We start from the raw sequence: 72,089 nt of genomic DNA, 5'->3' as shown, positions 1-72,089 counted from the left end.
GGATTAATAATTTGCATGGACTACTGAGTGATAACTATAGGCAGGAGAGGCATGGCAGAAGAAAGTAGGTTACTGGGGGCATATCCTTGGGAACTTTATCTCCTCCCTGACTTCTCCCTTGTTCTCTCTGCTTTCTGGCTATTAAGAGCAGAACAACTTTCTTCTATCACATCCTTCTACCAAGACATGTGTACTTTGGAGCCAATTATAGACTGAATCCTTTGAAACTGTGATACAAAATAAATCCCTCCTCCTCTAAGTGGTTCTTGACAGGTATTTTGGTCAGAGTGATCAAAAACTGACTAACACAACATGGTCACATGAGACTTGAAGCTGAATATAAGGTGTATGATTTAGACATATCTCCCAATAGAGTAAATCAATTCAGATTGATTCTTACCATCTCATTTTTCCAAAGGAGATCCTTCTTGAGTATTAAAACAACTTTTTGTTAAACATTTGAAAAACTACTATGCTTACGGGAAGAAAACCCTGCAGAACCCAGCCTTCTTTATCCTAGCTACATTGGAGCCTATCATTTCTGTTTGCCCAGGAAATTCCTTTCAGAACCATCTGCCTCTACAGAGATTTCCTCTTTCCTGAAGTTCATTGTTATTTTGCTTTCACTGCCTTCCCTCAGTGTGGATCAGTATCCTAGTTTTACTCTCATACTTACACCCTTATCTTACAGGTAGAAAGAATATGATAATGTGATAAAACAAAATTTTCTCAGATTTTTCTTTCTACAAAAATGTCTTTGCCTACGTCTTTCCTTATTCAAGATATCGCAAATGATAGGCAAGTTAAGTCGTTTGGGATAGTTGATCAATGTATTATCAACTAGATTAACCTTCTCTCACTCTCATAGGACAACTAATTTTGAAGATCTTTAAAAAACAAAACACAAGATGAAGAGAAAACCTTCAGAAAGAATCAATCCAATGGTGCCTAGGTCCAGAAGTTTGCAGACAGAGGGTTAATGGGTGATAAAATGGGCCACTAAGTAAGAACCTCTGGTATCTCATGTTTTGCTAAACATTTGAACTTCTTTCAGTAGTTCTTAATGTTTCCATTTGAATGAAATTTTAATTTTGTCAGATATGTTTGGCAACATCCTATAGGTAAAAGACCAACATCAAAACAATGATCAAAAACAGCATTAACGTGGACTATTGCCTTTTCTAACCACAGCTTGCTATAAGCATTAGTCATTCAGATGGGAAATGTAAACTACCTGCTTTTTCTATTTCTTTGTAATGTCATTAACTTGATTGAAGTTTCCAGACTACTACACATTTCAGATCCTGACCTGAGGTTTTGCAATAGGAGGCCTTGCTATTTGTAAAGGAGTCAGGGGAAAGGTCATGAACTGTACACATAGTCTCATAATTAATGGTCTTTAGAACTCATTAATTCCTTGCTCAATCTCCCACTGTCTTTTCACTGAACTCAGAAGAAAGCCTATGCTCTTTAAACTGGCTTCCTCCCAAAGCAAACTGATTTTGCTGTCCTTTGGGCAGCTCATGCTTATCTGGAACTTTGTTTTGTTTCTCCTGCTGTTACCCCAGACCCAAGAGTCCAGTTTTTCTCTTCCCTTCTCCAAATCTTATTCATCCTACTTCTTTGAAAAGCTCTCCTCTACATGGGTCACAATATTTTTTTTCTTCTCATTCTTTTATAACACTTGTATATACTTGCCAAAACAAGAGGTACAGACTGTCAAAGGTTAGGTATCCATTGTCTGTGTGTATCTTGGGTCTACAAGCAGATTTTGGATCCTGAGGATCTATGGTCTCTGGCTTACATCTGTTTTCCTATTACTAAGGCAAAACAGTTGAACTTTCATCCTAGAAAAGTTCAAAACTAAGTATCAGCATATTAATGAATACATATAATGCATGAATCATAGTTTTCTTTGTTTAGGCACATTTATGATACTGCCTTGCTTATATCTTGATCACGACTCATTCCCATGTACAAGGTAAAAACAATGACTATTTGAATGTTTGTTAATATCTGCATTTAAAGGGAAAATATCTATTATAGATAAAAGCTTTGTAAACATATTTTTATCTTGAAAAGTATTAATTTCCTCTTAGTAATTTCTTATAAAATTTTCTGTACTCTTTAAGGTATTTTGAGTGACTCAATACTTCATTGCCTAACTTGCATCAGACTGGTATTGTTACATTGAGGTTCTTTTATTTTTTTCAGGGAAATATTTGTAATAATGAGCATTTAATAAAAGTAGGTACTTTAAAATGATAATTGTAAAATATCAGACATCAGAGAATCATGTAAAAAATAAAAGGTATCCATCCCTCAACCCTAGCCTCGCCTAGAGGTAACCACTGTGAACAGTTTAGTACAGGGGTTAGAAAACTATAGCTTATTAGTCACTTTTTGCAACTAAATTTTATTGCAACACAGTCACATTCTTTAATTTATGTATTATCTATATCTTCTTTTATATTATAACAGTGAAGTTGATTAGTTGTGTCGGAGACTGTATGATCAGTGTTTTAGTCAGCTCTTTCAATGCTGTGACCAAAAGAACTGACAAGAACAATTTTAAGGAGGGAAAGTGTATTTGGGGGCTTACAGTTTTAGAGGTCTCAGTCCATGGATGGCTGACTCCTTTCCTCCTGAGTCAAAGCAGAACATCGGGGCAGAAGTGTGTGGTGGAGGAAAGCTCTGGAAACATGGGGACATGGTACCAAGAAGCAAAGCAAAGAGAGAGAGAGAGAGAGAGAGAGAGAGAGAGAGAGAGAGAGAGAGAGAGAAACTCTGAAAAATACCGATAAAATATATACCCAATGGCATGTCCCCCAATGACCCACCTCTTCCAGCCACATCCTACCTGTCTGCAGTTACTACTCAGTTAATCCCTATCAGGGGTTTAACACACTTATTAGGTTAAGACTCTCATAATTCAGTCATTTCACCTCTAAACCATCTTCCATTGTCTCACACATGAGCTTTTGGGGACACCTCACATTGAAACCATAACCATCAGCAAAGCCTAAAATATTTACTATGTGGTCCTTTATAGAAATGGTTTACTGACTCCTACATTAGTATGACATATACATCTCATTTTATATGCATATATAAAAATACACAAATGATTTTTAAAAAACCTTACTGAAAATAACATGCACACTAAAAATAACACAGTCAAAATTGTGTATAATTTGATGGAGTTTCATAAAATTAACATCACCAACACTCTGTTAAAAAAATAGAACATCACCAGCTATTAAAAAGATTCCTTCATTTCCCATTTCTGCCACTACCATTTCATAAATGTGACCTTATCATAAGAACACTATGTGTTAGTTTTGTCTGACTTTTAACTTTGTATAAGCAGAATTAAGCCTACGTTCTGAGCCTATCTTCTTTTGCTCCACATATCACCTTAAGAATCATTCATATTGTTGTGTATGGCAACACTTTAATGCCTATCATAGTTCACTAGAAAATATATGTCATATTTTACTTATCCATTGTACTGCTGAGAAACATTTCTGGCGTTTTCAGTTTGGAGCCATTGTAAATATGCAGAAATGGACATTTTCACGTCTTTTCTAGACATATGCAGGCATTTCTCAGGCACTATTTTTAAAAAAATTTAAATGTTTTCATTTTTAATTAACACATAATATTTATACTTATTTCTGATGGATGGTGCTATAATTTGATACATGCATACAATGAAGAATGGTCAAATCAGGGTAATTAGAATTTCTATCTCAAATCTATCATTTCTCTGTGTTGAGAACCTTCAAATTCCTAAACTAAAAAAGTAATCTACTAAATGTATATTTAATTGTTTATCCTAGAGTAACCTTATCATGCTATATAACTATTTCCACTTCTGTATTTCAAAGCCTAGGGCCTTGCTAAGATGTTGAGGCTTCATGTCTTTTCTGAGGGAAGTTGAGCAAATTTTCATTTGAAAAGTCTATTTTTGATATTTTGTGACATATCTGTTTAAATGCTGTATCCACTTTCCCTTTGAATAATTATTCTAAAACATATTTATAGTGTAGTTTGTCTTTTCATTTTGTTTCAACTGGCTTTATACATTTTTTGATACACTGTAGCTAAATATTTCTTCAATTTTGTAAATTAGCTGGTTGTTTTACATCTTCCTCTAGAATAAATTTGGAGTCAAGCACTTAAGTTCAAAAAACATAAAACTGAAAATTTGACTAAAACTTTATTAAACATATTTATTTGGGGGTAGGATTATATAATGAACATATAAATTATAATGGATATTTTCATCCATTCTGATCATTGCTCTCCATTAATTAATTCTTATTGTCTAAGTTTTGTATATTTATCAATATATGTTATACTCAGTGTTTTTAAGTGTATGTCAAGATACTTTAGAATGGTCAGGTGCATAGGAAATTTTTGCCTTTACAATTTTAATTTGGTTAAGTTTGGCTTATATGAGTTCTTTTTTTAGTTTTGTTTTATCTTTCATATGCCCCTAGACTCATTGTTTTTAGTAATTTTAAAATTCATTTTCCGAAACTTACATCAGTAGCAAATAATTTATATTCAATTTTAATAAATACACCTTCTTTTTCTTGTCATATTGCATTGGGAATTCGATTAGAATAATACTGAATAGCATTAGTGATAATAGTTGTGTTTCTTCTTACCAATGGGAACTCCTTTATTAATTCAGCATAAAGTATAATGTATAAAGTAGAATTTTAATAAATTTTAAAATCAAACTAAGGTTTGAAAGTATTTGTCTTGCTTTAGTAGATTACTTTTTTAGTTTAGCATATGACCACCCAAAACTCAATCATCCCCATCACCTTAATTAGGCATATTATTAATTCCAGTTACTGTGATGACTGACTCACTTTGCTTCCTTTTCTTCTACAACCCACATTCAGAAGGTCAGAAAGTACACTTGCTATTTTCCTTCCTACTATTTTAGTTAAAGTCTTTAAGTCTTTTAACAATACTGTCCTAAAAATAAACACTAGAAGTAGTATAAATAATAAACAAAGTTTCCTATTTCTGGGCTCTGGGGCCCAAATCTAATTCAATAGGCCTAGCATAATGCTATTAACTGGCAATATGTTTAGGTCCTATTGAAAAAACATATCTCAAATGTTAAGACAGAAATTGGAAATGATTATGTTGGGAAATACTGTAAAATTCAATAGTCTGAAAAACCATTACAGAAAGCAATGTGATTTGGAAATTGCCTCACAGTCATAAAGAAAATATTTTGGCTACTCTGAGGGATGTTCCAGGCACCAGTTTGAGTCTTATGCTAGCTACACAACCCTTTCAGGTCAGCAAAAAGGTCAAAACACTGGCCAGAGTTCAGAATGAACATGCATTTGAGATTTGTGAGGAGAATTCAGATCTAAAGTCTACACAAACAGACCTTAGACTTTCTGGCCACAATTCACTTGTTATTGGTACCATATGATTGCAATGACATTCAATGGTGTAAGGGTAATACTTCCTGCCAAAATACAAGACTTTGTATGAAGCTTTCTGTTTTGGGCAACTCATGCACCAAAGATGTAATTTTGGTTATTCTCATTTTTTATTCCTCTAAGGGCTTTGTCATTCCTCCCTTAAATCTCCAGCTATTTCAGCTCAAAACGATCTCGACAAAAAAAAATCTTTTACATTTTCAGAAATTATCAACTTTAAGATTATAAGAAGGTGGGAAATAAAATGTTGGCTTCCAATTTATCCTGCAGTAACTTCTTATTTCTAAGAAACACTACAAGAACATAAAATTGTAAGGTTGAGGAATTTGTCTACATAATTTGCTATCTACTGATGCTGTGGAGGGGCCCTCCTAACTCTTTCACAGAGTAACCCCAATCTATCTTCTGGTGAGGGAGCATTTGCCATCCTTTGAATTTAATTAAAGATTAAGTGAACTCACTTGATCAGGATAAATTAAGTACTTAGAATTGCCTAGTTGTGATGATATGTTTAAGTCAATTATTTGAAACAAGCAACTCCTGGCACATGCACTTGTTCCATCAATTGGCTTATTCCTTGATGCCAATGTTTTGGATTCATGTAGTGAACTGGTGAATGAGTTGAGCCTTACTACTGCCTCCTATTCTTCTGAGATCCAGAACCATCTGACTGGCTCATTTTATTTGGATTAGAAAATACATCATCTAAAGCATGGAATCAGGGCAGGAGATGGGAAAATAAAGGAGGGTCGACAGTTGAGTCCACCTAGTGGGTTATATGGAATTCCAATAGGAATCTCCCAAAATTAACCATTGGACTACATGGGGTAAAAGATTTCTACATCTTGGCAGTATTATTTGAAAATGGAAAATTATTGCATCATATTTTAACAAAGTTTGGGGACTACTTCAAAATAACTTGTTAATTCGACATTTTTAACAAGGCTAGGTAATGTGCAACCAGTATCCTTTCTATGGATGAGATGAAGGAAACAATGTGAAACAGCCTTTTCTCACTAGCATCCGAGAACATGAAACTCAGGCAGCATCCTGGAGTCTTCCGTCTTCCATCTACATTTAAGCAGCCTTCACTATGTCCTTATTGACTACACAAACTACCGGTATCTACTGTGAAAATGTCAGAAAAAGTTAAATAGATAATTCACTTATCTCACACCTCATATAACTGCCAAGTATCTTACAAATTCAAGTGTTTCTCTTCCTGTTCCTGTTGCTGAATAATAATCCCAATCTCAGTAGTATAAAATTATATTTAAAATAATATTTGCATTCACATATTTCATGAGTGTGAAATTTAATCTAGCCACACGGTGGATTGCCTATGTCTGCTACACCACATCTTAGGAATTATCTGGGAAGAAGCAAAGATATGGGGGTCAAGAATCATTTGGATCCTGGAATCAGGAATCATCTGGGTACATCTGTGTTTACATGTCTGGTAGTGGCTAGGATCTCAGATGGGCTACTGACCATGTAACCAGTGCATGGTCTCTCTATGTTGGCTAGTGTTCCTTGTTCACAAGATATATAACAACTGAGTAAATGTCCTAAGAAGAAAAGGCAAAAGTGCAAGGTGTTCTTATTGCCTTAGAAAGCACCTGGCATTGCTTCCATTATACTTTATTGGTCCAGAGAGTCAAGAGTTCTGCCCAGCTTAACACCATAGGTTTTTTTTTCTTTTGGAAGTTTAGGATAAAAGACAGAAAAGCCTCTATCCATATCTTACTATTTAAGGAAGTTTGATAATATACATATTACATTTATTGAAATTGTGAAAAGGCAACACTGACAGCTCACCATGGCCATACCAAGAAGAGTGGTGTCCTTAAGTAAGTAACCAAGACCAGATTTCTTCTCTAAGACTCTGACTTTGGAGATAGAAAATAGAACATCAGGAACTGTCTGATGCTCACCTAATGAATCATATAAAAGCAAGTTGGAGAAGTCTGAACAGGTGAACCAACTTGGAAGCTCAGCAGTGGACTCCCAGACTTGGGCTTATTTAGAGAGTAAGTTTTGTAGAGACCAAGTGGAAACAAAGGAAAATTCTTGAGAACCACATTACTAGGGATATCACTGAAGACAAAACACTGAGAAGTTTTAGGCTTAACAAAGATCCAGGATTTTCAAATTTGCTTCCTATAAAAGTTACCATGTACAACAGCAAGACAGCCTTAATACTCTAGTTCTGCAATAAGGTTCAGGAACTCATAGAACCCACTGGGGGCTTAATAGAGACAAAGTCTTGGGATATAAGTACAAGGATATAGGATAACCAGGAAGGTTTATAATTATGTTTTGCCTAGGTTTGATGAAAATTTCATGTAAGATACCATGAGGTCCTTGAATGGTTAAATGATGAATAAGGCAGTAGTCATCTTAGAGGAAAATCTAGACCAGTAAATGTCAGATGAATTAAAAGCACTAAAGTTAAAATGAGAAGCCATAAAATTGTCCTGGTTATTATCAGGGCCATATTTGGTTAGCATAGTTCCAGGAATATGCAAGTTTCAATTATCATGATTTCATTAAATAATAGTAGTTCCCCAATGACATAGTTCAGATTTCAGTTACCATGGTATATTAACTAACTCTGATTCATAAAACAAAATCTCACTGCTAGATCTTCATTCCACAAATCACTGTAGATACAACAGGTGCAAATCATAATCAGTGACCAATCATGTTGCTTCTTTCAAAGTCTATCAGCGATTAGTCACTACATATTTGTTATTCAGTTTATACACTGACGGAAAAGTATATAGTTGTGTTGCTACCTTCTTTTCCAGGGATGAACCTATATAACATTTTCCAAAATGGGTAATGAAAAGAGGAAGTTGGCTAATAGATGAAGTGTCACAAATATGAAGACACATGAAAGAAACAAAAATTGAGAACTCTGTGACAATGGTTAATTTTGTGTTTCCAGAAAAGATAACTTTGAGCCAGGAGACTGAGTAAAAATCAGCTCACCCTCACCAATGTGGGCATTGGGATGAGTAAGTGGAGACAGGGGAATTCTCTCTATATATCTAATGTCCTTGGATACTGACACTCATGGTGTACAGACCTTTGGAACTGGATGGGGACTTGTGTACAGGCTCCATTGGTTCCCAGGCCTCTGGATGGAAGTGTAAAAAAGGAACAAACTTGGTTCCCTATCCTTGAAGCACAACTGTATGTCTATAGTCTGTTCCTTCTACTTCTCTGAAGAATTCTAACTAATATACGTTGTAAGTAAAATTCAAATTGAATATTAATGTAGTTATGGAAGAAATAGCTATTGGGGATCATATTAACACTATTTGAGAGACTCCAGATGGGCAGCCAGAGAAACATAGTGAAAGCAGACATGGAGACATAAATAAGGAAAAATGTTTGCAATGAAAAGGATGAAGTTGTCCCAGAAAAGTGACAATGAAAAAATAAATTTAAAGGAACTCTCAAAGGTATTACATGACATTGAAAACCCAAAACATAACTAGCTGGAAGATGATCCAAATTTGGAAAGTAACAGTTTGCCAAGGCATGATAAAAAAAACTTTCACTCTGTATTGTAAATAATACAACGAGAAGACAGTGAACATCATTCAAACTATAGTCAAGTAGATACTTGCAAAGAAGTAAAACCCTTAATTGTTTCAAATTTTTAATGTTTTAAATTATAGTATGTCGAATAAATATTACTTTTATTGTTTTAAAAAATTCCCTGTACATTTATAGTCTATAGTAAAAAAATTGTCATGTTTTGACCAAAAAATGTTTAAAGGTCACAGAAGAGTCATCATTTTTCTTCTTTAATTAATAATTGCTTTGCAGATTCTGTTTGCACTCCTTTAGGGACTACCTATAATCAGAGCAAGGGTCATAGCAGGGTAAAAAGAAGTGAAATAGTTAATGCAAAGTGAAGCAATGCCGAAAGGAACCAGACTGGGTAGTTTTGAAGAACAAGGCTAGAGACGATGGTCCTATGGCTTTCAGGAAGTGAAAACTAGCACAGCAATTAGAAGAAGAAAATTGGAAAAAAAAACCTTGAAAGAAGATCAACTCCAGGAGAGATATTGCTTAGGAAAAGAGAGTTGTAAGTTTTACAAACAGAATGATATATAAGAGAGATTCAGATATGTGAAGTGTTAGATGCAGCCATGTACCACAATCTGATAATTTGTGATATGTGGGAAGGACAAGCACACAAACTATTATGGGTGTATCTTTTTTTAAAAAAAATATTTATATATAACAGCAGAATGCATTACAATTCTTATTACATATATAGAGCTCAATTTTTCATATCTCTGGTTGTATACATAATATACTCAAGGAATATATCTCATTCTCACACTATTGACAAGCCAGTACCACTAACTTAAACAGATTAATTTTGTTAAATCTACCTTTGAAAATGCAGCAAGCTCTGCATCTTTAAATCTTGCTAGTTTAGATGTGATTTTAAAAAAATAGACAAGTTGTCTTCATGAAGGATTTGCCTCCATTATGACAAATGTCATCTTTCTTCATCTGAAGGGGATGTTATTTCAATATTGTTATTTCAGAATATTGGCCAACAAAGGCAGTCAGAAGAGGAATGCATTTCAGGTATCCTAGGAGTCAGAAAGAAAGAAGAATTTGGTCTCAGAGAGGAATTATGAAGACATTCCATCTATACTAGAAGACTGTGCTCAACAGGAGGAGATTTGAAGTGATAGATTCCTGCCCTTTTGGAGCTCCAATTATGAGAGCTATTGTTCTGTAGTATGAAGAAGTCTAGTTATCCACCATAGTTGGTTGACATGATTTATTAAGTTGAATCAAATACAGAAAGGAAAAGTTCTTATGATAGGCTAGAATCCATGAGCAGGAATTCCTTGGAGTCAGCTAGGGAGAGAATACGCCCCAGTGTTAAAGACTTTCCAGAGACCTCTTCCATTCCACTTTCCACCCCTCCCTAAATCACTCGCCAAAGACATTTTTTGCTGGACACTGAAGTGGCCCCAGCTGTGGTCATAAGAAAACATCAGGATATAAAATTAATCATCCTCTCTTTTAGTTAACTTTTTTTTTGGCATGTGTGCACAGGGCAAAAGACAGGTGTTACTAAGATAATAAACATTAAAACGTTTGAAAGAGCTGCCAGTTCCTATGACTGAAAGCTTTCCAAAGAGCTGTAATTATCTGAAGGTCAATAAAGTAAAAATTTCCCTGTATCAGTATTAGGCAAAAAGGTCATTAATGTTTTAGGGGACTGTAATGAATCTGAAAGAGGTTACCTTGACTCTTCCTTTCTGCATCTCTCTATCTGATTACAATGTGGTCCTCCTCAACTGCCAGACTCCTGGATGGACAGAATTGAGCCAGAGTCCAACACCCCAACAAGTCACACAAGGCCTGCAGTCATTTTCCACCTAGATTGGCAAGGTTTTCCACAACTTATGTAGGCTCACCTTCTGATAAGGATTACTATTATTTCTGGTACCTGCCCCCTCCCTGCCAAAGCCTGATGGTCAGTCTTCCATACCAGCTTTGAAAAAGAAGTAACTGCCATCTTATCCCATTAGTATTTGAAAAATGCAACTTCTGTGCCAGTATCCCAAAACATCTAGGAACACAGCCAGGGAGCCCTGGATAGAAGGTCCTTCAACAGAATTCCCTTTATGTCCCTGAAGAATGGAGAGAGGGCAGATTGACAGATGCTTTGTGTGCTTGGATTCACAGATTATACAGGAAGTTAGGATTGTCCTCTATTTTTTTTCCTTTTGTAGTACTGAGGGTCAAACCAAGGGCCTCATGCATGTTAGGTAAGTGCTCTACCACTGAGCTACATTCCCAGACATGCTTTTTTGGAGGGAGCAGGGGGCAGGGTGTGACCAGGTATTGAACTCAGGGGCACTTTACCACTGAGCCACTCTCTCATCTTTATTTTGTATTTTATTTAGAGATAGGGTCTCACTGAGTTGCTTAGTACCTTGCTTTTGCTGAGGCTGGCTTTGAACTCATGATCTTCCTGCCTTGGCCTCCAGAGCTGCTGGGATTACAGGCATACGTCACTGCACCAGGCTCCAGCCATAATTTTAAAGTGATCCTTTTGCCATTGATGCCATCTCTCAGAAAACTGATCACAAGATGCAATATTTTAACTTGTACTATATTCAGGAAATATAAATATAGATATGCACATATATTCTTATTTAAATACCACAAACTTATACATGTTGTCATTGCTCAGAGATGATAGATGAGATTTCACGATTTTCTCACAGACAACCAATTTACGCTTTCCTAACAATCAAGAGTTTTAGGCAGTGAGATTCAGTTTCCTTCTGGGAAACTCATTGTCTTCTATAGCAGCCCTGCTTTACTCATTTCTAGGTGGTTACTGATCACACTGTTCTTTGAGTCCTTCCTTTTGGGATACCCTCCACACAACGTCTGCTTCTAAGCATATGCTGAGCTTCTCACCCACAATAACTGCGCTTCCTACCCCACTGCCTTGGCCCATCTACTAAGAAGTCATTGACATTCCTGCGGGAAAGGAAATGCCTGGATGAAAATAATTCCCTTCGACTGACTTGAAGATAGTTCCACTAACATCACCCAAGTTCCAAGGTTATGTTTTCAGGTCAGATCCAGGGCTCATACTGGACTCTTCACCCTTTATGTTTTTGTTCTCATTAGTAATAACATTTAAACTAACATTGAAATAACCGTGCTGGGTTGTTTTATTTTTTTTTGGTATTTAGATTTATGTATGAAGACAAATAATACATCAATGTATTGAAGAGATAGAGGGCATAACAAATTCATCATGAAAGTTTAAAGAAGAAAGAAACTTATCTGTGGGTTTGTGCATTTCATGAAGGAACTATAACTGAATCCAAATTCTTATTGTTAAGTTAAATATTATTTCCAACACAAGAGAAAAAATCCATCTCCCTTTCTCATGGGGTAAATCTCTGGACTTGGCTTCTGTTGCTGCCTTTGGCTCTGAAAGCTTCCACTCGCCACCCTCAGGGTTTTAAACACACACCCAATATCTCACCCCACACAGATACTGTCCCTGTGTCCACACAGCTGAGCTCCATGTGGTGTTTTAATAATCACAGGATCTAATTCCCACAACTTGTCCTGAGTAGCTGAGATTTATGATCCCAATAAAGATTCAGCAGAGAGCTGAGGGTAAATAGCTCAGAGCAACTCAGTTTAAAAGGTTGCTCTAAAATTCCCTACTTATCACCCTACTGATCATGGATCAAAATAAATGTGCATATGAGTTACTTTTTCAGGTCTAATAGGGTGAACATGTTTTGGAATTAGCAGTGGTTCCTTCATAACAGTGGACTATCTCTGAAGTTCCCTTTTGAAACAATGATCTTAATTTTAAATTTTAAAAAAGTATCAGGCAAATCTGTTAACTGGACATAACAAGGAAGTGACTGAGACATTCAGAAAGCAGAGATCAAGAACCTCAACTTCTGACATTTACTTTTAACCAATTTAGTAAGTTGGCGAATTTTAAAATATTAATGAGGTTCTAGTTCAAGCGATGTCTGGAACATTCCTGAGGGAACCTCAGCAGGCATCCCACTAAAACACCCATGAAGACAGGTCAGGTTGAGAGTGTACCTCACCAGTGCAAAGCCAAGAACTGCAAACCAGCTGGTTTCACAGCCCATTATTCAGTCTCTCAAACCCAATTAGGAAACACACGCAGTAGCTCAGAAATAGAAATGGAATAAATTTGATGGCATGAGAAATGAGTCTGCCTCTGATGCTAGACATTGCTTTTACAGGCAAAAAGAATGACATCTCTTTTCTTTTTCTAATTCCCACTTACCTCTCCCAAATCACAAGCCTTTCTGTCAGATGAGGTATGTCTGTCTTTTCTCTCCCTCCATATTTTTAAAATATGGCAAATGATAGCAGTAATATATATCATTTGATGTACTTTGGAAAGTCAGAAAACAGAAAAAAGAAATAATCACCATAGATATCAGATGTTTAATCATTTAGTGCACTTTTCAGCCTATGGGTATTGTTGTCTGGCCAAGCCCTATGGTGGACTCTGGGCACTCACTACCAATCAATTCTAGGAACCATTTCACATTCTCTTTTCTTCCTTCAAATCTTGACACCACATCTCTTCTTTTTAATCTCAGCTGAACGTGTCATCTTTTTTTCCTTCCACATTTTTATTGGTGCATTCACACTTTACTTTTTATATAGAAGAAATCTTTCTGTAAACACCCCTGGTACAGACATCTGTCCTCATGTGTTTTACCCTCCTCCGGCTCCAGGATGGACCCTCCATTTTGCATTGGATCTCATGTTCTGCTCCTCTTCAAAATCTTTGTTCCTATAATTGTTTCTCTTCATACCACTTAATTTTTCTTTTCCTTATTTGGTGGGTCATTGTCAAGGGATATGAAAGGCCATAATATCTTGTACTATAATTTTTAAGACCTTATGGTTTCCCAAAACCTCAACATCCCTAAAAACTGCCTGTGAGCACCCTGCCAAGGTGAACCTGTGAACCTTTATGATAAGGCTGGTCCCTGTCCCAAGTCCCCCTTCTTGACCTCCCCTGTGACCTTGTGATCTTCAAACACACCAGTGATAGCTCCTCACTCCTTTGCTTGTGTACTACACCCTGATTCCTCAACAGAGGCACCTGTCCTAAGATCCTTGTTATCTCTCAGATCCTGACTAGCTTAGGGAAGATCCTGCTTCCTTGGTGCTCACACCATGTAGCCCCTTGCAAGATGATGTACCTTCCTCTTCAGAACCCATGGGTATAATAAATCCTTTAATTTTGTATATCACTCCAAGTCTAACTTCCACAACTTTTTTGGAATGATTCTTAAAGACCTCACAAGGATGACTTACCACCCCATTTATAACACATACCTGCATCTTAGGAAAAAAACCTCTCTAACTCCTGTAACTCTCCCAGCTCCTGTCCAATTTTAAGGTTCACATTCACAAGAAAAGGGTTAGCAATAATTGTCCACACTCAATGATCATTATTATTCTTTCCTCTTTTTCCCTCTTCAACCCAGTCCAATCTGGGCAACAAGTACACCCATGTTGGTAACTCTAGTGATCACTATTGGGTTCAGATATAACTTGAATTCACAACAGCTTTTGAGACTGTGGAGCACTCTGTTCATCTTTGTATATTTCTTTAATTGGCTTTTATGAGACCACCATGCACTAGCTTAACTTCTAGTCTACTTCACTGGCTCTTGCTTTTGCTGGAGGCTTGTGTTCCCAACCAGGACCTTGATTGGGAGCACAATACTTGACAGAGCACAGTGCAAAATGAAAATGAAGTGCCCTTGCTCAAAAAGTATTAAGAATTTCAAGATGGTAAGAGCAAAGCATTCAAGAAAGCATGGGGTGCTTCTTAGCATGAGGCCTCGGGTGCTACATACGTCATATGCCTATGAATGGGCCCTGCTCTCATCCTTCCAATGCTGTTGTGCCTGTAAAGTGCTAATTTATAAATGATCTCATCTAATCCAATCAACTTTCATTATCACACACAGTATAAGACCTGTATTTTATCATAAACTCTCCATTAACCATTCCAAATTCAGCCATTCAAATGCCTGTTATCCATGTGCATTGGAAATATAAAAAAAAAAGTACTCAAACTTAACGTGTGCAAATGGAGCTCTCACTTCCCAGAAAAATTTGTCCCAAAGTCTTCCCCATTTCAGTAAATCCAACTCAATTTTTCCAGTTCTTTGGGCTGAAATAAGACATTACAGTCATCTATCTTAGTGTACATTCTGCTGCATTAATACCACAGATTGGGTAATTTTATAAAGAAAATAAATTTATTTCACTCAAACTTTTTGAGGCTAAGAAGTGCAAGAGCATAGTGCTAGCATCTGGAGATGGCTTTGTGTTGCATTATAACATGGCAGAAGGTAGAAGACAAGAAAGAGCCCCCAGAAAAGAAAAAATATGAGGGGCAGGCCTGCCTTATAATAATCTGCTCTTGGAGTAGTGAATAACCCACTGTTGCAGGAAAGGCATTGCTTCTGTTTAACAATCAAATAACTCTTTAGGAACTTCATTTCCTAACATTGCCACAATAGCAATCAAATTTCAACATGAGTTTTGAAGTGAACAAATCGTATAGAAACCATAGCATCAACTTTAAGTTCACATTTTCTCTCACCTCTCACATTCAATTCATCAAATCCTATTCAAAATATTTTCCAAACCTAACCAATCAATAGTTTCAATCACTTGCAACTCTGATGCAAGTTTCTGTCCAACTCTTCTACGCTTGTATTCCTCCTTGAGTCTGTTCCCCACCTAACTGCAATTATCCTTTTAATATACAAGTCATGGCTTGCTGGTTCAAAATGGCAAATTTGGAACCCCGTTTTTTTTTTTTTTTTTTTAGAATCTCTAAAAATGGCTTAAGAGGTTCTAAGGCAGCCTGCTTCTAGCCACCTCTTCAACCTCACCTCCCATTGTTATCATCACCACATTAGTTTTCTTGCTGTTTCTCAAGCTTTTCTTTGCTCTTGTGGGTTCCTCTGCTTAGAAAATTCTTCACTGGAGTTTTGTTTTGTTTTTTCAGTTGTTGATAGGCCTTTATCTTATTTATTTATACATGGTGCTAGAATCGAACCCAGTGCCTCACACATGTCAGGCAAGTGCATTACGGCTGAGCCCTGGCCCCAGCCCATCACTGGATCTTTGAATGATTTATTATCTTAATTCAATCAGACTTTGACTTGCATGGCACCTCCTCAGAGAGCCTTCTGTATTGAATGTAAACTCTGCATATTTTTTTGCATATCTCCTCAGATTCCCTTTACTATTTCACATGTTCCAAAGATGACATCCACCTACTGAACCTGGATTATGCCACACCATTGCCATCTTTATTGAACTCCCAGAACTAGCAGGAAATTGAAAAAGTCCCACAATTTCCAATTCTCCACTTACTTCTGAACCTAGATGAAGTGCTACACAAGAGGAAATGGAATTTGTCTTCTTGGTCAGGCTTATAAGGCCCAATGATATATCCCTGAAGAGCAGGAGAGTTATCCATTTACAATCAATGACCAATGAGCCACTCCCCCAACCCTATTTTATATTTTATTTAGAGGCAGGATGTCACTGAGTTGCTTAGTACCTTGCTTTTGCCGAGGCTGGCTTTGAACTCGTGATCTTCCTGCCTTAGTCTCTGAAGCTACTGGGATTACAGGTGTACACCACCACACCCAGTATACTCTCTGTCTTCCTGATCTGTTCTTTTCATTGTGCCTTGATGTCCTATAGTGTATTTATGTATATGTGCACATGTATGTATGTATACATACATGTAACATCATGACATAATAGGTACTTAACAAATATTTTTGAAAGAATAAATGAAAATGCAATACTCTATTCACAATTCCTCCTTTTTTCCCTTTATTTTATTTATTTTTATGTGGTGCTGAGGATTGTAACCAGATATGTGCAAGGCGAGCACTCTACCATTGAGCCACAACCCCAGCCCTCACAATTTCTCATCTTGTTCTTTACACTGAATTTTACAAAATTGCATTTGGTTTTCCTTTTATTTGAGTAAATATTTTCTAGAAGAAAATAATTTCTTTGAGGATTCTATTGTAAATATATGTGAAAGTAAATGTACTACCAAACTAATTTGTTTAAGCAGACATTTAGAAACTATTAGTATGTTAAAATATTAGTGATTTTAAATATTTTACTTATAACACAACTAGGATTTGTTTGTAGATTTCTTTTGTGGGATAGTTAAGTTTTTATATCAGAACACTGCTAATTTTATAAAATAAATTAGGTTAAATGCACATGTTTTTCTGTGTTTTGAAAGCAGTATTTTTCAAATTATCCATGGTGAGAGAACTTTGTTTTATCAATTTCCAATGATTTACTACTATTTGTGCTAAAATAAATTACTAGAAAAAAATGAAATAAGAAACCAAATAATCAAAACATAAGTTTATTTTCTTTATTATTGGATTCAACAGTGACAAAGTCATTCTGTCAAATTGATGTTAGTTTCTGAATGCCAGCTCCCAGTGACCATGTTTATCTTGAACCTGTAACAAGTAGTTCATGGCCATGTCCAGCCCATTGACTATACTTTGAATAGCCCTGCTTGAGAGTAAAGGTCTAATGATTTTGATGATGCACACCAATAAGCAACAAAACAAAACAAAACAAAAACACAAAAATGTTATTGTAGTAAAATCTCCATATCTGTAGCCTGATTTATTTATAAATTTTATCTATCATCAAACTTATTTTATAAATACTCTGGATGCTTAGATTATAAATGCCCTTCATCCTCATCTCATTCTTTTATTAATTAGTATACAAGACGCAAAATGCACTTAAGTTTTGTTGTTTCTGATATTGTGTATCAATTTCTGTTTTTTACTAACATAAATGATTATTTAAAATTCTGCAGGCCAAATTTTTTCACATCTGATGAGATCATCCTTGGTTTGACTCATAATGTGATTAATGAAGGTTTTCTTTGAACTAACAGATAGGAAAAGTGTCATTCATCATATTAGTAGTACTTCTTCAAGCTGTGGCTTCTATTCAGGAGTATAATAATGTGCTTGTCCATTTTGTGGGGATTCATTTAGTGATAATGAAATTATGTCAGCCATGGCCTTGCAATTAGTTTATGAGGCAAACATACCATGTGCCACTTATACTGTACTCCTGGGATATCTGCAAGATCACATATGTGGCTTGACCATCTGCACAAACTGAAAGGGGCAAAGCTATTGAGCAGAACAAATACCATTAAAGTGAAAATTATTTCTTTTGTTATAAAAACCCCATATAAATAAAAGTCCTCTTTCTCTCTATATCCTTTTGGATTTCTCATGAAAACTCCTTATTTTAAAAGACCATAGCTATAGAACATGTTCTTCAAGGGGCAGCTCAGTTTTTCAAGCCTCTGCTCATTTAAAATTCAGATTCCTGAATCCTATCCATAACTACAAACCTCAAAGGGAAGATGGGAAGGAGAAAGGAGTCAGTATCTTTGGAAAACTCCCCAGGTGATACTTATGCATAGATACTTTGAGAACCAATTCTTCAAAACATTTTTTTAATTATAGGCATTGCACATGATTCTTGAAATCTTCACACATAAAAAATGGACATCTTGGGCTGTGATTGTGGCTTAGTAGTAGAGTGCTTGCCTATCATGTGCGAGGTCCTGGGTTCAATCCTCAGCACCACATAAAAATAAATAAATAAATAAATAAATAAATAAATAAAATAAAGGTACTGTGTCCAACTACAACTAAAAAAAATTTTTTAAATGGACTTTTATTGTGAGATAGTTTAGTATTGTAACACCCTTTTCAGATCCCCCCTCTGATTTTAGTTAGCCTATTCTTTGTTCTGTTCTCTCTCACATCAATTTTAATAATTTTTGTCCTCATAGGATATCATATATTTCATTTATATTTCAAAATAACAATCTTAATAAAATTACTTTTGAAAGTTAATTCTTGTGCTTTTCTTTTTCTCATCTGTCTGATTCTATTTGCCCCTATACAGGGATGTAAACCATTAGAGATATCCTTTAGTTTAAATGAAATGGGAAAACAGAAGATTAACATTTATTTAGTGGGTACATAACATAAAAAAGGTCAACTTTTTGAAGTCTGCATAAAAGATGATGGTCTTGAAAGCTGTTGATTTATAAGAACCAAGACTTTTGAGAGAATAATTCTTGAAAATTAACAGGCAAATATTTAAAAGGCACAGGTATAAAATCAGCCTACAGATTTTAAAAATGGAGAATATATTTTTCCAAGTAGTCCAAGTAGTCCCTTGTCAGGGACTCTGACAAGCACCAAGGTCAGAGTGAACTTCTGGATGACTAGGAAGGATCACACACAGAAGAGCAGAGATTATACTTAGAAAAGACCCAGTTTGCGCCCAAAGGAAGCCCATCAGGCCAATCCAAGGGCAGTCAAGAGGACATGGAGCCAAGCAATACTGAGAGATGTCCATCACCATTCCCTGAGTACTGCTACCACCCTACCAAAGAGCACTGCAGTCTCTCTCACTGCCCTCCACTGAAGTTTCTTCTCTGCTCTCCCTTTGCAACTCAGCACTGAGCACCCAGTAGGAGAGTCACCAATGTATGCCCTAAAGTTTCTCTCAGAACATCTAAACCCTCCTACATTCCTTTTTAATGACCTTCAACTTTTTAAGTCTCCTAAAAAAGAGACTGTAACCCTGTATAGTGAAGGAGTTGGATAGTGTAGAAAGAACTATCACTTGACTGGGGTGATACTGGAAAAATGTAAAATCAAGAAAAAGTTTGACACTTTGAACCAGAACAGTGGAAAGACCCACTCCCATTATTCTAGTAGACAAAATGCACATATGTCAGGCTTCCACTTTTCTTACTTGGAAAATTACAGCAACTACTTAGCAGACATTCCTGACTGTTCTCTCCACCTTCCAATTTCTTCCACATTGCTTCCGACAATAAAAGGATCCAGAGTTGCCTTGTTGTTACTCTACTTTCATTACTCTGCTTTTGCATACAAGAGAAAGTCCAAACTCAGTAGTGTTGACTGACTATTCCTCAAAAGCCAACCCTATGCCATTTTTCTAGCCTCATCACATGCTTGGTTTATGGATAAATCTCTATTTCAGACATTTCCAATCAAGTGAGCTTTTTTCAAACTGCAGAATTTTCACTTACTACTCCTTCCTCTAGGCTGTCAAGACCTTGCTTATCTATCATGCTCCTTCCCATGGCAGCCTACTTTTATGATCCTACAAAAAGTTATTTGCTTTCTCTTCCATTTATCCAGATCCTTCATTCAGACTCACAGAGAAGCATTTTTTAGAGCCTTTTATAATGCCTTGCTTCCCTCTTTGAGAGCATCTTGAAAGCGGGGAACTTCCTTCCACTTGCTTCTTTTTCTATCTAGGGCTCCAAGCACAGAACTGCTGCAGAGGAGGCACCCTGTAAATGTTTGCTGAATGACTCCATCCACAATGAGCAACACAGCTGACTAATAAAACTGAAATGCCTTTGTTCACACAACAGTCTAAATTCTTTGTTGTTGTGATCCAGCTGTTTTTTTCTTCTTCAGATATTTCATTTATTTTATTCATTGCATATCCTTTCTTTAAGTTTGGCCAATCATCCAGACCTGACAAGACGGTTTTATCATCTTTTTAACATTTTGAGTCTTTTATCCAAAGGATACATTGTCCCTTCCAGCTGCATCCTCAGCAGCATTTATTATTGCACTTTGAATGTCCTCACCCAAGTAATAAATAATAATTCTGGACAGGGATATTTATATGACATTTATCTTAACCTCCCTACAGTTATTTCTTCTCTTGTTTTGTCAACTGGATCATGAACTCCTTAAGACAGGCATCGCAGATCACTCCCATTCTTTATATTCTCTTAACTTTCTTGAGTTTAATAAATGCCAGCAAATGTTCTATCATCTCTTGAGAACTAGTTCTGGAATCAGAAGACCTAGGATTATATTTCAGATACCCTCTTTAGGATCTAGGATTTCGGCAACATTTTTAAGCCCTCCAACACACACATAGAACATTTTCTCATATACAAAATGTGAGAAATAATAGTACCTACATCGTGGGATTTTCTTGAGAGAATAAAACAGATGATATATGTAGACTGCTTGATACTGTACTTACCACAGAGTAAATACTTAGGATTTGTGAGGGATTATTACTTTACAGGTGCTAGCTGAATAAAGAGAGAAAATATAGATGCCATCAAATCTGCTAATTTATTTATCAGTCTGTAGTTTGCTAGGGCTACCACAAGACAGTATCACAGTCTGGATGACTCAAATGTTTATTTTAATATTATTTATTCACAATTTATAATATTATTCACAATCCTGGAGGTGAGGTCTCCAAGATCAAGGAATTCTTAGTGTTAGTCTTCTCTGTCTACATGTGATCTTTCTTCTGTGCCTGGGTCTGAACTCCCCTTCTTATAAGGCCATCAGTTATAATGGACTAGGGCCCACTCCCATTGAACTCATTGTTAGTTACTACTTTAAAGATCCCATCTTGAAATTTAGTCCCTTTCATAGGTACTGAGAGTTAGAACATGAAGCATGAATTTGGAGAGGAGTCACAATTCAATCCTTAACTATCAGCAGTAGAATTCACATACATCGTTAGTAACATAAATAAGTAGCCATGGTAGACTGCTCACCCTCTTCTTGCTCCACTGGTATTGGGCTCAGCTGTGTGTGTGTGCAGCCCACCTCCTGGCAGCAGTGTTAAGACCTGTTCTCAGCAAACTTCTTGCTCTTTTCCCTCTGCCCTATGGGCAGTGTGCATCTCAAATAAGGGCTGCCCTTCAGCCTACTGCCTGGAATGAGGCTGGTTGGGCAGAGCTGCTAATGTGTAAATTTAAGTGACAGTATACTTTTTTTTTAAGTCACTGGGATTTGGAGGAATTCTTTATTACTACATGGAAGCTACCACCAACAAATGCATGCATATACTTGTTACTTTTTCTTACAGAAGATAGAAACCCAATATTCCACCAACAAGGTAACTCTTATAAACCCAAATTACAAAAAGAGGAGTAGACTATGTGTCAGACCACATGACGGTTAACAACTACTCTCTTACCCCACTTCTTGGAGGCTTTTATGTCCCCAACCTCTGCAACTTGACAGGCAGTGCCTCTAGTGGGAGGGGTAAGCGTCATGAGCTATCATGAGGGATTTGACCTCCTGGAATATTTTTTTACTACTTTTCCCACTTATGTATACAAACATGCTGTCTTCCCTCATGCTTCAATTTTCTCTTAGATATGAAGTGATTGCAATTTTTGGACTGGATTGGCAGTTTTTTCAGCTCTGTCTTTCCCAGGTTGAAGGAGAAATCCTATTCTGTTCTTAAGAGAATCACACTGGATGTTAAGAATCAGAACTGTCTGCCCTCACTTGGCAAACACAAGGAATCCCCAAAGCAGCATAACATCAACCACAACAGGTTCAAGTTCACCAAAACACACGCTAGGTTCACAATTCAATAATCAGAATTCAGTTTGCTGCTATTTCTTCGTTACTGTGTGAGGGTGACACTGAAACTTTTAGGAACAGGCAGGATTTTGGCTGGTGAAAAAGAAGAAAGACATTTAAGATTGATGGTGCAGTTGAAACAAAGTCACAAATGTATTCTGGGAATACAGGTGAGTGTGGTAGGGCAAAAGGTGGGGCAATGGCTATCAAGAAGTTTGACAAGTAGCTGGAGGGTGTTCGTTGGCAGACAGGGTTCAGGACTCTCAGCCAAGGAGCAAAAACTTTAGATTTTATGAATCATAAATTTATATGTTTATACCTGTTTAAAAACACTTATATAAATATGTAATATTGCATAGAAGTTCATAATTCAGGCATATTGAACAGACAGCCTGATTTATACGGCTCTTAGTCCTTCAACTTAATTACATTGTTTAGCCTGTGTAAGCTTCATTTGCCTCTTCTATTTAATGAGGATAAGCATCCTCACACAGTGAGATCAGTGGAGAGAGGATGCATGTAAAACTCTTGGCAATATATCAAAGTCAAAAGTAAAAGCTCCAGAAATAATACTTCATAAAAATTGTGTTATCAACACTGATTGGAAAAGAAAACTCAGTCCTATACCTTTGTGGAGATTTGACCACTCATACCCCTTAGTTGTACTCAGACATTGTAAATGTTGCTTCTTAAAATGTACCTAAGACACAACTAAAAGAGAATGACAATCCAGTGACTGATATGAACTGAATGGAGATCTCACAGCCATGTCTTTTCAGTTTATGTCTCAACTCAAACAAGGTTAAGATCAAATAGTTTACAATCAGCTGTAGGCCTGATTTCAGTGGGAACCACCGTAGATAAAAATGGACTGGCAAAGAAAGAGAAGTGTCTGGCTCCATTTCTGCAAGCCCCTGGCCACTATTAAGGTTAAGGAACAGCTTAAATTGAAAACTGGGTTTGCAATGGTAGGTAACTTTTCCCCTTGGAAATGTTATTTTTCCTTCCTTTATTGAATCAGAGGCTTCACAATTTGGGGGATAATTTGGGAACTGAAATTTCTGTCTTCCTTGAATTAAACCCTGTGGTTAGGCAGTGGCTTTTCTGTACTTATGCTGATTGGTAGGGTTTTAAATAAAGTAAGGGACCAAGGAAAAGAAATGATGAGGATAAAACCACCAGTTGCCTGTTACTTCTTAAATGTTTTCTTATTTACTTTTTGATAAACCAATATTTTATTGATGAATATTTAAAATAATGTGAGTATACTATAAGACCTTTATGGGGGTTTGTTATGGAAATGGGAAATAGCATGATCCATACTCATTCTTAGCCTTTCCCCAAAAAATAATATATATATATATATATATATATATATATGCACAAAAGGATATTTGTTTCACATTTTTTCCTCTAGATTTAACCACGAAATCTACTTCTATTATCAGATTAAGATAAAATAATCTTAATAAAATTACTGAGTAGTTTATGGTATATAATATCACCATTGAGTGTAACACCTACTTTTCATACTGATGCGTTGACTTTTCCCTTTAAATGACACATTTTTATTGGGTGATACTGGTTATTCTAGAGAATGTTGGTTTGAAAAAAAGACCCACATCAATTCTCTCCCTCTCTCTCTCTGTGTGTGTCTCTTTACCTGTCACCTTTACTCTCTGTCCTCTTCTTTTCCCTTTCTCACATTCATTTTTATTTATTCATTCATTTAATCTATACTTATCAACACGTACAGGATTTCAGAGTATTGAGTGGGGTCAACTAGGAGGTAAATAATCATGATTCAGAAAGATATGCCAGCCCTTTACCAATCAAGGTCAGTTTCTACAAAATGTTCAAGGGAGAAAATTAAGCACTGGAAGTCATAATTCAGATAGATATCTGAAGTAACATGTAGGCTTTCAAAGCTTACATATTTTATTACTTACACAAAGTCCAAATTAAAATGTCTACTGCTTTTCCTATTTTTAGACTCCAGATTTATGACTACCTCTTGAGTGGGTTCCATTGAGGTTCCAGAGTTGAGAGTGGCTTGAATGTTGTTGTAGAGGGTTTTATGAAAACCCTCTTAAAGACTGATTCACTTGCTTTTGCTTGTAAAGCAAAAGGGACATTTGAAGTTTTGACAGGTGGGCTCTATTGCTGAAGCCCTAGGAGATGTGACACTCTCATGCAAAGAGTACCCATAGATTGAGCAGGGCTGGGTTCTGGGTCTGCTCATTTGCTCAGTGATGCTCCTTCTCCTGTTGACTGGGGGCAGATATTGAGTGACTTACACAATCTTCTGCTAAGGTGATGCCCAGACTAAAGTACATCTCTTTAAAAGATGCAAAAATACTTACAGAGTTGGGTTAAAAAGAAGATTCATGTTTACATCCATCTGGATGTACAATTCCCCTAGTAATAATCAATGCTTTTGTGTATTTATGTTCTGTTAAAAAAGCATTATTTTTAGTTGCCAACCCTTGTGGAAATAACTGCCTTAATTTAGCAAAATGCCTAAACAAATCTTTTGGGGTAGCAGCTGAGTCACTGAGAACATTGTTTAGGATAAAAAGACAGGAAGTAAAAGGAAGAGCTCGACAGCTCTTACTTAGAAAAGCACAGGAATATGAAAACTGGAGAAGCTGAAGAGAAAGGAGTGAGTAGTGAGTCCAAGAGACTCTGAAGAAGTTTTCATTGTCAATCTTAGGGTACATTTTTGGTTGTCTGTAAACTCCTCTTTTTGCCTTAAATGCAATAAAGACATTGAATAATTTGTTTACTTACTTTTTTATTCAGAAATAATGGGAAGGGGTTGGATCCATGTTCCAATCAGCTCAAGATGTGGATATTAAGGACTAATAGCAAGTATAGAGCAAAGAATGATTTTCAGTGTCTGGAGCCATGGCTGGAGTCAAATTTAAGAATGTAAATCCCTTTAGAAATTCACAGTACACAGGTGATAGAGATGAAATTCTGGGCATTGAGATGGAAAATTTCATAAGTAGAGACATATACATTGTAATTACCTATGAAGTTGGGGAATAATAGCTATATATATTAATGGAGGTTTGCATGAAATTTCTGGAGGTCCCAATGATAGAACGATTATTTGATTTTAACAGAAAGGAAGATAGCACAAATACCAGGATTTTGTTAAATGAGTACTTGCCCAATATAATCCACAAATGATAAATTGTGCTATAGGATAAGTACAACCTACCTTCAGGAGCCATTGTTGGAAGTGCCCAAAGGTCATTCTTCTAATCAGATTTTTCACCAACAGATCCCTCTCTAAAGTCCCTCCTGCCTTGAAAGGCTGCAGCCTGGAGAAACTGCAGAGGATAGTCTGGAAGACTGGAGTGAGAACTTCCTTTTCAGGTAGAGTCACCAAGCTTTCAAGAAACTTGTATAAATCCAGTAAGGTCAAATGGCAGCCCAAGAGGTTGATCCCTAATTGGTACTGAGTTAAAGTCAGTAAAACACAATTTCAAATGGCAAAGAACATGAATTGAGCCAAATTGGGAGGGAAAATCTCAACTGGAATTCAGGAAGAATGGCAAAGAGGGAAGAACTGAGAGGCCAGGACAGAGGGTATTGACTTAATTAACTGATGAGTCTTGAGCTTACAAGTATTTGCTGTCAGCCAGGGGGTTTGAGTTTCTGGCTGAGTTTATTCAACTTAAATATACAGGTTCAACACAAAGGTGTCTTAAGAAAGAGTCCAGAAAGCTCAGTGATAGCTGAGTCTATTAGAATAATAAGAACCTAGTGTGACTCAAAAGTTCTGGTTATGATAGAGGCCTTGTGGCAGAGTTGAAAGAACGTCAATTACAAAAGAAAGACAATGACTGATTCTCAATTTGTCAGAGAAATTGCCAGATTTTTGTTTCACTCTGTGTTCTGAGCCTATACAAATTCAGATTAAAAATACCTACTTTTTGAGGCTAGGTATGAGGGCCAAATACTCCAAATCTGTGAAAGTACATCATGCAGTATTCAGTGTATATACCAGTCTGAGTCTTTGCCCCTCTCTCTTCCTACCCCTGCTTTCTTACTCCTCTGTCCCTCTACTTCATGTTCCACATAACTACTTAGGAAGCAAAGAATCAGACTCACCAAGGCTTTCAATAAAGTCGGATTTTGAAACTCATGTTGACCTTGCCACAGTGACCTGCAAATGCATTAATCTGCTGGCTTCCTCCCACACTATCTCAGCTAGGGTGATGCTCTATGCCCGCACAGACGTAAGCAGAGTGTGATTGTAACCCTGAGTCAGGGTCCCTCAGGGAAGATGAGTGGAAACCTCAGAAAACTCAAAGCATGTGTTTTACATAACAGGGGAGATCACAGGGCAAACAATCTGTCAACTTTTTCCACAGATGCCTGGAGGTCCTTGCTGAGAGCACCCTGCCAATCACTGTTCAAGTCCCTTAAAAAGATGACTCATTTCCCTTTGCCATGTAACAAATCTATATCAATAACCAAGATATGGATTTGATAATATCCTCCGCAAAGAAGTCATCCCTAGGATTACAGAATAGAGCTTAAGCAGACCAAGTAGATACTCACAAGACCCAAACTGTGTATCATTTATTTTATAAACAGATGAATAAAAGCAAGTGCAGCCCAGGGGGGAAAAAAAAGATTTTGGAGTTATCTAAATAAGGATAGTAGCCGACAATATGCAACAGAATGAGTTTAAACAAAACATTAGTTTGTGAATCTAATAATACAAGCTCTAAACAATTTTCTGAGAACATCACTCAGGCAGAGCAGACAATAACATGTAAGGAAGGAGTAGATAGGGAAAAATGAAATTGAAAAGCACAGCTGGAATATACTGAAGGAAGTAGCATCTCCAAAGAATCACGGCTAAGAATTTCACGAAGTTAGAAGAGTAGGGGTTTCAGGGTGTGGACCCATGTACAGGTTGAATAAGATGGAGAAGCCTTTATGTGGTTTTTCCTTTTCTCCTAAATTCTTCATGCTACCCAAATGCCCTGCAGTCTCATCCCACACCATTCTCTCATTCCCCCACATCCACTTCTCTGGCTTTCGTTCTTCTAGTGATCATGGTCCTTCCTACCACAAGGCCTTTGTACCCACATTCCTCTGCCCGGAGTACTCTTCCTGTTAATTGCACTTTGGTTCATCTTTCTAGCTCAGATGAAGCATCATTTCTTCTTCCCTGACTAATCTAGACCAAATCAAATTCCTTAATTATATGTTCTTTTGAGAATCATGTTTCTTTCTATCCTAGCCCTAACTCAATTTATAATTATGTATTCAATTTATTTATTTGAAAAATGTATCATAAACTGGATTATAAGCTTTCTGAGAATCAGACTTAAGAAATTCTTATTACAGCCACAAAGCAGTAATGGGTTGCAATTGGATCAGGTCTGGTGCAGAAAGAGACTTTCTATAATCTCTTCCCGTGTACAGAGTGAGCATCCTTAATCTAAAAATACAAAATCTGAAATCTCTAAAATCTGAAAAGTATTGAGCATTAGTACAAGTGGAAAATTCAAAACTTAATCTCATGTGACAGATTGCTGTCAAAAGAAAGATTCACTGAAAACATTGTAAAATATTATCTTTAGCCTATATGTAGAAGGTGTATATGAAATATAAATGAATTTGATGCTTAGACTTGAGTACCACCCCAAAGATACCTCATTATGTTTATGCAAATATTCCAAAATCCAAAAAACTATCTGAAATCCAAAATTTTCTGGTCCCAAAGATTTTGGATAAGGGATGCGAAACCTGTAGCCTATGCCTTGAACAAACCCCATCAGAAGCACTTTGGTGCTTCTCCATGACTTCACACTTGTCCCATCTCAAGTCTATTGGTTTTCTACTCAGATTGGTATAAGAAAAGCTATAATGAAGATTCTGTAGACATTGTGTCCTAATCTTTGAAAGGACCACAGACACCTTTAAGAGTCTAGTGAAACCTGTGGTTACTGCTGTGGGTTGAATCTGTTTTCATCAAAACAATATGTTAAATTTCTAACACCAGGACCTGCAGAAAGGGTCTTTGTGGATTATTAAATTAATACAAATTCATTGGAATGGGCCCTAATTTAATAAAACTGTTTTTATTTATGTAAAGGGAAAACTCAGAGACAGAGACAGACATGTAGATGGAAGACACCGGGAGAATGTTTTCTATAAGCCAAGGAAGCCTGGTGCTACCAGAAGCCAGTAGAACGGTCTGCAGTCAGTCACTGTCACAACCCTTTAAAGAAACCAACCCTGCTTACCCCTTAATTTCAGATTTCTAGCCCCCAAAACTAGAAAGCAATATATTTCTGTTCTTTAAGCCATCTAGATTGTGGTACTTTGTTAAGACAACTCCAGCAAATTTACACAGATATTTTCTCTAGAAATAAAATGCCTCCAGGGCATTACATGTGATTTCCAGGTGTTCTCAGATCTATAAAGCCCCACTTTGTCCCTGTATAGCATCACAGATGACATAAAATTTCTAGGCCAAAATCTTCAGAGTTAAGGCAAAGAAAAGAAGGAAATTGGCCTCAGTAGATGTTTTCTACTTGTTTGGCCCTTGGTTAGACACTTGACATAATTACTTCATTGAACCCTCATGAAAACTTCATGAAATAAATGTTATAGCCCCATTTCAGAAAGTGGGAAATAGGGACCCTAAGAGATTTAGCATCATGCATAAATTCACACATCTAGAGAATAGGCATGCTGGGAACGGGGCCAACATGTTTTACCCTGAAACCAATGCGTCTTTCATTCTTGCTCTGGCACTGAGCATGAATGATCTGTCAGATTCAGAGCATATGATGTGTGGCTTCCCAGCCTGTGAGGTTACAGAGAGACAAGGGTTATGGATATGTCAGTGGCTTCAAGGGAAACAGGAGAACAGTTTTTAAAAAAATAAGGAGAAAAAAGAAGACCATTTCTTTTGACTATTTCTGCTTTTGCTTTCACTCTTTGGCATTATCCTAATTTCCTTTGAATTCTCTAAGGATTTTACCATACAAAGAATTTTGGTTTTGCTAGGCAAGGATACAGACAGAAATATACTAGGTCAAACTAAGACTTGATAATGGTGATTTTCAAAAGGAATTTTAAATTTGGACTTTGGGGATCAGGAGTGGCAGAGCGGTAAGAATGCAACAACAATGCAACAACAAATTAAAGAACATTCAATCTGTTTTGATTCAAAAGTATTTATTGATTACCAGCTCGGAGGCAGGTTCCATGCTCTGTGGACAGGTTGGCAGCCTTGAACTTCTAGCTTATGGGGTTCAGAGGGGACCAATGATTTCATCAGCCAAGATAATAAATTAAAATGTCATGTGATAAGTAAAGAATAGTGTACTCTACAGCCAATAAGGGGTCACGACCCACTTCTAGTCATGAAGAAAGTAGGGCTTAAGTTTACCCTGAAATCCGAGTAGTGATTATGCTGGACTGTAAGGTGGGAAAAAGGAGGCCCCAGGCAAAGAGAGAACATGTGATATTTCTGAGATGACAAAGAGTATAATGCATTTGAAGACCTGAATGTAGAATGGCAGGGAGCAAAATAATAATAACAATAATGACACTGGAGAGCTATGCAGGAGCTGGATTGTGAAGAGCGTTGTCAGCAGCTGTGATGGAGATTGGATTTCCCTCCAAGAGCAGGGGAAGGCATTAAAAATTTGAAAAAGAGGAATGAGTACTGGAGAGAGGATTACTGGCTGTGGGAGTGAAGCAAGTCGATCAATCTTTCTGAGTCTCAGCTGCCTCGTAATAAGGGATAATAAGGCCCACTGTGAAGAATAAAGGAGTCATTCAAGGCAGTACTATCAGAACAGTGCCCCAGGAAGCATCAGGGCTTCTGTTACCACAGGAACACACAGAAAGACCTACTGAAGGCCTGCCTCTGACATGCATGGGATTCTAAGTCTTACCTTCATTCCACCTGCTCCCTAGAACTGTTCCCAGTGACAAGTGAAGTGGTGCTATGCTGCTCACGGCTCTCCTGGATCATACAGAAGTGTCGGCACATTGATCCTAGTGCACTTGGGTTTTCTTTCCACCATCTTCAGGTGAGATCCACAAGTCTCCAGTGTGTGAAGGCAAGTTGCTCTTAGGCAATGCATTGGGGAGAGGTAGTGACAGAGTCCAGGTCACTGGGCATTCTACTAGCTACCGGCCAGTAGTCCTTGCAGACCCACCTACTGTATGAGCTTGGAGCCCTCACCAAGGCTTGTCTCACTTGCAGGTAGTGGTGGACTGGTAGAGACTCAGTCTAGAGACATGCATCTGGATCTCGACACCACATACTTCTTGTTTTTGCAGATTTTAATAAGCTTATGATATTTTGGTTTTTCCTCAGTGAGGCCTAGGGAAGATAATACTTCAAAACAAGGCACTGTCTCATCTGCCATAGAAAACCCACAGAAAATTCAGCTCGGTTGAGGGCTTCCCTTTTGTATCCTTCAAGTGCAATCTTACAGATTATTCTCCATGCTTGTGAGCATGAGTGACAGCTGTTCCACACTTGCAATGCCCTGAGACCTGGGAAATGTTCTCATCTCCAGCCACCATGTCTCTAAGAATGGAGATGAGTCTACATATGTTCAGTCCCAGAGAAAACATGCTCTTTTTGTTGTGAGGATTTCTTCCATTAAGTATAGAAATCCATGTGTGCTAAGTAAGCACCATGCTCAGGGAACTATTGTAGTTGTTAGTTCATGTACTGACATTTTCCTTAAAAATCCCAGTGAAATAATTAGTGAGATTTTCTTTTATCTAGCTATGAAAAATGGGACTTAGGTCTAAAGATGGGACCAAGATATCACAGGTGAGCTTTGACTCAAAGCTCTGGTTTCCTGGGACATCGTTGCTATTCAGCTCCACTGATTTGCCCCTTCCACTCAGTATAATGATTACAACCTGTGTGAATCTCTAGACCACTTCCCAGCTCTGTGACCTTGGACAAGCTACTTAATCTTGATCCAGATTCCTTAACTATAAAATGGACACTAAAAGTGTTTGCCTAATAATACTGTTATGAATTAAAATAATGTATTTGTAAAACACTTAGGACATGACAAGTGTAAGTGCTATAAACAAGTTAGCCTTTATTATTATAATTTGAAAGAAGAGTAAAGTCCCAATTTCATCAGGGGAATATAGGATATTGTCTAGGGTCTCTGGTATAAAAGGAGATATGTTTATAACCAAGTAAATAATTTTTAAAAGAGAAAAGCAAAAAAATAAAATAAATAAAATAAAATAAAAAAGGAAAGATAGAAAAGAAATAAACTTCTGAGGCAGATACATGAGATACATTGGTTTTAAAAAACCGTTTTCCAGTAAGAACTAATTCCTTTATTTTCGTCTCTAACACCCTTCCTGTATCTCCACAATTTCATTAAGGACCTGGATAGACTGAAGAATACTATGTCTTTGTCCCGTGATTATCTACCATCATTACTGGAATCCTGACACAGATCCCATCCAGAGACTGAGCTTTGTAGTCATTAAAATCTTCAACCTCAAAGTTTATTCAGCTTATCCTTAGCTACAACTGGGATAATGAAAAGATATGGATTTCATGATATTCCTCAACCAGGCTGAGTACTAAATTCCCAAATTTTAGCTGTGCATATGTGCCCAGAACTTTCTTATAGGCTCCCTCTTCTCAGACCATGTTTGTCTTATGAACTCAGTTTAAATAGCAAAACTACACTGATGACTTATTTGTGCAGATAACCATGGGGAATGTAAGAAAGGTTTAAGATGGGGACTTGCCCCTGAGGAAAACAAATTCTATTTGGGAAATCATGATCTAGTCTCACATTAACAAGTGGTAGGTGGTTGTTGGAATCTGGCTGTGATATTAAGTTGTCCCCAAATTTCTCTCCCACAATGGTTGAAATATGATTGAAATAATACTATAGTATTCTCATTTTTTTTAACTCAAGGTTTTGCTCTCCTCCCCCAAATCTCAAATGACTACTTCTCCTGCTCACCTTAGACATAATTTCTTCCAGGTGAAGGTTTTCCAACAGCATCAGTATCACCTAGGAGCTTGTTTAAAATGAGATGCTCAGGCTGAACTCATCTCTACTGAATCTGCTACTCCGGAGGAAGAGACCAGTCTCTCAACAGCTCTTTCATGTGATTCTCATTTATGCTACAGTTCACGATGCTCTAGGAATTTTACTCTAACATCCACCCCAAATGGGGTTCAAAGCTTGTGGGGGACACAAAGTGATTTTACCTATGTACATCTTGAAGAAAAGAGGATCCAAAATTCCATGGAGATCACAAAGAAATTCTCAAGATTTTATTAGCTCGTCAGGTTGAATTAACAGCTTTGATGAAAGATTAAAAACTGTTGGAGAGAAGATTTCCCTAATTCTCAAAAATGAACCAAGGAAGGACCAGGAAATTCTTTAAAAGTTATATGGAATTGAGTTTGAGAAATGGTCAAATGAGGCCGGATGTGGTGGCGCACCCCCATCTGTAATCTCAGTGGCTCCGGAGGCTGAGGCAAGAGGATATGGAGTTCAAAGCCAGCTCAGCAAAAGCGAGCCTCTAAGCAACTCACTGAGGCCCTATATGTAAATAAAAAACAAAATAGGGCTGTGAATGTGGCTCAGTGGTTGATTGCCCCTGAGTTCAATCCCTGGTACCCTCCCCGCCAAAAAATGGCCAAATGATTCATTAAAACAAAATTTTCACAGCATACAGCCAGGCTTAAAGTATTTAGGTGGAAATATGTTTAGAGGTGATGATGCCAAATGCCCATTTCAATAATTTGATGACAATGGAGGGATGGTGGCATAAGAAATTTTATGACTCTCAGTTTCATATCACCAATGCTTTCCAGGACTCTTCCCAAGTATAGGCTGCAAGTTATGCATGAGAGGATTTATCAAACCTTTCACACTCTGGGGACTGTACGCTTTCTAATATTTATAAATACCAGAAGTGAAAATGGCATTATATTATTGTTTAGCCTGCATTTTTTAAATTATTACTGAACTTGACGATTTAAAAAATGTCCTTCATCTAATTTTATGAATATCTACTCACGTCCTTTATTTTTAATGAGCTGTAGAAATTTTTGATTAGTAAGATGTCATAGGAAATACACTGTAACACAGTTTTCTCCACTTGTCCTTTGTCTTTTAGTCTTCTTTATTACCTACATGATAATATGTATTATGTAGACAGCTTTATATAATCAGCTCTCTTTTTCCTGTGTGGTTTCTTTCAGTAATTTTTTTTTTCTGAAATGTTTTCAAACCAAGATCAGGATGCTTGCTTATGTTTTATTTTTATAACCTTTAAAAAAATCCTAGAGAGGTTTCATACTGTTTTTAAGTTCCTTTCATTGTGTACTACAATTTATTCCAGTGCATAATATAGGTGAAATACCAATGAGGCTTTGTCTGTAACCAAAATGGCTGATTTCCTCAGTACTTTTTGATAAGAAATCTCATCCCTTGCATACACTTTTTTCTTAATTAGTGTCTTGTGGATGTACATGATGGTGAGATGCACTGTGGTACATTCAGATAGGTACCTAGGAATGTTAGATCAGATTTATTCCAATGTCTTTCCCTATCTCATCCCTCCTCCCCTCCTTCATTCCTTTTTGTCTACTCCACCGACATTTCTTCTATTCTTTTATTTCCTGATGCTTCATTATGAAATGCTAAATTTGTGTGTCTGTGTTTCAAGACTGTTGTACTCCATGGCTTATTTGTGAATTGAATTCCAGGGTCTGTCCAATTTTTTATTCAACACTTCATTTTACACCTGTTACAGATAAAATCCATAGTTATCGTTTTCTTTTCTTCTTTAATCCCAACTGGTTATTTTCCCAGAAGGACATTATTTTGTTAAATATCAAAGGAAATCCTTTTGGGATTGGAATTAGATATTTATAATCCTTACATTAACTTGAAAAGTTAAATCTCTATAAAAGATCTACTAGCTAAATTCAGAAATTGATGAAAATAATTGTATACTGCTATACATTTACAAAAGCTATGCATTTATTTTTTTTATTTTCATTTTTATTTTTTTAAAGAGAGAGAGAGAATTTTTTAATATTTATTTTTTAGTTTTCGGCGGACACAACATCTTTGTTTGTATGTGGTGCTGAGGATGGAACCCAGGGCCACACGCATGCTAAACGAGCGCACTACTGCTTGAGCCACATCCCCAGCCCTACATTTATTTTTTTAAAAAAACAGAGATTCCACAAAGTTTTTTTTACAAAGATTCTTTCTAGAAGTTCCAGTTTTTCTAATGCTTAACATTATAATAATGTTCTTTCATTTTATTTCTGATTATTTCTAGTAGTTTGTAACTATTGATTTGTTAAATAGTTATCTTCAAATTCTCTTCTGCTTAAATAGATGTACAACTGAGTGACAAGATGCCAGTCTCCCCAGGAGGCAGAGATGTTCAGAAGAGTAGAGACAGCAAGACCCAGTTGTCATTCAGAAAGGCAGGCTTTCAAGTGGGCTCCTCCCTCCACTGTCCTTGGTTTAGATTGAGGAGGAGGAATTAATATGGGGCCCCACTGTTCATTAGTATGTCTCAGTCAAAGAAGGAGATGGCTGGCTCTCTAAACTTTGTCTTCATCTTTGAATCTCAACATATTTCTCTGAGAACAAGAAAAACTCTATTGATATCTCATTACACATTCCCTCTCTCTCTCTCTCTCTCTCTCTCTCTCACACACACACACACACACACACACACACACACACACACACAAACACACAGAGTTGTTCTACTAGGTAATAGACTGAGGAAAGATTTCCCCCTGCTACCATTAGCTAATTCTCTGAATATGAGGTAAATTTAATAGTGACTAACACTTGACTGGATTTATTTGATCCTTCCTTCCTCCCTCACCTTCCAAAGAGAATCCATCAACACATCCCACTGACTACTTCCAAACCAACTCTGACCCTATCCGCTTCTCCCCACTCCACAGCAGCCACCTCGTGCAAGCCACCATCATCTCTGCCCTGGGCTACCATAACAGCCTCCTCCCTGGGGTCTCCTTGCTTGCTTCTCACTTCCATCCCACCCATTTCTACGCAGCAGCCATAAGGATCTTGATCATAGAAATAAGATTTTGTGACTCATCTGCTGAAAATGCTCCTACTTCCCCTGGGCCTTATCCTGAGGTCCAGCCTCCTTGCTCTGCCACTCCAGCATGTAGGATCTGGCCTCACCTACCTCTTCAGCCTCATCTAGACTGACTCTTAGGGAAGACCTCACTCACAAAGCTCCATCTCCACAGGTCCACATGTTTTTTTTTTTTTTCCACCAAAAGGGACTCATTGAGCTGAGGCCTTTGCTTTAATTGTTCTCTCTATCTAGAGTGCTACCCTAGGATATTCTCCTGCTCCACTTCTTGATGTTGGGGTGTCTAGTTAGAAGGAACCTTCTCTGATCATCCTCATGTAAAGGAGCTATTTATTCACTCTGTTCTATCATCTTCTTTCCAATCTCTGTGTAGTTCTTCTCATTCTCTGGCTTTTAAAACTTTCCATGTATTGTCAACCTCTCCTTCACCGGAATGCCCCTGAGGTCAGGATCTTGTTCTTGACTGCATCCCCACTGCCTAGATGAAAGTTCCATACAGAGAAGGGTACCATATTTTGGATATGGCTTGTGTTCACATTGCTGGAAGCTTGGTCCCCCAGTGTGGCAGTGGTGAGATAATGAAATCTTTAAGAGGTGGGATCTTCTGCAGGGTAATAGGTCATGGGGGCACAACATATGGAAAGGATTAATGCTGTTTGCATGGAGTGAATTATTTCTCATGAGATTGGACTGTTATAAAACAACCCTACCCCATTTCCTTTCCATAGTCATCTTCCTTTATGTTTCTATCATGTTGTGATACATATGGGGGATGGAAGTTGTCAGGATTCTGGCACTGTGTTATTGAACCTCAAGAACTGTAAACAAATAAAGCTTTTTTCTTTATAAAGTATATATCTTCAGGTATTTTGTTACAGTGACACAAAATGACCTAAATCAGAGGGTTCAGTAATGCTTAATGAGTAGAACAAGCAATAGAAAACTACAATCCCCAAGATCTTTTCTCTCTTTGGGTTAGTTCATGTGCTATTAATAATGGCCCATTACCTAACCTTATTTCTTGTTTGTTGCTAGACATCATATTACCTGGAATTAATACATGAAAAAATATCCTATTGGGGAAGAGCCAAATGTAAGAAAGGATGAAGGGATAGCTTCTATTAGCACTGATACAGCTCTGTCCTAGTAAGGGAGATGGCTGTTGGCTTTCTGACTGGACCAGACTTTTGGAAGAAGTGGTAAGAGTGGATGGAAATATCTTCCTACTTTATTTCTGCTGCCCTGTCACTTGTCAAGCCTAGGAATGGAATGGCCATGACCCTTGCTGAGCAGGGAGCTCTGATGCCTAGTTTGTGATGACTCTCACACAGGTTGGCAATCAGCTAATGAATACTGCTTGTTTCCAGTGCCCCTGTGACTTTGGATTTTCACTGTGTGTTCAAACAGATATTTGACTATAAAGTTTGGGAAAAGATAAGAAAGTGTCACTACAACCTAGGAGTCCATAACTTCTGGCAATCAAAGGTGATTTAGAAATACCTGGTTTTCTTTTTAGATAATATTCAAAATCATCTGCACAGAATTGTGTTTGAATGTATCTGTTCAGTCTTTTTTCACTTAATAAATGACTTCTATAAGTAATGCATTAATAGCATTTAGTAAATAAAACCATACCTGAAAACAATCCATTAAATAATGGATGCCCAAGTCAAAGGCATTTGATAAGGCCTGCATTCTTCTAGTCTATGAGATAAACTTAATAATAATAGCATCTAGTTTAAAGTGTTTGAAGAGTTTAAGGGAAATATTTGTTATGAAACTCTTGAGAGCTGGCACAAAACAAGTGCTCATTGTTTTTATCCAGGATTGAAGTTGATAATAATTTATTTTTCTGTTTTTATTACATCATATGCTCATGAGAGACACATTTATTAGTAGAAAGTTGCTGTTACTTTTTAAACTGGATATTTATTCTATGTGATGATGCTTGAGTGTGGCTAGGGGTTGGCACACATTTTTGCATGGGAGTGTGAAGCAAAGAAGGAGAGAGATACTCAGAGATACCTAGGGAGAAGCCAGCTGATAAGTGAAGGTGAGCCCATGGAGGGCACTATCTTTGTGGAACTCTATAACCCAGATCTACTCCTTAGAATTTTTACAGTTGTAGAGGTTTGATATTATTGGTCCATGGAGGATAAGTCCAAACTCTCAGGGGAAAGAAGTCAGGGAGGTGTCTAACATTTTGAGTGCCTATTATTTGCAAAGCCAGGCACTACACATTTTGTGAATGTTATCTCATTTAATCATAACCAAAAAAAAAATAAAAGTGTGTTTGTAGGCAGTAGAGAGTTCATAGAGAGTTCAAAAAAATTGTTCCCAGTCACACAGAGGGAATAAGTGAATCAGCATTGAAGCTCAGGCATGTGTGATTTCATATCCTTGTCTTTCTTTTCTACTGCCCAGTCTCCCTCAGTCAGTGACATATACTAAGAAACTTAGTTAAAAGGTTGATATATAAACTAAGACAGCATCTTGTTATTTTATAATTGTGTTTTCAACTTTCCCATGAGTAGACAACTTAAATCTACCATTTTGGATAGCTAATTGTGATTTCAAAATTACTTAAAATTCCTAATCAGAAGGGAATCCACCAAGGCTGGAGGAATCATTCTGAGTTTATTGAGTTCTGTCTCACCCCTAAACCTGGCCAGATCTGTTTTGGGTCTTCCTTTTCATGCATGTGGGCTATTGCTCTGAGCAGCCAGGGTCTGAGAAAGGCAGCATTAGGCAGTGAGGAAGACACTTTTTTCTTGTCCTCGTTCATCTTTCTCTGTTGCAGTGAGTCTACACTCCATGTCCTTTTGTTGAACTGGGAATGGAAAGGCCCACTTGCTTGGAACTCTTGGTATGGACAAACCTGATAGTTTAGCCTGATTTGGACAATGGCTGCTTTAATCTCTCCTTCCTCCACCTGGTCTCCTTTTATTCACCAGCATCTACAGAAGCACCTGGAGCCAAAACTCCAGCTAAGTAACAGGGACTCTTAGCTTGGCCCTGCCTTCTGAGCTTACTCCTCTATGGATCTTTGACAAGGAGAGTGAAGTAAAATCTGAATATTCCTGAATCATATCCAAACTAACCACACATGACTTTAATCTCATAATTGTCCCCAACATTCTGTCTGTGTCTGCCAGATTCTGTATTTTTCTCTCCTGGATACAGTGAGATAAACACTGCCAAATCCTTGGTTTTAGATTCCCTAACTAAACGCCATGTAAACCAATCTCCTTCTGCTAAAACACTTTGTCTTCAGGAAAAAAAAAAAAAGATGATAATGTCTCAGTGTTCTTTCACATCAGCCCAATTCTGACTGAGCCTTGATGAGACTGCATTCCAATGGCAATCGTCTTTAATTGGACATCATGATTTCTCCAACTTTCAGATCTACACTTTCCATGATTTTCATCTCTAAATAGCTAGTCCAACCATTTGTTAGGCATTAGCCCTCTACTTTCAATCATGGAGCGTAATCTTATTTCCAAGTTTGGAACATCTAAGCTTATCCTATTTATGGGTGGCTTTGTTAAGTAAATATACACTGACCACTCTTCAAGATACATATAGATTCATCTAAATAAAAAATACATTAGCAAACTTATTTTTAAATGGCTTCATTAAACTGAATGATAATTTATGGCAGGAATCTGAGGGTGGGGGTACTTTGCTCATCTCCATTCCAGGAGCATCAATGGCAAACACCATAATACACTTGATCACTTGTTCCTTAGCTGAACTATTTGAATTATCTGAATAAGTCTGTTTCCCTCTATTCCTAGTCCTAAACCCAGGAAATACAGAGTTCACATGCCTATACAGAAGAAGCAATGTGTCTAGGAATAATGAGGTGGACTGGGAAGTTCTAAAAAATCACATGGAAACCCATTATTGTCCAAGGACTAAGTACATAATAATAAAATTTTCAGTTAAACTAAAAAGCATCCTTTAAGGTTCAATTTTTCACACCTGAACACCCCATAACACTGAACTTTAATTGTTGGCAGTAGTCAAAATAAAAATCATTTTTAAATTTTTGAACTAACAAAAGCACGAACACTATGCCTGAAGCCAATATCATTGATCTTGGAGGCGATTTTTCTTCCTTATTAAATGGCTACATCTACTGTGAGTTGCACAGACATACAGACATAAAACCAAGTGTGAATTTCTAATAGACAAGGCCTATGGGTCATGGGGATGATGATCAGTTTAGAAATGCTGTTTGTTAGGGTAACTTAAGAGAGAAATACGAAAATTGAACATTTCTGAGTACTGTTCCAGTGTGGCTTTTGCTAGTCTCATGTGCTTATTCATCAATATGCAGCAACCCCTTTGACCTGAGAAGTTATGGTGTTAATCCAAATCCCTCCTCCTGCTCCATGTCTTCCTCCCCTCCACTTCCTCATTCTATATCTCTTAGCTGTTTGGGATACAGTTTGAGCCAGAACTCATGGGAGGACTATAACCATGGCATTTATTGATATTATTGAGGTAGGATACATAAAGATCTTAGTCAAATCTTTAGGGCCAAGACATCAGAAGAGTTGGGATCCATCTGGAAACCTTTGCAGTGCTACTGGTTGCTTTTTATGTGGTATGAGTTATAGTGATGGAAGCACGCATTGTGGTTGCTGAACTGGGAGAAAATTATGGAAGGTGTTAAATGAAGAAAGTTTTAACCTATAAGAAACTTCATGAAGCACATGCCTTTCCTGGGCTTGGTCATCATTCTTACTCGCATGATGTAAATATGCATCATAAAAATCACTAAAATCTCCTAAGATCATGCAAGACAGACCAGGTTATGTCTTCATTTTATTATCCCCAAGTCCTCATGGAGGCCAAAACTATTGAAAAGTGAACACTTAATGCTTTCAAATCAGAAAGTTCTGCAAAAGCAAAGTGCTTTCCTCAAAAGAGATTAAATTCCATGTGAAATTTAATGAATGCCATCAACTATGGTGATCACAGAATGTTTTAGAAAATCACCTTTATCCTTGCCTTCATGTTTACATTTTTTAATTTTTTTTTCTAAAAATTAATATTCTCAGTTTGTCATGGAATTTAGTGGGAACCTGGCCTTTAAGGTTGTATTTATTCCTTAAGATCGGATAAAGGATACGCTGAGCAAACCATATATATGTGTATACACACACACACACACACACACATATCTTATAGCACTGGAAGTGAAACAAAACCAAGAGATCCTAAATTACTGATATATATATATATATATATATATATATATATATATATATATATATATATATAAAATTACTCACTTGTCCAGCCCATTACTACATTGTTAATCAAGCATCTTTGTGTATTTACCTAGCTGGGAGCTTTCCAAGAGTTTTGGTAGTTGACTTTTTGTTAAGAAGCTCATGCCAGTGTTTTCCTACAACCACCTTCCTCCAGGCTAACTGAGAAAATTAATTCACTTCTATAGTCTGGGTAGGTTTGAGTGTCCCAAGGCTTCATGCATTAAAATTTAATCTCCATTGGGAGATAGTACAAGAGAGGAAACTCTAATGCTTAGAGGTGGTAATTTTGAGAAGTGATTAGTATTAGTATTAGATAGAGCCTCATGATTGAAGCCTGGTGACTTTAGAGGGACAGAGACCAAACAGATACACACTATACTCATATTCTCTGCCTCTTGCATCATGATACTATCTGGGGACTCTGTTAGCAAGAAGGCCATCAGCAAATGTGGACCTTTGTCCTCATATCTCCAGAACTGTAAACCAAACTAAATCTCTTATTTTTAATAAGTAGCTTGCCTCAGGTATTTTGTTATAGTAACAAAAGGTACTAATACACCAACTATGCCTGAGAAGTTATTGAATAGCACATTAGGTTTGAGAAACATTTCACACGATAACAGATAACCCTTGATTTATTATTTGTTTTGTGATAATTCTCTCTATTGAAACTATGAGCTTAACTGAAAATTGCCATGAAAGCTATCAGATTTTACTAAGAAGAGTAACTCCTTTGTCATTAAATATTATCTTGATGGAGGAAAAGAACACTTAGCAATATGATTTGAATAATGATATGTTAAATATGTAACATACCTTTGGGAATGATATAACTAAAACCACAGCATGGCACACACATACATAACTCAGATTACTTAAGTACTGTGTATGTTGTATTCACTGAAAATTGCTCCTAAATTATAGGATAATTATGGTTTACTCCTTAATTACTGGGGCTATCTTTTCCAACTTTAAATATGATATAGATATCGAAAATATTGTGTTAATTTTTGTTCTGATGAAAACAATATGTATTTAAAAACTGGAATGTCGTAAAAGTAAACATCATTCTCCCTGCATAAAATACACAATAAATTCTAGGTCAAACTTTTTCCACCCATGTAACGGAGCTAATAATTCAACTTTAAAACAAATAAAAAATCTATTTCTGTTGTTACTGCCCTGGCATAGTTCTTGAAAGAGATGATTATGAATACTAGGTTATCCATACAGTTTGTCTTCTATAAGAAGTGGTCATAAATTACTCCCAAGTCGTTCGCTGAGGAGTCCCATTTGCTCCAATTCTATGAGTTTAAAGTCATCAAGTTCTTTTGACCCAGTAAGAATGACAATAACAGCATTCCTGCATTTAAGGTGCTTTCTGTAGAGAGAGAAGGCGGAATCTATGTATCTGGAAAAGCTGGAAAACACCCTTATGGGGTTCAAGCCAATATGTGGGCACAATAATTGATAGCAACAGAAAGAACATTGAAGGTGGGGCTAGCAGGGGAGGTCTAGCAACAGGTGATTACTCATCTTTCAAGTGATGTAGAATTTAGCTTGGTAAGGAATTATGTATTTTTCGTGAAAAGCCTTCTCAGAAACCTGAACTTTTTAACCTTCTTTAAATATTTAGATATCTTTAAAATATGTTCCAATTTTCAGAAATCTCAATTAGAAAATCTCCTGATAGGAAAGTCATCCTGAAAGAGAGGAAATGAAGGCAGAAAGGCCAAGCCTCCTTGACTCTATATGGCCAAGTGGGAGCGGCAGTGAAAGCCATGCCCTAGAGCTGGGCCTTCTTCAGCCTGGCAGACTGAACGTAGGAGAAGGGGTGAGCACTCCCCAGTGCTTGCATGGCTCCTGGCAATTTGGAAGCAATAAGACTGCCTGGGAGAGGTGGAAGCAAATTTTTTCAATGTAGCATATGGAGTCAGAGACATAGGAGGCAAAGTATCAACAACATGGTAACTAACCCAAGTTCATGCCCATTGTCAGTAATTCCACATTAGCAGATGTGTCTAACCCTGGGATGCTCCTCTTCATTAATAGATGCCAGTCCCTATTATATTTAATAGCCCTCTTCATTTCCACTATGATGGCCACTAGCAAGGTTTTTTTTTTTTTTTCTTTTTATTTTTTATTTTTTTTTTTAATTTTTTATTGTGGGTTGTTCAAAACATTACAAATTTCTTGACATATCATATTCCACACTTTGATTCTAGTGGGTTATGAACTCCCACTAGCAAGGTTTTACACAAGATTTCTGACTACGGAAATTCTCCTGCATTCAGGGGTAACCCAGCCATTATTTCTCAAAGAAGGAACTGTACCAGTGTTGGAGAACCACAGGTCTGATCAAAAAGACTTGCCCACTGTGCTCAGGGGGTTCTACTTTACTTGAAGGCAGCAGAAAATCAAGGGACAGGGCATTATCAGATCCATATTGAGCTTCTCAGCAGATCTAAAATCCTTCTGGACTTTTTATTCATTTCTGTAAAGTGGCTTAACTACTAAGATAGGACAATTGGATAAAAAGGAGTCACCCACTTCATGTGCTCTTGAATGAAATAAAAGGAGTCTTCTTCCTTTCCCTTTTGAATAGGGATGTGGCCTAGGTGGGCAAAGACAGAGGCTTGGGAATAAGGGAAAATATGTGGTTTGGAGAGGAAAGGGCCATTCTGTGGGTGGGGAGATGGGAAGTGGGTCAAACACAAAGGCTTTATAGGCTGACCCCATGGAACACAGCTGTGACATTCTTCCTGGTCTGTGCGATCTGGATAACTACCTCAACTGAGCTTTGCCATTTTTTGTGACTCCAGAAAACAACATGGGCACTGGAGAGAGCAGATGCTCAGTATTGGCTGATGTGGATGGATGAATGAAGTGTGAATGAGCATAGGATAATTTCTAGAAGAAAAGACCAGGATGAGGACAGAGGGTGCAAGGATCCCCCAAAGGCCAAGGATGGTGAGATCCAAGACCTGGTGGTAGCTGAAGAGATGGATAAAAACAGTCGCTTTAAAAAGGCAGCAGAATACAACAGACACTAGTATGGCAGTAGGTAAAAAAGTGGAGGTGTAACCGATGTGAATCTGCAATATGTATATGGGGTAAAAATGGGAGTTCATAATCCGCTTGAATCAAATGTATGAAATATGATATGTCAAGAGCTTTGTAATGTTTTGAACAACTAATAATAAAAAAATTTAAAAAAAATAAAAACTGTTTTGACGGGGACTCAGGTATTGATTGGTAGTGGGAACTGAAGCAGACATGGGTCAAAATTGACCCTGAAGCTTCTGACCTAAGCCACTTCAAACTAGACTTGAGAGGACTTGCAGGCTTTTGCAAGAGGATAAGCAATTTGGTTTTGATCACATTAAACTGTTTATTAGAGAAGAGTTTTAACTTTTTTATAATCACATTCACCCATATTTATTAGAAAAGCAAATATATCAAAGAGTGCTTTGAGATGTGCTTAAATTAGTTTATTAATATAGATAAACTGTGAGTAATACAGATTGTTTATGAACATAACATGGGTATCACACATTTATTTTGGTAACTAAAATTGATGGCCAAATGAAATACAAGAGGAAAATTATATAGAATAATAAATTGTATTACTGAAGGTCTACCCAGCGATCAGCAAACCCAACCCCACTTAAAAGATGAGGAAACTGAGAACCAGAGGATGGTATTCTTAACTCTACAAATGTTGAGGGCACTGATCATGTGCAGGCACTTGCTTGGTATTGGGATTTAAAAAGTAAACAGAACAGTAATACCCGTACTCAAGGGACTCTTAGCCAGGACAGTGGGACATAGCATCCAGGAGGCAGGAAATTGTCACACAGCATAAGTATTGTCAGAAAAGCATGCTCAACCTGCAAGATGCAACTAATCCAGGCTTGGGAGCAGCTCTCAGAGAAGGTCATGTGTGAACTGACCTGGGAAGGATGAGCAGATGTCAGATAAACAACAGAGACTGTGAAACAGTCCCAGGAAGGCCAAGGCAAGGGCAAGTCTAGTTTAGTTAATAACCAAAGGAACTGGAGTACAAAGGAGTTCTAATTCTGCATTTGGAGGATTAGAGGTATCAGTCTCCTGATAATGGGTGCAGCGCTACTTTAGAACACCAGCTGTCCATTTAGAAGAATGTGAACATTCCGCACATAAATCAATACTCTTGCATAGAAAACAGGAAGCATACATGGCTCGTGCTTCATTAAGTACAAACATTATGATTGTCCAAAACCTCTTGCTTCAAACTTCTGTTTCTCTTTTTCTTTTCCCTTTCAAAGAATTAATACTTCATAATAATAGCCTTTCATTTCCTTCCAAATATCTCTGTCCATGGGTCATGTCATAGAGCTCTTATGTCTGGAAGAAATTTAGGAGGTCATTTTGTGCATTGTAGCGGCAGGGTGGGGGTGCGCATCAGTGGGAACAGATGCCTCCTGGTACAGTGACACAGGGGGTTTCCCTTGTAGGGAACTTAACAATAAACACTGACCAAAATCACCCTGCATTTTATTATCACCATCAATTCTTAAAATATTCATCCCTGCCAAGGCAAACTGCTCCTGCTAACCTTTCACCCCTTCATATGCCACGACACTGAATAGACACCTATGCACACAGAAAACCAAGTATGCGTTAGCAATAACTGAAGTGGCCATGCTAGTGGTCATCTAAGAAGGCCACATGTTCTCCATTCAATTTCCTTCTGTATTCATAGCTGAGCAGTCAAAGTCAGACACAGGGAAAAATTTATATCAGTGTTTAGCATCCTAAAACTATCCCCAGTGTAGATTCTATCATCCCCACCAGTCTCCAATCTGTTTCCAGCTGATGTTCGAGGCAGTCACTTCTGCATTCAGAGGCTCACCAGGTGCAGTCCTCACTCATCTTCTCGGGCTGGGCCGTCTGGCACGTGCTTGGAGGGGTAAACACGGAGGGGTCTTTAATGCCTAGCTGTACATCAAAAAATCGTGTGGACAGTATTACACTATAATTTCTAATGAAGGTTTCCTGGACGGGATAACAATCCTTGGCTGTATAAATGCCGATCCAGGTTTCGTCTATAGGAAGAAGAAAGTTGACTTTTAATAGAGGAGACAGGCAAAATGCTACACTTTTTCCTTATTGTGGTAAAATGCACACAAGATAAAAGGTGTTTTTAGCCATGATGAAGCACACAGTTGCAAGCATTTAGTACATTCACATCATCAGTACAACCATCATCACCATCCATCTCCATGTTTTCATCCTCCCCAACTGAAAACTCTGACCCATTAAACAATAACTTCCCATTTTATTTTTCTCCATAGTCCCTGCCAACATCCAGGCTGCTGGTTGCCTGCAGGAATTTGGATACCTAACATAAGTGAAATCATGCAATGTTTGTCCCTTTTGACTGGTTTATTTCTCTTACTATAATATCCTCAAGGATTATTCATGTGGTAGCAGATACTCTTTCCTTTTTAGGTCTAACTAATGTTCTGCTGTATCGAACGCCCTATTTTGTTTATCCATTTATCTGCTGATGGACATCTGGGTTAGTTCTACTTTTTGACTATTGGGAATCATGTTGCTCTAGACGTGGGCATACACAGGTATGTTTAGTTCATGCCTTTATTTCTTTTAGGAATGTATTGAGAATTAGAATAGCTGAATCACATGATGAGTCTGTGTTTACTTTTTTGAGGAACTACCACACTGGTCCCCATGGCATGAATGCCCTCAGTGTTTAAAACAAACTTGGAATTACAGTGAATCGCTTCAAATAAAAGCAGGCCACTTGACACTCAGAATACTGGAGTAGGTATAGCCACGCAACTTTAAGAAGTGATGAGAAGAAAGGAAAAGGAGGCACCTGATTCGAGTGTGTGCCTTAGAAAAGCACCCCCCATGTCACATACCTCTGGGTGATCCCAAAACATCAAAAGCCAATGTAGTCCATAAGAGCCAAAGTGGAAGAAAAGTGCATGTGGCTCTAGAAGGTCAACATGTTTCAAATGACATGCTTAGAACCTAGTGTCCCATAATTTGCAAAGTACATATGGGGACTTACATTGGCTTTACACAACATAATTCGCCATACGTTTCCCTAACAGCTACCTTTATTAAGGGACCCTTTTAATTCTTACAGGATCGAGCTGACTTTCTGTTGGACCACTCCTGGACGGTGATCTGCTCCTGAGGCCCCCCAATGGAGTACTGGTCTTCAAAGGTGGAGTTCTGAGGAATGTCAAGAGGATCCCAAGATTCTGTCAGGGTGATTTTTGAGCACTGCTTAGTGGCTTGTTCAATCTGAAACATGACTCCATCCTTATAGAGCAAAATATATTCAAATAATCTGAAATATAAATGAAAAGAAAATAGAACTTTTATGCTACAATTATCATATTTTTATGAGCATAAAGTCCAAAGACTTTCTTTAAAGTACTTTCAACATAGAAAAAATTTTTTTTTGTTTGCTAGGCCATCATTTCCTTATTTACAAACACTTTACACCAATCAAACTGAATATTAAATCACTAAAATTTCAGGTCAAAATTGAATATTCACTGAACAAATTCTTATCAGTGACTTCTTATATACCTGACTCTGATCCTACAAACACAGAGAAGATATGACCCTAGCTTACAGCTGGTTTGTGATTTTAGCCCCAGGAGGGTTTAACCCTTGGCTTGGCTGGATTCTTACAACACTAAGCCAAGCAATTACAGGAGTATACTGAATGTAAAACAAGAATCTGCTGAGGACCAGATGGACAAAATATCCATATCTCGCTGCCTCAATGCCTATTTGTCACAAATAAAAGATTTTATTGAACAGAGCTGCACCAAGCTTCAGCACTCCCACATACCCTAAGACAGAAAGGACTAAAACTGAAGGGTCCCCAGCCAGCAAGGGTTCCCTAAACTGAGGTCTTCTACATGCTCTTGACCTCCTCTCATGACTCTTTGTGGTAAGAGAGAGGGAAGTATTCCCAAGTGGTGCCAGAAGTCACGTGCATGCTGTTGTATCTCCCTTAAATTTAAGCAATCTTGATGTTCTGTAAAGGCCACCATGTTTCCCTACATTTCAGTATCAATCCAAAACTCTGGCCACTGCTGGTAGTGGGGCAGAGAGGCACTCACTACCGCCTTCATCTGAGAAACTGAAATTCACATTTGAGTGCAGAAGGACTAGGTGCTTTTCATGAGTAAATGAAGTTGGCAGAGATGTAGCTCAGTGGTAAAGCACTTGTTTGGCATGCACAGGCCCTAGTTTCAATCCCAGCACTGCAAAAAATTAAAAATAAAAAATAAAGGACAGCCAAGAATGGATCTGTGCTTTTTGGGACTAATGCTATTAGAAGAATGCTCATAGGATGTATGTTCTCTTCCCAAGTCTGAACTCAAAGATTACTTTCTTTATTTAAAAAAATGCAGACAATAACTACCTGTGTGGTCAAAATAATGCTTTGAGCTAGTATGGAAATATGAACATGATCTCATTCTAAACATTTAGATATAACCTGCTTATTCCAGAATAAGACAAAAATAAAATAAAATAACACATTTTTTAAAATTTTTTATTCTACTTTGTTATATATAAGAGCAGAATGCATTATGATTCATAGTACCCATATAGAGCACAATTTTTCATATCTCTGGTTGTATACAAAGTATATTCACATATCTTTAGAAGTAGGAGTAAACATAGAAAAATGTGGATTTTTGTGAGATAATGCTCCAAAATGAAGTAATCTCTTATAATATGCATTTAGTGTCCACACAAAACCATTACCTCTTTGAAGAGCTGGGGGTTAAAAAGTAACTATTGCCTTATAACCAGTTAAGCACCATAAACATTCATATAAAAATATTAACATTAACTTTCAGAGCATAATTCGTTTCTAAATATGTGAACCTCTGTCCAAATACTATCTGGTTCTCAGACACTTTTAATGACCAGTACATCACCCACAAAAACCCTACAATGTGAACCTTCAGGGACGTATAGCTGCCTTTATTGTTTTTCTCTTCATCATTAGCATCTCCATCCTGTGTTATCCCCAGTCCCAGGTGTCCAAGCTGAGAGTCATTCCTAGTTTTTGCTGCAAGTCCTTTCTTGTGTTTCTCAAACTCTGACAATCGCCCCTGAAGGATGTGTAGTATTGTGCAAGAAAGAGTGTTCTTGAAACTACTGTTCTCATGCCCTAAAGCACGGGATGCCAGAAGTACCCACCTAAGCAGCATATTGGTCACATATGACCTTTCCATCCTCATCACAGCTTACGGGACCTGGGGTGGACCTGTGAACCAGGGCAACATAATCAGATCCCCCCACACCTGGACATGTGGAATTGTAACCGGAGCCTACTATTCAACCTCTTTAGGCAAATGGGCATGTCATATGTAAACTCAGCAGCTGTTGGTGGCTATTTTCCAACATATGAACTAAGAGTAAAGAAGGAGGCAGCAGGAAGCACTAGCAAACTGCTATTCCAACAACTATTCATTTCTTGGATGCATTTTATTTTCTGAGATACTCCTGCAGAGTTATAAAAACATCCTATTGTTCTCATAAAACTTTTTTTCCAGCTTGCAACTTTGGGTCCTACTCATAACCAGGTTTCATTTCAGAAAGAGTTGAGGACTCCAGGGCTTCAAGAAGAAGAGCCCCAAGTAAGAGCTCTATGTTTGTCAGTTTCTGTCACTTGGACAAAATAGTTGAGATAAATAATTCATAAGGAGAAAGCTTTATTTTGGCTAATGGTTTCAGAGATTTCAGCCCATGGTCATTTGACCTGTTTCTTTGGGGCCTGTGTTTGTCAGAATTTCATCTCTGTGACCAAAATAACTGACAAGAACCACTTAGAGGAAGAAAAAATTATTTCAGGCTCATGGTATCAGCGGTTCAATTCATGGTCATCTGCAGAGAGAGCAGAGGAGCCAAGGAGAAGATGTATAATTCCCTATGTCATACCCCCAGTGATCTATTTCCTCTTTCCATGCCAAATCTGCCTATAGTTACCACCCAGTAATCTATTCAAATCCAACAAAAGGATTAACCCATCAAATGAATTAGTCTGCTGATTAGGTTACAGCTCTCCTAATCTAATCTTTTCACCTTTGAACATTTCTACATTATATATCACATGAGTTTACTCAGGGACATCTCACAACAAAACCATAATAGGGCCTGTGACAAGACAGCACATCATGGCATGAGTACAAGGTTAAGTGGACTTCTCACCTCATTGCAGCCAGAAAACAAAATGAGAGAAGAAGAGGGTGAGGTTCCAATATCCCTAACTTCCACCAACTAGACCCTATGTCTTAAAGGTTCCACCACCCCCCAAGGGTGGTGTGGTCTGGAAATCATGAGCCTTTGGGGGACATTCATGATCCAAACCATAGCAAGCCGTCAGACAGCTATTCTGTGAGAGGCATGCAAGGTCTTATGTAGAATCAAGGGCCACCAGCATGTAGTCAGTCACATGTAACAGAAAGGACAGGCACAGCAAGAAAAGTTATCTGCAAATTTCCCTTTCCCCCAGGCCAGCTCTGCCCATACACAGAAGTATAATTTAACTTTAAACTGAAAATTCTGGGCCTGAAACTATCATTACAAAATATTAATGTGTTAAATCTGGGTAATCCACACACAGGTGTTATGGTGTTCTCTGTAATTTTCTGTTTTTGAAATATTGTTTTTTTTTTAAACAGAGGGCACCATCAAGAGTGAATGTGACTTTGTGATGTTGACTATGCTTTAAGTAAAACTGAAAATAATCACATAATGGGAAACAAAGTAGAACTGTATAATTCATTGTATTTTTCAAAATCCCATGTGACTATAAATAATAATACTGTTCCATGATAAATTTTAGGAAAGAGCATTTTAACGATGCTCCCACGTTTATGTGAATGCATTAACAGGTCAGATGTAAGTTTCTCCTTCAGACACAAGGCCTGAAGTTTGATAGGAAGGGACAGAAGGTCAAACGCAGCCATCAGCCCAGGTGGAAATGAGTCATCACTTTGGGGACCGCTGTGCGGGTTGTAACCCACAGACCAGAAGGACTGTCAGACTTCAACAGAAATTGCATCCCTGGAGGCAGGATCAAAGCCTGGCTCTGACAGGGAGGCAGTTATGAGGATGGGAGTCATCAACTGCACCTCCAGGATACAGTCCAGGAAGGTAAGGTGCTGGAATCAGCATGGAGGACAGACAGGCAGACAGCCCTGGGTCAACAACAGCAGGCAGACTTCACCTCCTTGCTGGCCAGACACCAAGCAAAGCATGGTTCTCTGGGAGCAGCGGGTGAGAGTTCCCACAGAGGCCGGCCACCCGCTGCTGGGCCTTAGCTGTAAGCAAGGTCACAGCTGGTCAGGCCCAGCCAAGGAGTGAGAAGGCCTAGCTTTCCAAGGCAGCCACAATGCAGAGGAGTGGCCTGCCGCTCATTTTGCCTCTCACCATATGGAACAAAAGATTTATGTTGCTCTTAACAAAACTCTCAGGCTCACTAACAATAACTTCCATTTCCTAAAAATTCATTTTCCTAAGTATTAGACCTCTGTTCTCAATCTTCCAAAATACTGATAATATTCACAAGTTTTATTTCTTCTGGAAACTGGTTTATGGTTTTTGTAAAACTGATTCATGTTCATGCAAAAAAAATTTTCAAACAATACATAAATAAAAAGTAAAAGTTGCCCAGAAACTTGAACTTATAGACACAGTAACTCTGTGCATGTGCCTAAATATATGTTCTTCTAGATACATTTTTATACTTATATCTATTCTTTAAATTATAAATATTTAGTTGTTATAAAATACCTATATATGCAAAATTTATCACCTCAACCGTTTCTAAGTGAACGGTTAAATAGTGTTAAGCACATTCACATTGTTGTGTAACCAGCCTCCAAATTGCAAAGTTGACACTATATTCCCATTAAAAAATTTTTTCCAATTTCCTATTCTCCTCAGACTCTGGCAACTACTGTTCTACTTTCTGTCTCTATGAATCTGACTACTCTAGGTACCCCCCATAAGTTAATTCAGGCAGTATCTATGTTTTGTTGACTGGTATAGTTCATTTGGCATATAGTCCTCTAGGTTCTTCCATGTGGTAGCATGCATCCATCAGCTTTTCATTGCTGTAACCAAAATGCTTTCTAAGAACAACTGAAAAGAGAAAAACTTTATTTTAGCTCATGGTTTCAGAGGTTCAGACAATGGTCAGGCTGTTCAACTCCATTGCCCTGGCCCCAGGGATGGCCTAACATCATAGCAGAAGAGAGTGGCAGAGGAAAGCTACTCAGCTCAAGGCAGCTGGGAAGCAGAGGATGTGGGGGAAGCCAGGGAAAATATAAGGTATATAATCCCCAAGGGCACACCCCCGGAAACTATTTCTTCCAGCTATGCCTCCCACCAGCTTACAGTTATTACCCAGTAAACCAGTCAATAATTAACCTATTAAGTGGACTAGTTTACTGATTAGGTTACAGCTCTCCTAATCTAATAATTTCAACTCTGAGCATGCCTGCATTATCTATCACATGAGCTTGGGGGGGGGACACCTTATATCTAAACCATAATAACATATGTCAGAATCTCATTCCTCTTTATGGCTGAATAGTAGCCCTTTGCATACATATACTGCATTTTGTTTATCCATTCATATTTGATAGATACTGGGGTTGTTCTCACCCTTTGGCTATTATGAATGAATGTCACTATGAACATGGTTGTACAAATATCATGCTGACTCTGTCTGTGTATGAACATATATATTGGGACACCGCTGCTTTGAGGTCCATTCAGTGGTCAGCAAATACTGAATGGTTATAAAATCGTGAATTCATATTGATATTTCCAACAACACTTAACATTATAGGTTTTCCACCATTATTTTTCATATTGAAATAACTTTTCTCTTAAAATAAAAGTGATGCTTCCTAAAACATCAATAAAATTTCCTTATTTGCTTTATATTACAGTCAAATCTACTACACAAAAGTTGAGTTGCTAAATGACTTTAAAGATTTCATGGTAGCTCTTATTGTCCTCAAAGTATAACTCAGATTTAGAGTCAGTACTGTGCTAAAAGTTCACTTGGAATAAGCCTATTTGGTGTGTGGTTATGCTCATAGGTAGAATGTTAGGTTCATTTGTTTCAGTTTTTTTCCCTCAGTTTAGTGATTTACACCTCCCCTCTTTGACTTAATTTTATTATCTGCATATGGAATATTTTTCACATTTCAAATGCAAAATAATATCAAAAGACACATTGAGAGAAGTCTCCCTCCCATCCCAATCCTCTCCCATCCCCACATGCCCTATATATAACAGGGTGGTACTGGGTATTGAACCTGGGGGAGCCGAGTCATATCCCCACACCTTTATTATTTTTTATTTTGAGGTCTCACTAAATTGTTTAGGGCCTCACTAAATTGCTGAGGCTGGTGTTGAACTTGAGATCCTCCTGCCTCAGCCATCCAAGCCACTGGGATTACAGGTGTACATATCTTCCTTTCTCATGGAAAAGGTGGCATGCTGTATATTTTTCTGCCCTTGTTATGTCTACTCTCTATTATAGATTTCTTTCTTCTTTATCACTATGTAATAGGTTATTTATGTAAATACCATTGATTATTTAGGCAGAATCCTGCTAATGAACAGTGGGTTGTTTCCATGCTTCTGATATTAACAAAACACCACAATGAATGCCTATGTGCTGTTTTATTTTGGAAGAATATATTTAAGGTAATCCTAAATGGAACTGCTAGGTCAAAAGGTGAAACATTTGTGATTGTGTTGAATATTACCAAATTTCTGTCCTTAGGACAGGACTATTTGGCACTCCTATCAAAATATATGAGAGTGCCAATTTTCTTTATAATACTGCCAATAGAGCATGTAGTCAAACTTGGATTTCAGCCCATCTGATAAGGAGGACCTGGAATTTGACTATCAAGGTTTTTATGTATTTTTTGGAACTTTTAAAAATATGTATAACATCCTTATAATAGACTGCACAAATATAAAGTTCAGAGCTTGAAAATTTTTGCAAAGTGCACAACCTGTGGATCCCCTACTTAGATCAAAATAAGGCATCCTAGAGGCCTTCCTCCTGATATCTCCCAGTCACTATCCTTCCAAAGAGAAGACTAGGGTTTTTGTTTGTTTATTTGTTTTGAAACAGGGTCTCAGTAGGTTGCTTACAGTCTCAGTAAATTGCTGTGGCTGGTTTTGAACCTGCAATTCTTCTGCCTTAGCCTCCCAAACCACTGGGATTATAGATATGCTCCACTGCACCTGGCTAGACTAGTTTTAATTCTCCTTCACTCATGATAGTTGGTTGAGCAAATTTTCATATGTTGAGGCATTGATCTGGCCTCATTTTTCTATGAACTGACTCTTTATTCTCTGTACCTTAGGGTTTTTTTTTTCTTCCCAACTTTCTATAGCTTGTAAATGAGTCTTTTGTGTCTGATAAAAGTTGCAAGTTTTTTTCCTCTGTCATTTTCTGACTACCAAAAATTTTCTACAATGCAAAGAATTTTACACTCTTCTTATATTACTTCTGAATTTTGTCATACTTAGAAAAAAATTCTTACTCTTGAGTTATAAAGATATGTACCCATATTTTCTGTTATGTCTGTGTGGCTTTGTTTTGTTTACATTTTGATCTTTAACTCATTTAGAGTTTATTATTATGCATGATGTGAGACATGGAGCCAATTTTATCGTTTTTCCAGTTGTTCCAACACCATTTATTAAGAATTCCATCTCTCTCCAGTGATTTGAGATTCCACCCTTATCAGATACTGAATTTCCAGATGTATGTGGATCTCTTCCAGGACTCTATTTTATTCTATTGGATTGACATTTCATGCACCGGTATCATATTGCTTTATTTAGAGAAACTTAATAGTGTGCTTCAATATCAGGCCAAATTTACTGGGACTCTGATTGTTTTCATCTTTTCTAAGGTTGATAGAATTAATACCTGCATTATGATGAGTGATCATCCTGCCCTTCCTCCCAAAATCTGCCCATTTTTTTTTTGGTGTCATTTTGTATATTTTAGGAATATTTAAAATATTTTCTGTACAGTTTTGCACAGTTCTTTAAATTTACTCTTGAGTAGTTTATGTCTTTGTTGCTATTAGTATTTTTAATGGAAGTTTCCTTTCCATTACAGTTTCTTGTTTAAATGGAAGGTTCCTTCCACCGTAATGTCTAGCAGGTCATCATTTGTATGTGTGAAGACTATAGGTTTTTTCATGTCAATTTTATGTTCAACTATCTTACCTAATTCTTTTGTTTTAATTTTGATTGATTTTGGGGTGTTTTGTGTCTTCAAGGCTCACTACATCCACACCATTGAAAAAGACAGTGATTGCTAAAAATTCAATACAATATTAAGTACAGTAGAGGTAATGGATATCCTTCTCTTTTCCTGAGTTTAACAGGAAGAGGATTCTGATTTCAATATAAACCTATAAAGTTTGCATCATGTTAAGTAGCACCTATCGGTTCCTATTAAGTCCTTGTATCAGTAATGTTTGTTGAATTTTGTAAACTGCCTTTCCAGCAGACTAAGGACATAATCATGTGATTATTTCCCTAGATGTTTTGGATTTCCTAAAATCAAACTATCCTTGCATTTCTGAAATAGACTTTCCTTGATCATAATGTATTATTATTTTTATTTATTTATTTTCAGTTTGCTGGTTGGGAGTATCAAAATTCCTAAGTGAGATTGCTTTACAATAATCCTAACAAATTCCCATATTGTACGCAAATACCATGATTTGCAATTCACTCATTAGTTCCCTATTCATGACCGCTTAGATTATTCCCATTTTTGTTAATGTTAATGCTGACTATAATTTGGAGATTAAACTTTTTACCTTCCTGTGTTTATTATCCTATGAAATATTTATAGACTGGATTGTTGGATCTAAAAAATTCTCATTTAATATAAAATATGACTGTTTCCCATAAAGGGACACTAGAATTTTAAACTGGACTTGGAGCTTCACTAATATCTTTGCCTTAGAAAAAGTACTGAAAAGATTGCTCTCTTAGGAGACAGGGATACAACTTTTCTGTCTCGTTTTCAAACTTCAGCATAAGGTTTACAAATACTGTGAAAAGCATCATAAGGAAGTCTTAGGTCAAAGGCCATGGTTTATTGCTTGTAGTCTCTATGCTTATAATTTTGATGTTTCAATTTCTCCAAATAAAGAGGGACCACACTTCTGAAGCTCAGAGAATTTTTTGAAGAAAATAGAAATAGAATTTTTTATAAAAATGCAATGCATCCTTTACTATGATGGAAAAATTTGACCCTTATCATTTACCAAAGAAACTAATCATTTAACTTGAACACAAAAGACTTAATCTGATATATAACTAAGAAGCATTACTTCATCCAAGTGGGATGGAGAGAGGAAAAAGAGCCTATTACTGATTGCTGTGGTGGATACTTTCATAAAAGACCCAAAGGCATTTTTGCCCCTTCCTCCTTGAATGCCTCTCAATATGTAGCTGAAAAAAAAAAGTCATATAACTAATTTTATTCATCTCTCTTAGAAGCAGGAGTATAATTGGTTCTCTCCTTGGAAATCTAAAGGGTGGTCTGCAGGGAGAAGGAATCCTCTGGAGATTTCTCCTTTATCAAAAAGAAGAGCTTGTCTTTTGTCCCATTCTGCTTCCTTCAGTTGCTGCCTTTGAACGTTGTTGGGTAAGGATAGAATGCCTGGAGCAGAGACAGCCATCTTGAAGCCATAAGGCAACAAGTCAACACACCATCTGCAACTGTGAGACAGCATCCTAAGAATAGCAGAACAAAGGGTAGAGAAAAGCCTGGAGCCTTGATGAAACTGTTGGGTGAAACCTGGAAATACGTATCATGACAGTTCTGTAATAAACAACACACATCCTAAACAACTGTTAGTGAGGTATTTTTGCATCTGTAGATATAAGTATTCTTAATGAAATAAATAAAAACTACTTTTTTACAGGTATTATCTACCTGATTCCTTACAACCACACAATGAGGACCTTCCCTTCCAGAATGGGCAGGACCCAAGAACTTGGCTAATCTTGGAATTCCAAATATTGGTGCTTTGGCAGGGTGTAGATGAACCTGACCCCAATAGTCAACAAGCACTTGTTTTTCTCTCCTAAATTGGGATAGTCAGGAAAAAAAAAAAGAAATAAAAAAATCTAAAAGTTTGCTGAAGGCAAATTCAGCTGGATGACATGTTACCAGCATTTTTTTTTAAAACAGATGACTGTAAGGCTCTGAGCATAACTCAGTTGTAAATGATGAGGTTGGGATTGGACCCAAGGTCTGATCTCTTACCAGACTCACTCTAATTCTCTAATACCATCCTATTGGCTGCCTCCACATAGGGAAGGAATGATTCTTCCCATCCATGTAGAACATTTGGCTCTCCAATATATACTAAATTACAGAAAAGGGAGTGGACAAATATTATATTGTGATTACAAAAGGACTTTAGATTTAATGGAAGATACTGGTCAAATTTTGGATTTATTTAATATGCAATATAATAGATTAGTAATGCATGCTGGTCCTCTGACTCTCAGGAGGAAAAATTGAGCTGCAGCTACTTGCCATTTCTGGCAACTGCTAAGTTTGAGTTACACCCTACAGTAATTATGAGACATAAAAAAGAAAAACACTTTCAGAATTGTGATGCTAGACACAAACTCATTGTGCATTTTCATGCCAATCATACATAACTAAAGGAAAATTAAATTACCTAAGAATGCAGCCTAAGGAAAAGGAAAAATTACGTCTACAATTTAAGAAGCTGTAGGGTGATGGACCTCCAATACTTGGATTCTACTTCAAAACTTGAAAAGAGTGCTCAAGAAATTGAAGAAGTCCCCCCCCCACCTAAAAAAAATATATCTGGATGAATACTGGCAATATGTAGGTATATCTTCTTTCATCTGATGAAAGATAATAATAAAAAACATATTTCATGAGACAGTAACTCAAACTGTCTTAGTATTCTGACTTAATTTTCCCCATTACTAAAAGGAACAGCCTCATCAGTACTGAGATACCCAGGAGGTTGCCATAGTACACAATGGTTTCTAGACTACACATCAAGGGGCATTAAGGAGAGTGAGTCAAGGAGTACATAGTCAGTACTACGCTTTTCAGTAGAAATGCTTCAATTTCCACCATGCTGAAATATAAACTGACACACCCTTCCAGCTAATGAAACTCTAACATAGAAATCTGATCTTTCTACTTTCCCTGGGATTTAGGATACACAGTGTTCATGATAAAAGGAATAATGGTGAACACAAGAGTAGTTTTCCGATGAAAAAACATGAGATCAAAATAAGAAATGCAGTAGAGGCAGAATAAAATAAACCAAAAGTAAATAAGTAAATTAGTTAATGAAACCAAGAAGCTGGTGACTTGAGAGGTATTATTCTAGAACTCAATATTGGTGCTTTGGCAGAGTGTAGGTGAACCTGACCAGCCCCTGCCCCAATATGATTATTTTACTGAAATTGGAGAGAACATTTACTTTCCTGTCTATAATGGGTTAACCTAACATTAAAAAATTTTTCAACATGAAAAAAAAAAAAGAGAGAGAGACAAAAAACCTTGAAGGACAGATGTAAGAGAACCAAATGTGTAAGTAGAAAGAGATCCACAAAGAAAGAAAGCAAAAAACGAAAGTAAAAAAAATCCAGAAACAGTAGATGAAGGGTTGGGGATGTCACTCCGTGGTAAAGTGATTGCCTAGCATATTCAAGGCTCTGGGTTTGATCCTGACACCAACAGAAAAACAAACAGTAGATGAAATTTCTTTAGAGGTAGACATGCCCTAATAAAGTTCAAGGACAATAGAAATGACCTACAAAAACTTGCATTTACACACACACACACACACACATAAAAAGTAAACCAAACTTAGCTTAGTATCAGACCTCTGTTCTAGAGGTCTGAAAGATATAAAAATGTTTAAGCAAAAGGACTTTTTGTACCCACTGAATTGTACACATCCCCCCCAAAAAAAACTATTATTAGGTAAAACAATAATAAGTAGATATCCGCAGACATTAAAAATCTTTGAAAGTATACAACTCAGGTATCTTTTCTGATGAAGAGTAATTGCATAAGTTCTTTAGCTGACTAGAACATGAATCAAAAGAAAGAATTTAGGCAAGTGAGAGAATTGGTCTAAAAAAGAAATTTCAGTGAAAGGAGGAAAATGACTTATGTTTTGAAATTTTTTAAATAGCAGACTGTGTGGCAAAGTTCCTCAGTATTTTGTGCAAACACACACGTTATAAAAATTCCTGTGTTATACCAAGTGAAAGAGCTGACCTTTCAAGGGTTTGAGTCAGGATAATAGAAAGAGGAAAGACTATAAACCACCAAAACACTTGCAATTCTTTTCAACATGCTATGTAGGACCTAAATAAACACTTGTGTGCAAAAGGTTTTGAGGTCAGGAAAGTAGATTACTGGGCTTTATTTTTGAACACCTTAAAGAGAGTCGAGATCTCTCTCATCAGGGTGTCTTTTCTGAGGTCTCAAGCTTCAGCCAGAACATACTTGGAGTTGGGCTGGGAGAATCATCAGTGTCCATAAGTACTGAGTGTGGGACAAAGGGGACAGGTAAAAGGCTTGATACTGAGATGGAGGTACTCCCAGGTTCTGCTGTGGCACTCCAGTGGATAATAAGTCTTTTCCCAGAATCCTTTGCTACCAAGGATGTGGACTGGTGCAATGTCCACTGGTCCATTGCTCTCTTTCTCCTGAAGTGGGAGATTCCATCTTCTCATGCTTTCTCTACGTTCGCTGCCTCTGCCTCAACACTTCAAGTAGGAACCCTGTGCAAAAAGTTGTCCTAGGGACTCTGATAGCTTCAGTGTGACCTGGACAACTTCTTCAGAGGCACATATCTGCCTTTCTCAGTCTGAACATCCTGATTCATCAACAGCTTGGTGAAGCACTCTTGGTAGGGGGCCTTAAGACTCCAGAGGATAAGGAGAGGTTTCAGTAAGGGGCTTAAAGGGAATGTTTTGGAAGCTGTGGAGTCAATGAAGATAGCTTGCCTCATTGCAGTCTTCCCTGCAAATGTTTTTGTTTTGGTTTGGTTTGGGTGCTAGGAATTAAACCCAGGGTCTCCAGCATGCTGGGTAAAATTTTCCTACTCATCCAAACCCATGGTATACTCCAAATATTTTCAAACAACTATGGAGGACCTTGCATTCACTATGCCACTTAGTTTGGGGTCCATGATGCTACATGTATACTCTTCATAAGTTATAGTATACCTATAACTTGCAATACTACATCGGACCAAGAAACTGGCATGTGCCTTGGCCCTGAGCCTCCTTCTTCCCATCTGTCATCATTTTCCCTGGCAACTTCTGAGATTTTCCAAAGCAGTGAGTTCTCTGGGAGAGTTTAGAAGGTTAATTTTTTGTCTTTTATGATGCAAAGTTTTAGGCTCTTACTCATCAGCAAAGCCCACATTCTGGAATGCTCACAGTAGACCTCACTTTAGCCACAACAAAAGCAGCCTTCTGTGAAGGGGAAGGGCTCATCCAGTTTTTGTTTTCTGTTTTTTTTTTCCTCCAGGGCAGCTGCCTTCTTCTTTTGGGGGCCATCTGTCACAAGATTTTCACTTTCTTTGGCGGTATGAGGGTGACATAAGTACCCTAGTAGGGGACTAGTGCTTCTTTAGAAAGCTTCTCAGTTCAAAGATACATTGCCTTTGAAGAAAACCAATGTTGCCTGGGAAACCTCCACATCCATATGGGTGGAAAGTCTCCAAAAATAGAGGTGAAGGAAGAAAAGAGACATTGAGAACAGTGTTTGATGAGAGATGACCTTGGGAGTGGCTCATGGATGAAATGAAAATGAGGAAATCCATTCCCCAAAGTTTGGGATATGCCCTCTGCCCGGGTTCCACTACAGACCTATGTAAAAACTTTTCAAAACATAGGTAAGGTAGACAATGCAATTTGATATAAAAATTATCTTTCTTTAATCAAGCAGATATATGGTATAAAATACAATGAATAAAAAGCTATAAAAACCTTTGCATAAATCTGTGAGTTTGTTGTTTTAGAAAACATAATCATGAGAAAAAAAGGATAGAAAAAGATGCAAAGATGACTTAACACTTGGCAGTCTATTAGTACAATTCGCTAGGCTGATGAAGTTTCATCCATCTTAATTAAAATACATTCTTTATAAAATGAGATCAGAGATATATTTACTAGACCTGAGTATTGTGTTAAGCCAGCAACCTGTGAAAAGTAACTGGGAAACATTAGAGGTACTCACACTAGAAGAGGACTCTGATTGCCTTAATTTGGATGAAGGAAGACAGGACAGATGAGGAAACAAATTTAGGATTATTAAATCATATGTTAGATAGTAGTAGGAGCCTGGAACATATAAGGCATTTGAGATGGGCGTGTGAGAGTACTGAGGAGATCTAGTGCAATTTGACAGTGGCCATACAGTTTCTCAGGGGAAAGGCTTTGTAGGTAAAGAGAACCACAGCTAAGGCTGTGGGTTGGTGATGAGGTTGGGAAAATAAGATATGAAGAGGGGAGGGAGCAGATCCCATAGGTTCATTAGGGTCTTGTAAGGACATCTTACAAGGAAGGACATTTACTCCAAGATAGATGGAAAGCACTGGAGTATTTTGAGCTGAGGAACAACATGATACATGTTTTTTGACAGAATTACCTGGGCTACTCTGTTGAGAATAGACTAAAGGAGGCCAGGGCAGAAGTAGAGGGCAGGGGGGCAAAGAAATAGATGATAGCAGACTGTTACAAAAATCCAGGCCAACAGATGGTGAAGGTGGGACCAGAATAATATTGGATGCATGATCAGATTCTGGGTATCTATTCGAAATTAGAATCAACTGGATTGGTTTACAGAATATTTTTTGGCAAATGGGAGAAAAAGAAATCAAGGATGAGTCCAAGAGTTGCATGCAGAACAAGTGGATTTGCTAGTGGCAAAGAAAAAGAAAACTGCATGAGGAGTAAGTTTGGTTAGTTTGATTAGATTCTGGCTTTTATTTGTTTGTTTGTTTGTTTATATGCAGGGGAAACATTTTGGACATGCTGAGTTACACATGACTATAGGATTCCAAATGAAGATATCAACTAAGCAGCTGGATCCATGAGTGCAAAGGTCAGGGGAGATCTATGGCTTGGAGAAGGACAGACTAGAGCCTTCCACTGGGGAGAGGGCACTCTGAGCCATGACCTAGATGAGATCATCAAGACAGCAGGTTTAGACAAAAAGTAAAGAAATGGAAAGTCTGAGCCCTTGGATGGTCCATCACCAACAGCCCAGAGAAGAGGAGGAAGGGCAAAGGAGACTAAGAAGAAAAGGAAAAGAGGCAGAAGGAAGGAAAGGAGAGAGTGACATGTTTTTGAAAATCAAAGGAGAAAATGTGTCAAGATGGAGAAGAACAAAGTAAAACCAGGACTGATAAAAGATGAGCTGATTAGTAATGTGCTGCTTATTGCCCTTGCCCAGAGCATTCTCAACAGAGTAGTGGTGATGAAAGTTTTACTGGAGGGGGTTCAAGAGAGCCTGGGAGGACAGAAATTGGAGTTAGCCTGAGATTTGCTTTAAACAGAAGGGAAGAATGAGGTTTCAGCTAGCAGCCTTCAAGAAAAGTTTTTTTTTTTTTTTTTTAACTATAAAAGACGGGTAAAATAAAAGAAATTTTAAAGGGGGAAAATAGAAGATTTTTACTGGAATTGGGAATATAAGACTATCACATTTTTTCCAGGAAAAATAAACCACTAATTGGTGGAATATTTTCAGATCTTTGGGCACTCTGCCTCTGACCACCTTCTTTAAGGTCAGAATCAGGAAGAAATAGCTCAAGGTTATGGGAGAGAAAAAAAGATCTTTCCAGAACAGTATGGTGACCACCTCTGGCTTCCATTTATAAGACAGTCTTATCTTCTACCAGCTTTCTTATCTTTTTTGGCAGTAGTTTCTCCTCCCTCCTTCCCTCACTGCCCAGTCCTCCCTCCTTATCCTGAAAGCCAATGGGAAACAGCCCCGCTGAATTAAGCCTCTTAAAGCAAATTTTGTGTTCTTCCATGAAAATCTCTTTGGAGAAAGAAATCTCTTCTGGAGAAAAACTTAGTATTGCAAATAGCACAGTTTATTCTTTGAGGAGCAAGGGGCCATGAACAGTCAGACTCCCTGAGCTAATAAAAGAAAATATTATCTCCTGCCATCAGAGATCAAGAGGAGTGAGTAACAGCCAAAAGAGAAGTCATTATTCTGAAATTCTCAAAGTCATAACTTCTTAAAACTCAAAGTCCAGTCCATGCAAAACAGAGTTCATGATCAAATAAATTTGTTGAACACTTTATACTAATCTACCTCTTCCAGACACACAGACACCCTCTGAGGATTTGCAATGGTGATATGATATGCTGAGAAACACAAAAGAAAACAAACATACATTTAAAAAAAGTAACCTAACCTTCCCCTTCTTCTTGTTGAACAATTTAGACTAAATAAAACCATTAGGTAAGACCAAGCAAAGTAAGTTTCTACAGGGACTGGCTAGGGGTGCAGAGTCCATGTGGGGTGAGGTGGGTGTTCATGTGCAGAGGACATATCCTAAGAATGCATGATTGTTTATACTTCAACTAAATATAGGGTACAGTTTTCTCACTGAGAAGGTAACTTCAAAAGTGATATTGAGAAGCTGGGTTCAGTGCTGCATGCCTGTAATCCCAGTGGTCAGGCGACTGAGGCAGGAAGATCGTGAGTTCAAAGCCAGCCTCAGCAAAAGTGAGGTGCTAAGCAACTTAGTGGGACCCTGTCTATAAATAAAATAAAAAACTAGGCCGGGGATGTGGCTCAGTGGTCGAGTGTCCCTGAGTTCAATTCCAGGTACCAAAAAAAAAAAAAAAAAGTGATACACAGAAAACTAGAAAGAACCATGTGGTATTAGAATAGGAGGTATTGGTGTAAATAGCTATATGCATTAGAATTGGATGCCTACAGATAAATACAGGCTTACCTGTGTGTAATCTACATATGAGTGTATGTAAGTGTGTGTGTGAATTTAGACCTACACACCCTTGTTTAATCCACCATGAAGGACTGGGAACAGGGCCACACAGTAGCAATGACCACAAACAGAGTTTGACTTCCAAGTATTCTTCTCTAGTAGGCTTCTTGAGAAATGGCTTCTCAAGGTGGAAACAAGGGAACTACAGATGATCTTGAAATATCTTGTTTTGCCAAAAAGAAAGGGAATGCTCAAAGAATAAGAAGATATGTCTAAAGGTCATTGAAGCCAATTGGAGCTAATAAAAGAAAATATTATTTTCTGCCATCAGAGATCAAGAGGAGTGAGTGATCTCTGGGCAACCTAGTGAGAAACTCTCTGAAAAAAAGGGGGGGGGGGTAGTGATATAATTCAGTGTGGTAGAGCAACCCTGGGTTCAATCTCTAGTGCCATAGGAGGGGAAAAAAGAAAAAAGAAAAAAAAAGAGGCTTCCACAGGCCAAATCCAGGAAAGCCAAATAAACAATGAGAGCAGTGGAATAAAAAGAGATCCTTGAGTCCATATTGAGACAAATACATGAACGGGTTGAAAGTTTAATGAAGAAAGAGATATGTACATGGTTTAAAAATACCTCCCTACAAAATAGGTATTAATTGCAAAAGAAAGAATTATCACTTTGCAGTGAAGAAGAAACCTGGAAGAGAACAGTCAACCAAATGATCCCAGTGAACATCAGGATGCCCAAAATATGGAGTATTACCTCTGAGCTATTCCTGCCAAAGGTAAGCAACTTGAATCTAATATGAGGAAACACAAGACAAACCCAGGTGGAGGGACAATCTACAAAACAACTGGTTTGCAATCTTTAAAAGTACTAAAGTGCAAGAAAGATCTTAGGAACTGTTTGAGACCATGAGAGACTACAGAGACACAACCCCTAAATATTATGCTTGAATTTAAACTGAGTCCCTTTCCTACAAAGAACACATAAAGGAAAACTGGTAAAACCTGAATGACAACTGAATTTCAGATAAGAGAAAACATTGTTAACTTCCTGATTTTTAAGTTTGTATTGAAGTTATATAGGAGAATGCCCTTTCTTGTTGGAAATACACCCTGAGGTATTTGGGGATCATGGGAGTATGAGGTTGGAAACTCCCTCTCAAATGGTTCAAAGATTTAAGGGAGAAAGAAGCCCTTTGCATTATATTTGCAACTTTTCTATAAGTGTGAGATAGTTTTTCAAAACAAAATAAAATCGTGCATTTGGAAAGAATGTTAGCCAGATATGGTGGTGCATGCCTGTAATCCCAGCTACTCAGGAGGCTGAGGCAAAAGGATCACAAATATGAGGCCAGCCTGGGCAACCTAGTGAAAAACTCTCTCTTTCTCAAAAAAAAAAAAAAAAAAAAAAATTAAAAAGGGCTGGTGATATAATTCAGTGGTAGAGCAACCCTGGGTTGAATCTCTAGTGCCATGGGGTGTGGGGGAAGAAAAAAGAAAAAAAAAAAAAAACAGGAAAAAGATCCTTATCTTCATTCACAAACACATTAGATCATTGAAGTTACTTAACATAATTGCATATGCTGGAATTAATCTTCTATAGCAGACACTTGGATGAAACTTCCTGTAGGATCCTATTTGATTCTTAGTATAAAGGGATGCTCAGGAGAGATAACAGCTCTGTGAGTTTAAGACCAAAGCATTGAAAGACAACATCTTATTCTTTGCCCACAAGCACAAGTGTAAGTGAAAAGAAGAAGAAAGAGAAAGCACACGGAAACTGGAGATGTGGCTCAGAGGCACAGAGCTTGACCTGCATGCATTTGAGGCCCTGGGTTCAATCCCTAGAACTGCAAAATAAATAAATACATAAATGAACACATGAATAAAAGGAAACTTGACTTTATTGACACAAAGAGACAAGTTGAGAAAAACTGAAAATCCGTGCCAAGTTCATTGCATCCTGGTAGCAACAGCCAATCAGCTTGATAAGATAAAGCACAATTTGGTGCTTTCATGATATCCATTGATCCTATCTCTTCCTAGCTTTTAAGAATAAGGGACTGGAATTTAGTATCAATATTGTAGGCATCATTGAAATTAAAAGATAAAAAAGACCAAGGTCCTGAGAAGTTAAGGACCTTATTGTGGAAAAGTCAGGATTAGAAGCCATGATTGATATTTCATGGGTCTAAAATGGATGCTTATGCTCTCTGCAGTACAGATGACTTGTTTACTTTAAAAATAGAAAAAAAAAATTCTATTTTGCTCTTCAGGAAATAAAGTTCCCTGGGAAAATTGGGACAGAATTAGTCAGAACTTGAATGAGAATGACTAGCCCCTCCAATTTTGACATGTTTTTCATCATTTACAAATAAAAATCACCACCAATGGAACATATTAGATTGGTAACTGAATAGTCTAAGGTTTTGCCTCTATGCATATTCATCCAATGCCTCTGCACCCACTAACATTCATAGCTTTATTAATCCCAACACCTAAGCCACCATTTTGTAAGTAGCTGTAAATCACTCCAGGTCCCTCAGCATTCATTCAATATCAACACTGTTTTTCCCATAAAGTTCAACATATTGACTGAAATACAAAAATGAACATTTTGCTTTTCTATCAGTCTTCCAAACATAATTCTTGTGAGTTTAATCAAGGAGTGAAGACAGACCATTGGAACCAGAAAACCAAATAGTATCAATTACTAATATTTCCCATTCTCTATTCAGACTTGTCTTATCTAAAGCTTGTAAAGTTGTTTAATCTCTTCCCTCATCTCAGGGAAAAGAGAGTCTGGAAAATCCTGATCATTCCACATTAACTATCAGTGGGATTTTCCATAACTATCTGGACGAAAAATGAAAATCTTAAGAAGTTGATCCAATTCTAAAACTTACTTCTCAACTTACTAATAAATACAAAGAGACAACCTATCCACATTTTCTTCAAATAACATCTGCTCTCTTGGCCAGACTGCTGATACCTGGAAAAAAAAGTTTTTGAGTTCATTTCAACAAATCTACATTTAAATAGTTCAAAATGTATTTATGCACCAAACCTTCTCCTCTACATCTGACTTACAGCCAGCAATGGGACTATAAGACAGAACCTTGCCAAGAACTCTGGAAAGAAAAGGAATACATTTGTCCTTTAAAAGTTAAACTATAAAACCAACACTTAACTAATAAGGGCAAAGAAATTGGGAATTACCATGAGGGAACACACACACACACAAAAAGAAGAGTGAGATTTGATTGCACTAAAGGTAAAACACAAAAATCTGAAGACTATACTAATTAATCATGGAGTCACAAAAGGAGAGCTACTAATACATATTTCAGCATTACCCACTTACACCCTATTCAGACTAGGAAGAGTCTAGCCCAGCAGAGTAGAGAAAAGGCATCTCAACTGTGAAAATGAATGTATCGCTTCGTCTTCACCTGATTACCATGAAAACCTACTCTGGACTGGCCTCTTTTATTCATGATGGAAAACCAAATGTTGAGTATAAAGCCTAGGCTAGCACAGGCAATCAATCATGTTTGTTCAATGTATTTGTTCCAATTCTGTGCTCACAACGTCTTGATTATAATTGGCAACACACACACACACACACACACACAGCCCTAGTTTTGAGTACAGGAAGATAATGACCCTAGTTTTAGAATTTGAGAATTCCAGCCTCCAGGCCAGCAATAAAACTCATTGAAACATATGGTTTAACATTTGACTTTGCATACTCTGAGTCTGATCCCTAAAGGAAGGAACTGTAGGTGTGCTGCTGAGTCAAATATCTGAGTCCACAGCTGGAAGCAAGTTTCTGGCAGATGGGAAATTCACCAGGATGATGATGGTGGTGGTGATGGGATCATCCACAGCCTTGTGCTGAGTCTTCAGAGTGCTATCAGATGCTATACTATGCTCTACATACCTAAACTCAATCCCCACAATGTTCTAACAAATTTGTCATAAATATTCTTATGTTTTAAATGAAGAATCTGAGGCTCAGCAAATGACAGTAATTTATCCAAAGACCCACCTTCAGAAAATGGATTCAAAACTAGGTTTGTCTGACTTTATACCTGAATTTCTTAAATTGCAAAAATTGCTATCTTGCAGGGTGTGGGGCATAAAGCTTTATCCTTCTGCTGGCCACACTCCTCTGCATCAGCAGGGAGTTTCAAGTCACTCTAATCCATCTTCAAGAAGACCACTCATCAATACACTTCTATTATACCAGACTTCACATAAATGTGCACAATGAGTAATGGTTCACCATTACCTGGCTTTCTCGAGTCTTGGTTCTGTGGTAGTGAGAAAGTTCTTTTAATCTTCTTAGACCTCAGAGTCTTTCTATAAAATGGAGGTCATAAAACCTGCACTGTGAATTGTTGTGAGATTTAAACTAAATATATAATATGTGCAAAGTTGGCAGCAACATGGCTGGCATATAATAAGCGCTCAAATATTGGTGATTGTTATTACCACTTCTTTCAAGATCCAACCCAAAACATCCATGTTTTGAAAGGTTTTGCACATATCTACCATAAAGATTCTTCTGTTCCAATCTTTTACAGAATTCATATACCATGGTTCCTAGGTCTCCAAGGAGAATTGGTTCCAGGACCCCTGTGGATACCAAACTCTGTGGATGCCAGAGACCCTAGTACAAAATGGCATAGTACTCGCAAATAACCTATGGATATCCTCCCAAACACATTAAGTCATCTGTAGATAACTTACAAAACCTAATGCAGTTTAAACCCTAGGTAAATAGATATCACACCTCATCATTTAGGGAATAAGGACAAGACAAAATCTGTGTGGTCCAATTCAGATGCAATTTGTTTCAAATAGTTTTGATGTGTGGTTGTTTGAATCCTCAAATGCAGAACCAAAAAAATACAGAAGGCCTACTGTGTTTTCCTATGTATTATCCTCCTCTGAATAGATCACTTGAAATGGTCAATCCTTCCCCTAGTTTCCTCAAGAAGCCAAACACTTCAACAAACGTTTTAAGGGAAAATGATATTATTATCAAGATTTGTTTTGTCCCAGAACAGAATGGTACCCCTTGGTCACTGTTCTTACTGATCACTGAAGCCTTAAATGATGGACATTTATATCACACCTCCTAATGATGCAAGAGAGGCCAAAATGACCCTTGGAAGAACAGGAAGGCTGTGGTAAGAAGACAGGTGGTAATCCCAAATTAGAAATCAGGTCTTAAAGGGGCCCAAAGCAAGGTGACCACTCAGGAGAGCACCTTCTGTCATAACTGTGGAAAGATGAATTATTAGGCCAGTTATATTTTTATATTGAATTCTTCCTTTATGGAGTATTGTGTACCCACTAAAACTAGATAGAGGCCAAGCAATAAAATGGCAAATAACATGTAAGAGACAATGTTAAGAAAAAAGGATACAGATAATAGTACACAATTTCTGATGGTAGTATGGAAAACTAGCTTTAAAAAGCAAACAACAAAACACCTTATGGGAGTGAACTAAAGTTTTAACAGTTGTAACAAGGTGATGATTTATCAGAATCCTGCACATTTTAGTGTTATTATATTCCTTTAAGATGAAAAAAAGAAGAAGAAGAGAAAAATAGAAAAAAGAACGAAAAGAAGAAAACAAAGAAAGAAAGAAAAATCTTGAAGGTATTATATATGTATGTGTGTACTATGTGTATGTGTCCCTAGCAGCTGGCTTCTGGAAGAAATGAGCTAGTGCAGAAGCCACGCCCTAGGTTACAGGGGGCTATGGTCGCCTTGGGTCTGACTCAGCAACCTGGAGACTGGAGGGAACTTGGGTCTGGGGCCCCTGGCGGTTCGATCTTGCTAGGTCTTTTATTTTCCTAACATCGCAGTGCGAAGCAATACTGAGAGTCTGCCGGCCGGCCGCACTTGGTGAGCCCAGCCCCAGACTATGCTGTCCCGATGCGACCCTCCTGGCGAAAGTTTTGGTTTTTTTTAGGGAAGGGAGGAGCCACGAGGGGCTGGAAACCGGGCAGGCTTGAGCGCTGGGCCCCCGCGACCTCGCCCTCCCCAGCCCGTCCGACTGCCGACCCCACGTCCCGTACCTCTTGCAAGGGATCAGCGCCTTCCTCTCGTCCAGCACCCTCACGCGCTGGTTGAGCCCATCGTAGGACAGCAGAGCTCGACTGTTGCGCCCACTGCTCTGTTGATAAAGAACCTGGCGTCCCTCCCACTGCTGCGGCGCCTGGCACGGGTGCGGCGACCCCGGGGAGCCCGCTGTCCCCAGGCCGCACAGGCCGCCCAGCGCCCAAACCCAGAGGCCGCCCAGCAGCCAGGGGCCCAAGGGGCTGGCCGCGCGGAGAGGAACGCGCCCTGACATCGCGGTCTGCCGCCCCCCGCGAGTAAGCCCGAGCCCAAGGGGCCGCTGAGGGCTCCAGGCGCAGAGAGGTTTCCAAGGGTTCTCTCGGCACTGGGCCGGCCGAGGTGCTTCCTGTCCTATAGCAGTGGCCTTTATCAGCTGTTGAGATCAGGACACGGAGGCTCCTGAGCTAGACATTGGGCCTGGGAAGGCTCGGGTGAATCGCGCGTGAGCTATTTCTGCCTTGGCCGCTGCCTACTGTAGCTTCTGTTTTCACTGCTCACTGCTGCCAACAGGAAATGCAGAGGCAGCGGTGCCACTAGCACCCTGAAGGGCATCGCAATTTAAGGGGGTTGGGGAGGAGAATGAGACTTGACTGGGAAGCTGCAGTGTTTAACAAGTAATCACACACTGGGGGCAATTTCAAGGTCAAATGGGAGAGTAGAACTGCTACATTTTCTGTTCTCTGCTTTATCATGCCTCTTGGCAAATTGTAACCCTTCGCCTACAAATTTAAAGTGAAAAGACAGGTCCCTTCCTTAAGAAATGATACCAGTTTACTCATTAGGGTCACTTCCCAGCCTCCACTCCCAGGCCCTCATAGTAAAGTCTTGGGCTCAAGGACTTTACCTCAAGGTCACATTTGCACTGAGACTGATCCCCTCAAGAACAAAGTTCATAGGGTTATGTTTAAGCACTGTTAGGATCTGTCATATGGCATCAAGAAAAGAAAAAAAAAGAACGAAAGAAAAAGAAAACGAAACTAAGAAATGACCCTTACTTTCCAAGTTTATACCTTCTTCTCATTTGCATTTGATATCAAGGATGAGGAAGAGTGAGCCAGGTGAGAGTGGGAGAAACATTCCTGAATGAAGGACACAGAAGCAAGTGAAAATAGGTATAGTATTGAGTTTCAAGCACTAAACTGAAGGACAATCTGGAGCCAGATCACTGAGGGCCTTAAAAGTTATTTTAAGTATTTTGTTAGTAATAATTGGGGGAACTTGGGAGCCTTCAATCCATTTAAAACTAGAGGGGCATCATCTGGTATGTTCCTTAGAAAGCTCATTCAGATGTCAGTGTTGTGAAGAATGAGTGGGGTCAGAGAAAAGGCAGGAGGACCAAGCAGGAAACTCTTATTATTCAGGCAAGAGATCTTAGCTGAGCTAACATGGTGGTCGTGGGAATGGAAAGGGTGAAATGGTATTGGGAATTATAGAGAAAAATTTAGATTCATAGGAAGAGCTATCTGGCTTGAGTCACTGGGAGTTCAGCTCTGAGTAGGGAGAGAAGATACATTTCAGTTAGATCTTCTTCCCCCACCATGCCAGGGGACATTTGGCAAGGAATTCTCCAGCCCCAGATATCAAAAGTGCCAAAACTGACAACCCCTGGAGCAGGGGGGAGTATTGAGAATGAGAAGAGAACTGAGGATGAAATCCTGGAGAACTCCAGCCACTTAGAGGATGAGCAGAAAAGCAGGCACTTCGGGATCCTGAAATGGAATCACCTGGAGAGAAGCCATGGTCTAGGGGAACTTTCTCAGCTTAGGAATATTGGATTGAGTGCTGAAATACGGATTCTAGAATCACAGGCTCCTTGGGGGGACATGATGAGGAAA

General features: G+C 37.9%; 1 protein-coding gene across 1 annotated transcript; it reads right to left on the bottom strand.

The window, feature by feature from the left end:
- Positions 1–44,482: 44,482 nt before the first annotated feature.
- On the bottom strand, positions 44,483–70,806 carry Epdr1 (ependymin related 1). Its single transcript, XM_046460606.2, is given in 5 exon segments — positions 44,483–46,100; positions 47,169–47,377; positions 70,215–70,627; positions 70,665–70,731; positions 70,733–70,806. Coding segments are annotated over 5 exon segments (960 nt in total). The 3' UTR covers positions 44,483–45,903.
- Positions 70,807–72,089: the final 1,283 nt, after the last annotated feature.

Source organism: Marmota monax, unplaced genomic scaffold, assembly GCF_021218885.2.
Source record: "Marmota monax isolate L192 unplaced genomic scaffold, Marmota_monax_Labrador192_F-V1.1 WCK01_AAM20220418_F8-fsc00107, whole genome shotgun sequence".
NCBI lineage: Eukaryota > Metazoa > Chordata > Mammalia > Rodentia > Sciuridae > Marmota > Marmota monax.
The sequence above is the reverse complement of the archived record's forward strand: the minus strand, read 5'-3'. Positions and strand labels throughout refer to the sequence as shown.